Source organism: Apteryx mantelli, chromosome 1 (assembly GCF_036417845.1).
Source record: "Apteryx mantelli isolate bAptMan1 chromosome 1, bAptMan1.hap1, whole genome shotgun sequence".
Lineage (NCBI taxonomy): Eukaryota > Metazoa > Chordata > Aves > Apterygiformes > Apterygidae > Apteryx > Apteryx mantelli.
Window position 1 is genome coordinate 111,331,261 of NC_089978.1, and position 72,089 is coordinate 111,403,349.

Here is a 72,089-nt window from a genome sequence, read left to right on the forward strand (position 1 = left end):
GTCGACCTCTACCAATGGCTATGGAATTCCCACAGGCATCAATGGCCCTCGCTATGGAGAGGGATCGATGGCGAGACGCCTTCGATGCCCAACAGGAAGGAAATCGGCCCCAACCAAAAGCTAAGCGTGTCCCTCGAGATCGACAGCTATCGATAGGGATCGATAGGCATTGATATCAATCGACATGGATAGTTATCCATGCCCATCGATGTCGACCTCTACCAATGGCTATGGAATTCCCACAGGCATCAATGGCCCTCGCTATGGAGAGGGATCGATGGCGAGACGCCTTCGATGCCCAACAGGAAGGAAATCGGCCCCAGCCCAAAAGCTAAGCGTGCCCATCGACATCGACAGCCGTCCAAAGGGATCGACAGGCAGCGAGATCGATAGGCATGGACACCTCTCCACGCTCTCCCTTTCGATCCCTACCCAAGCCTCTGGAAGTCGAGAGGCATCGATGCCTCCCGAGAGACAGCGCCATCCTTACCGACAGTCGTATCGCTCGAGAGGCCGGTTGACATTGAGAGGTACGGCTGGCTAGCGGCAGGCATGGCCAGCGATGGTTATCGATAACTCTGCATCCCTAGCGAGATCCATCCCCATCGATAGCCATGGAAACCGATAGGCATCGATGCCTGTTGAGATCGAGAGCCATCGATGCAGACCGAGAGGGCCCGAGATCTACGCATGTAGTTCTCCAGCGATACGGGGGGAAGCAGTCCTCAGGAAGGGCCCTCGAGCCCCAAAACGGTCAATGTTGATAGGCCTCGCTGCCTACCAAGAGCAGCATGGCCCGCACACCAAAACCTATGCATGCCTCTCGAGATACGCAGCTATCGGTGCCTATCGATAGGTCTGGAATTCGACGGTCATCGCTGGCCCTCGCTATGGAGAGGGATCGATGGGGAGACGCCTTCGATGCCCAACAGGAAGGAAATGGGCCCCAGCCCAAAAGATAAGCGTGTCCCTCGAGATCGACAGCTATCAATAGGGATCGATAGGCATTGATATCCATCGGCATGGATAGTTATCCATGCCCATCGATGTCGACCTCTACCAATGGCTATGGAATTCCACAGGCATCGCTGGCCCTCGCTATGGAGAGGGATCGATGCCAAGACTCCTTCGATGCCCAACAGGAAGGAAATCGGCCCCAGCCCAAAAGATAAGCGTGTCCCTTGAGATCGACAGCTATCGATAGGGATCGATAGGCATTGATATCCATCGGCATGGATAGTTATCCATGCCCATCGATGTCGACCTCTACCAATGGCTATGGAATTCCCACAGGCATCAATGGCCCTCGCTATGGAGAGGGATCGATGGCGAGACGCCTTCGATGCCCAACAGGAAGGAAATCGGCCCCAACCAAAAGCTAAGCGTGTCCCTCGAGATCGACAGCTATCGATAGGGATCGATAGGCATTGATATCAATCGACATGGATAGTTATCCATGCCCATCGATGTCGACCTCTACCAATGGCTATGGAATTCCCACAGGCATCAATGGCCCTCGCTATGGAGAGGGATCGATGGCGAGACGCCTTCGATGCCCAACAGGAAGGAAATCGGCCCCAGCCCAAAAGCTAAGCGTGCCCATCGACATCGACAGCCGTCCAAAGGGATCGACAGGCAGCGAGATCGATAGGCATGGACACCTCTCCACGCTCTCCCTTTCGATCCCTACCCAAGCCTCTGGAAGTCGAGAGGCATCGATGCCTCCCGAGAGACAGCGCCATCCTTACCGACAGTCGTATCGCTCGAGAGGCCGGTTGACATTGAGAGGTACGGCTGGCTAGCGGCAGGCATGGCCAGCGATGGTTATCGATAACTCTGCATCCCTAGCAAGATCCATCCCCATCGATAGCCATGGAAACCGATAGGCATCGATGCCTGTTGAGATCGAGAGCCATCGATGCAGACCGAGAGGGCCCGAGATCTACGCATGTAGTTCTCCAGCGATACGGGGGGGAAGCAGTCCTCAGGAAGGGCCCTCGAGCCCCAAAACGGTCAATGTTGATAGGCCTCGCTGCCTACCAAGAGCAGCATGGCCCGCACACCAAAACCTATGCATGCCTCTCGAGATACGCAGCTATCGGTGCCTATCGATAGGTCTGGAATTCGACGGTCATCGCTGGCCCTCGCTATGGAGAGGGATCGATGGGGAGACGCCTTCGATGCCCAACAGGAAGGAAATCGGCCCCAGCCCAAAAGATAAGCGTGTCCCTCGAGATCGACAGCTATCAATAGGGATCGATAGGCATTGATATCCATCGACATGGATAATTATCCATGCCCATCGATGTCGACCTCTACCAATTGCTATGGAATTCCACAGGCATCGCTGGCCCTCGCTATGGAGAGGGATCGATGCCAAGACTCCTTCGATGCCCAACAGGAAGGAAATCGGCCCCAGCCCAAAAGATAAGCGTGTCCCTTGAGATCGACAGCTATCGATAGGGATCGATAGGCATTGATATCCATCGGCATGGATAGTTATCCATGCCCATCGATGTCGACCTCTACCAAAGGCTATGGAATTCCCACAGGCATCGCTGGCCCTCGCTATGGAGAGGGATCGATGCCAAGACTCCTTCGATGCCCAACAGGAAGGAAATGGGCCCCAGCCCAAAAGATAAGCGTGCCCATCGACATCGACAGCTAACGACAGGGATCGATAGGCATTGGTATCAATCGACATGGATAGTTATCCATGCCCATCGATGTCGACCTCTACCAATGGCTATGGAATTCCCACAGGCATCGCTGGCCCTCGCTATGGAGAGGGATCGATGGCCAGACGCCTTCGATGCCCAACAGGAAGGAAATCGGCCCCAGCCCAAAAGCTAAGCGTGCCCATCGACATCGACATTGTCCAAAGGGATCGACAGGCAGCGAGATCGATAGGCATGGACACCTCTCCACACTCTCCCTTTCGATCCCTACCCAAGCCTCTGGAAGTCGAGAGGCATCGATGCCTCCCGAGAGACAGCGCCATCCTTACCGACAGTTGTATCGCTCGAGAGGCCGGTTGACATTGAGAGGTACGGCTGGCTAGCGGCAGGCATGGCCAGCGATGGTTATCGATAACTCTGCATCCCTAGCGAGATCCATCCCCATCGATAGCCATGGAAACCGATAGGCATCGATGCCTGTTGAGATCGAGAGCCATCGATGCAGACCGAGAGGGCCCGAGATCTACGCATGTAGTTCTCCAGCGATACGGGGGGGAAGCAGTCCTCAGGAAGGGCCCTCGAGCCCCAAAACGGTCAATGTCGATAGGCCTCGCTGCCTACCAAGAGCAGCATGGCCCGCACACCAAAACCTATGCATGCCTCTCGAGATACGCAGCTATCGGTGCCTATCGATAGGTCTGGAATTCGACGGTCATCGCTGGCCCTCGCTATGGAGAGGGATCGATGGGGAGACGCCTTCGATGCCCAACAGGAAGGAAATCGGCCCCAACCAAAAGATAAGCGTGTCCCTCGAGATCGACAGCTTTCGATAGGAATCGATAGGCATTTATATCCATCAGCATGGATAGTTATCCATGCCCATCGATGTCGACCTCTACCAATGGCTATGGAATTCCACAGGCATCGCTGGCCCTCGCTATGGAGAGGGATCGATGCCAAGACTCCTTCGATGCCCAACAGGAAGGAAATGGGCCCCAGCCCAAAAGATAAGCGTGTCCCTTGAGATCGACAGCTATCGATAGGGATCGATAGGCATTGATATCCATCGGCATGGATAGTTATCCATGCCCATCGATGTCAACCTCTACCAATGGCTATGGAATTCCCACAGGCATCGCTGGCCCTCGCTATGGAGAGGGATCGATGCCAAGACTCCTTCGATGCCCAACAGGAAGGAAATGGGCCCCAACCAAAAGCTAAGCGTGTCCCTCGAGATCGACAGCTATCAATAGGGATCGATAGGCATTGATATCCATCGGCATGGATAGTTATCCATGCCCATCGATGTCGACCTCTACCAATGGCTATGGAATTCCACAGGCATCGCTGGCCCTCGCTATGGAGAGGGATCGATGCCAAGACTCCTTCGATGCCCAACAGGAAGGAAATCGGCCCCAGCCCAAAAGATAAGCGTGTCCCTTGAGATCGACAGCTATCGATAGGGATCGATAGGCATTGATATCCATCGGCATGGATAGTTATCCATGCCCATCGATGTCGACCTCTACCAATGGCTATGGAATTCCCACAGGCATCAATGGCCCTCGCTATGGAGAGGGATCGATGGCGAGACGCCTTCGATGCCCAACAGGAAGGAAATCGGCCCCAACCAAAAGCTAAGCGTGTCCCTCGAGATCGACAGCTATCGATAGGGATCGATAGGCATTGATATCAATCGACATGGATAGTTATCCATGCCCATCGATGTCGACCTCTACCAATGGCTATGGAATTCCCACAGGCATCAATGGCCCTCGCTATGGAGAGGGATCGATGGCGAGACGCCTTCGATGCCCAACAGGAAGGAAATCGGCCCCAGCCCAAAAGCTAAGCGTGCCCATCGACATCGACAGCCGTCCAAAGGGATCGACAGGCAGCGAGATCGATAGGCATGGACACCTCTCCACGCTCTCCCTTTCGATCCCTACCCAAGCCTCTGGAAGTCGAGAGGCATCGATGCCTCCCGAGAGACAGCGCCATCCTTACCGACAGTCGTATCGCTCGAGAGGCCGGTTGACATTGAGAGGTACGGCTGGCTAGCGGCAGGCATGGCCAGCGATGGTTATCGATAACTCTGCATCCCTAGCGAGATCCATCCCCATCGATAGCCATGGAAACCGATAGGCATCGATGCCTGTTGAGATCGAGAGCCATCGATGCAGACCGAGAGGGCCCGAGATCTACGCATGTAGTTCTCCAGCGATACGGGGGGAAGCAGTCCTCAGGAAGGGCCCTCGAGCCCCAAAACGGTCAATGTTGATAGGCCTCGCTGCCTACCAAGAGCAGCATGGCCCGCACACCAAAACCTATGCATGCCTCTCGAGATACGCAGCTATCGGTGCCTATCGATAGGTCTGGAATTCGACGGTCATCGCTGGCCCTCGCTATGGAGAGGGATCGATGGGGAGACGCCTTCGATGCCCAACAGGAAGGAAATGGGCCCCAGCCCAAAAGATAAGCGTGTCCCTCGAGATCGACAGCTATCAATAGGGATCGATAGGCATTGATATCCATCGGCATGGATAGTTATCCATGCCCATCGATGTCGACCTCTACCAATGGCTATGGAATTCCACAGGCATCGCTGGCCCTCGCTATGGAGAGGGATCGATGCCAAGACTCCTTCGATGCCCAACAGGAAGGAAATCGGCCCCAGCCCAAAAGATAAGCGTGTCCCTTGAGATCGACAGCTATCGATAGGGATCGATAGGCATTGATATCCATCGGCATGGATAGTTATCCATGCCCATCGATGTCGACCTCTACCAATGGCTATGGAATTCCCACAGGCATCAATGGCCCTCGCTATGGAGAGGGATCGATGGCGAGACGCCTTCGATGCCCAACAGGAAGGAAATCGGCCCCAACCAAAAGCTAAGCGTGTCCCTCGAGATCGACAGCTATCGATAGGGATCGATAGGCATTGATATCAATCGACATGGATAGTTATCCATGCCCATCGATGTCGACCTCTACCAATGGCTATGGAATTCCCACAGGCATCAATGGCCCTCGCTATGGAGAGGGATCGATGGCGAGACGCCTTCGATGCCCAACAGGAAGGAAATCGGCCCCAGCCCAAAAGCTAAGCGTGCCCATCGACATCGACAGCCGTCCAAAGGGATCGACAGGCAGCGAGATCGATAGGCATGGACACCTCTCCACGCTCTCCCTTTCGATCCCTACCCAAGCCTCTGGAAGTCGAGAGGCATCGATGCCTCCCGAGAGACAGCGCCATCCTTACCGACAGTCGTATCGCTCGAGAGGCCGGTTGACATTGAGAGGTACGGCTGGCTAGCGGCAGGCATGGCCAGCGATGGTTATCGATAACTCTGCATCCCTAGCAAGATCCATCCCCATCGATAGCCATGGAAACCGATAGGCATCGATGCCTGTTGAGATCGAGAGCCATCGATGCAGACCGAGAGGGCCCGAGATCTACGCATGTAGTTCTCCAGCGATACGGGGGGGAAGCAGTCCTCAGGAAGGGCCCTCGAGCCCCAAAACGGTCAATGTTGATAGGCCTCGCTGCCTACCAAGAGCAGCATGGCCCGCACACCAAAACCTATGCATGCCTCTCGAGATACGCAGCTATCGGTGCCTATCGATAGGTCTGGAATTCGACGGTCATCGCTGGCCCTCGCTATGGAGAGGGATCGATGGGGAGACGCCTTCGATGCCCAACAGGAAGGAAATCGGCCCCAGCCCAAAAGATAAGCGTGTCCCTCGAGATCGACAGCTATCAATAGGGATCGATAGGCATTGATATCCATCGACATGGATAATTATCCATGCCCATCGATGTCGACCTCTACCAATTGCTATGGAATTCCACAGGCATCGCTGGCCCTCGCTATGGAGAGGGATCGATGCCAAGACTCCTTCGATGCCCAACAGGAAGGAAATCGGCCCCAGCCCAAAAGATAAGCGTGTCCCTTGAGATCGACAGCTATCGATAGGGATCGATAGGCATTGATATCCATCGGCATGGATAGTTATCCATGCCCATCGATGTCGACCTCTACCAAAGGCTATGGAATTCCCACAGGCATCGCTGGCCCTCGCTATGGAGAGGGATCGATGCCAAGACTCCTTCGATGCCCAACAGGAAGGAAATGGGCCCCAGCCCAAAAGATAAGCGTGCCCATCGACATCGACAGCTAACGACAGGGATCGATAGGCATTGGTATCAATCGACATGGATAGTTATCCATGCCCATCGATGTCGACCTCTACCAATGGCTATGGAATTCCTACAGGCATCGCTGGCCCTCGCTATGGAGAGGGATCGATGGCCAGACGCCTTCGATGCCCAACAGGAAGGAAATCGGCCCCAGCCCAAAAGCTAAGCGTGCCCATCGACATCGACATTGTCCAAAGGGATCGACAGGCAGCGAGATCGATAGGCATGGACACCTCTCCACACTCTCCCTTTCGATCCCTACCCAAGCCTCTGGAAGTCGAGAGGCATCGATGCCTCCCAAGAGACAGCGCCATCCTTACCGACAGTTGTATCGCTCGAGAGGCCGGTTGACATTGAGAGGTACGGCTGGCTAGCGGCAGGCATGGCCAGCGATGGTTATCGATAACTCTGCATCCCTAGCAAGATCCATCCCCATCGATAGCCATGGAAACCGATAGGCATCGATGCCTGTTGAGATCGAGAGCCATCGATGCAGACCGAGAGGGCCCGAGATCTACGCATGTAGTTCTCCAGCGATACGGGGGGAAGCAGTCCTGAGGAAGGGCCCTCGAGCCCCAAAACGGTCAATGTCGATAGGCCTCGCTGCCTACCAAGAGCAGCATGGCCCGCACACCAAAACCTATGCATGCCTCTCGAGATACGCAGCTATCGGTGCCTATCGATAGGTCTGGAATTCGACGGTCATCGCTGGCCCTCGCTATGGAGAGGGATCGATGGGGAGACGCCTTCGATGCCCAACAGGAAGGAAATGGGCCCCAGCCCAAAAGATAAGCGTGTCCCTCGAGATCGACAGCTATCGATAGGGATCGATAGGCATTGGTATCAATCGACATGGATAGTTATCCATGCCCATCGATGTCGACCTCTACCAATGGCTATGGAATTCCCACAGGCATCAATGGCCCTCGCTATGGAGAGGGATCGATGGCGAGACGCCTTCGATGCCCAACAGGAAGGAAATCGGCCCCAGCCCAAAAGCTAAGCGTGCCCATCGACATCGACAGCCGTCCAAAGGGATCGACAGGCAGCGAGATCGATAGGCATGGACACCTCTCCACGCTCTCCCTTTCGATCCCTACCCAAGCCTCTGGAAGTCGAGAGGCATCGATGCCTCCCGAGAGACAGCGCCATCCTTACCGACAGTCGTATCGCTCGAGAGGCCGGTTGACATTGAGAGGTACGGCTGGCTAGCGGCAGGCATGGCCAGCGATGGTTATCGATAACTCTGCATCCCTAGCGAGATCCATCCCCATCGATAGCCATGGAAACCGATAGGCATCGATGCCTGTTGAGATCGAGAGCCATCGATGCAGACCGAGAGGGCCCGAGATCTACGCATGTAGTTCTCCAGCGATACGGGGGGAAGCAGTCCTGAGGAAGGGCCCTCGAGCCCCAAAACGGTCAATGTTGATAGGCCTCGCTGCCTACCAAGAGCAGCATGGCCCGCACACCAAAACCTATGCATGCCTCTCGAGATACGCAGCTATCGGTGCCTATCGATAGGTCTGGAATTCGACGGTCATCGCTGGCCCTCGCTATGGAGAGGGATCGATGGGGAGACGCCTTCGATGCCCAACAGGAAGGAAATGGGCCCCAGCCCAAAAGATAAGCGTGTCCCTCGAGATCGACAGCTATCAATAGGGATCGATAGGCATTTATATCCATCGGCATGGATAGTTATCCATGCCCATCGATGTCGACCTCTACCAATGGCTATGGAATTCCACAGGCATCGCTGGCCCTCGCTATGGAGAGGGATCGATGCCAAGACTCCTTCGATGCCCAACAGGAAGGAAATCGGCCCCAGCCCAAAAGATAAGCGTGTCCCTTGAGATCGACAGCTATCGATAGGGATCGATAGGCATTTATATCCATCGACATGGATAATTATCCATGCCCATCGATGTCGACCTCTACCAACGGCTATGGAATTCAACAGGCATCAATGGCCCTCGCTATGGAGAGGGATCGATGCCAAGACTCCTTCGATGCCCAACAGGAAGGAAATCGGCCCCAGCCCAAAAGATAAGCGTGCCCATCGACATCGACAGCCGTCCAAAGGGATCGACAGGCAGCGAGATCGATAGGCATGGACACCTCTCCACGCTCTCCCTTTCGATCCCTACCCAAGCCTCTGGAAGTCGAGAGGCATCGATGCCTCCCGAGAGACAGCGCCATCCTTACCGACAGTCGTATCGCTCGAGAGGCCGGTTGACATTGAGAGGTACGGCTGGCTAGCGGCAGGCATGGCCAGCGATGGTTATCGATAACTCTGCATCCCTAGCGAGATCCATCCCCATCGATAGCCATGGAAACCGATAGGCATCGATGCCTGTTGAGATCGAGAGCCATCGATGCAGACCGAGAGGGCCCGAGATCTACGCATGTAGTTCTCCAGCGATACGGGGGGAAGCAGTCCTGAGGAAGGGCCCTCGAGCCCCAAAACGGTCAATGTCGATAGGCCTCGCTGCCTACCAAGAGCAGCATGGCCCGCACACCAAAACCTATGCATGCCTCTCGAGATACGCAGCTATCGGTGCCTATCGATAGGTCTGGAATTCGACGGTCATCGCTGGCCCTCGCTATGGAGAGGGATCGATGGGGAGACGCCTTCGATGCCCAACAGGAAGGAAATGGGCCCCAGCCCAAAAGATAAGCGTGTCCCTCGAGATCGACAGCTATCGACAGGGATCGATAGGCATTGGTATCAATCGACATGGATAGTTATCCATGCCCATCGATGTCGACCTCTACCAATGGCTATGGAATTCCCACAGGCATCAATGGCCCTCGCTATGGAGAGGGATCGATGGCGAGACGCCTTCGATGCCCAACAGGAAGGAAATCGGCCCCAGCCCAAAAGCTAAGCGTGCCCATCGACATCGACAGCCGTCCAAAGGGATCGACAGGCAGCGAGATCGATAGGCATGGACACCTCTCCACGCTCTCCCTTTCGATCCCTACCCAAGCCTCTGGAAGTCGAGAGGCATTGATGCCTCCCGAGAGACAGCGCCATCCTTACCGACAGTCGTATCGCTCGAGAGGCCGGTTGACATTGAGAGGTACGGCTGGCTAGCGGCAGGCATGGCCAGCGATGGTTATCGATAACTCTGCATCCCTAGCGAGATCCATCCCCATCGATAGCCATGGAAACCGATAGGCATCGATGCCTGTTGAGATCAAGAGCCATCGATGCAGACCGAGAGGGCCCGAGATCTACGCATGTAGTTCTCCAGCGATACGGGGGGAAGCAGTCCTGAGGAAGGGCCCTCGAGCCCCAAAACGGTCAATGTCGATAGGCCTCGCTGCCTACCAAGAGCAGCATGGCCCGCACACCAAAACCTATGCATGCCTCTCGAGATACGCAGCTATCGGTGCCTATCGATAGGTCTGGAATTCGACGGTCATCGCTGGCCCTCGCTATGGAGAGGGATCGATGGGGAGACGCCTTCGATGCCCAACAGGAAGGAAATGGGCCCCAGCCCAAAAGATAAGCGTGTCCCTCGAGATCGACAGCTATCGACAGGGATCGATAGGCATTGGTATCAATCGACATGGATAGTTATCCATGCCCATCGATGTCGACCTCTACCAATGGCTATGGAATTCCCACAGGCATCAATGGCCCTCGCTATGGAGAGGGATCGATGGCGAGACGCCTTCGATGCCCAACAGGAAGGAAATCGGCCCCAGCCCAAAAGCTAAGCGTGCCCATCGACATCGACAGCCGTCCAAAGGGATCGACAGGCAGCGAGATCGATAGGCATGGACACCTCTCCACGCTCTCCCTTTCGATCCCTACCCAAGCCTCTGGAAGTCGAGAGGCATCGATGCCTCCCGAGAGACAGCGCCATCCTTACCGACAGTCGTATCGCTCGAGAGGCCGGTTGACATTGAGAGGTACGGCTGGCTAGCGGCAGGCATGGCCAGCGATGGTTATCGATAACTCTGCATCCCTAGCGAGATCCATCCCCATCGATAGCCATGGAAACCGATAGGCATCGATGCCTGTTGAGATCAAGAGCCATCGATGCAGACCGAGAGGGCCCGAGATCTACGCATGTAGTTCTCCAGCGATACGGGGGGAAGCAGTCCTCAGGAAGGGCCCTCGAGCCCCAAAACGGTCAATGTCGATAGGCCTCGCTGCCTACCAAGAGCAGCATGGCCCGCACACCAAAACCTATGCATGCCTCTCGAGATACGCAGCTATCGGTGCCTATCGATAGGTCTGGAATTCGACGGTCATCGCTGGCCCTCGCTATGGAGAGGGATCGATGGGGAGACGCCTTCGATGCCCAACAGGAAGGAAATGGGCCCCAGCCCAAAAGATAAGCGTGTCCCTTGAGATCGACAGCTATCGATAGGGATCGATAGGCATTGATATCCATCGGCATGGATAGTTATCCATGCCCATCGATGTCGACCTCTACCAATGGCTATGGAATTCCACAGGCATCGCTGGCCCTCGCTATGGAGAGGGATCGATGCCAAGACTCCTTCGATGCCCAACAGGAAGGAAATCGGCCCCAGCCCAAAAGATAAGCGTGTCCCTTGAGATCGACAGCTATCGATAGGGATCGATAGGCATTGATATCCATCGGCATGGATAGTTATCCATGCCCATCGATGTCGACCTCTACCAATGGCTATGGAATTCCCACAGGCATCGCTGGCCCTCGCTATGGAGAGGGATCGATGCCAAGACTCCTTCGATGCCCAACAGGAAGGAAATGGGCCCCAGCCCAAAAGATAAGCGTGCCCATCGACATCGACAGCTAACGACAGGGATCGATAGGCATTGGTATCAATCGACATGGATAGTTATCCATGCCCATCGATGTCGACCTCTACCAATGGCTATGGAATTCCCACAGGCATCGCTGGCCCTCGCTATGGAGAGGGATCGATGGCCAGACGCCTTCGATGCCCAACAGGAAGGAAATCGGCCCCAGCCCAAAAGCTAAGCGTGCCCATCGACATCGACATTGTCCAAAGGGATCGACAGGCAGCGAGATCGATAGGCATGGACACCTCTCCACACTCTCCCTTTCGATCCCTACCCAAGCCTCTGGAAGTCGAGAGGCATCGATGCCTCCCAAGAGACAGCGCCATCCTTACCGACAGTTGTATCGCTCGAGAGGCCGGTTGACATTGAGAGGTACGGCTGGCTAGCGGCAGGCATGGCCAGCGATGGTTATCGATAACTCTGCATCCCTAGCAAGATCCATCCCCATCGATAGCCATGGAAACCGATAGGCATCGATGCCTGTTGAGATCGAGAGCCATCGATGCAGACCGAGAGGGCCCGAGATCTACGCATGTAGTTCTCCAGCGATACGGGGGGAAGCAGTCCTGAGGAAGGGCCCTCGAGCCCCAAAACGGTCAATGTCGATAGGCCTCGCTGCCTACCAAGAGCAGCATGGCCCGCACACCAAAACCTATGCATGCCTCTCGAGATACGCAGCTATCGGTGCCTATCGATAGGTCTGGAATTCGACGGTCATCGCTGGCCCTCGCTATGGAGAGGGATCGATGCCAAGACTCCTTCGATGCCCAACAGGAAGGAAATCGGCCCCAACCAAAAGATAAGCGTGTCCCTCGAGATCGACAGCTTTCGATAGGGATCGATAGGCATTTATATCCATCAGCATGGATAGTTATCCATGCCCATCGATGTCGACCTCTACCAACGGCTATGGAATTCCCACAGGCATCAATGGCCCTCGCTATGGAGAGGGATCGATGGCGAGACGCCTTCGATGCCCAACAGGAAGGAAATCGGCCCCAGCCCAAAAGCTAAGCGTGCCCATCGACATCGACAGCCGTCCAAAGGGATCGACAGGCAGCGAGATCGATAGGCATGGACACCTCTCCACACTCTCCCTTTCGATCCCTACCCAAGCCTCTGGAAGTCGAGAGGCATCGATGCCTCCCGAGAGACAGCGCCATCCTTACCGACAGTCGTATCGCTCGAGAGGCCGGTTGACATTGAGAGGTACGGCTGGCTAGCGGCAGGCATGGCCAGCGATGGTTATCGATAACTCTGCATCCCTAGCGAGATCCATCCCCATCGATAGCCATGGAAACCGATAGGCATCGATGCCTGTTGAGATCGAGAGCCATCGATGCAGACCGAGAGGGCCCGAGATCTACGCATGTAGTTCTCCAGCGATACGGGGGGAAGCATTCCTCAGGAAGGGCCCTCGAGCCCCAAAACGGTCAATGTTGATAGGCCTCGCTGCCTACCAAGAGCAGCATGGCCCGCACACCAAAACCTATGCATGCCTCTCGAGATACGCAGCTATCGGTGCCTATCGATAGGTCTGGAATTCGACGGTCATCGCTGGCCCTCGCTATGGAGAGGGATCGATGGGGAGACGCCTTCGATGCCCAACAGGAAGGAAATGGGCCCCAGCCCAAAAGATAAGCGTGTCCCTCGAGATCGACAGCTATCGATAGGGATCGATAGGCATTGGTATCAATCGACATGGATAGTTATCCATGCCCATCGATGTCGACCTCTACCAATGGCTATGGAATTCCCACAGGCATCAATGGCCCTCGCTATGGAGAGGGATCGATGGCGAGACGCCTTCGATGCCCAACAGGAAGGAAATCGGCCCCAGCCCAAAAGCTAAGCGTGCCCATCGACATCGACAGCCGTCCAAAGGGATCGACAGGCAGCGAGATCGATAGGCATGGACACCTCTCCACGCTCTCCCTTTCGATCCCTACCCAAGCCTCTGGAAGTCGAGAGGCATCGATGCCTCCCGAGAGACAGCGCCATCCTTACCGACAGTCGTATCGCTCGAGAGGCCGGTTGACATTGAGAGGTACGGCTGGCTAGCGGCAGGCATGGCCAGCGATGGTTATCGATAACTCTGCATCCCTAGCGAGATCCATCCCCATCGATAGCCATGGAAACCGATAGGCATCGATGCCTGTTGAGATCGAGAGCCATCGATGCAGACCGAGAGGGCCCGAGATCTACGCATGTAGTTCTCCAGCGATACGGGGGGAAGCAGTCCTGAGGAAGGGCCCTCGAGCCCCAAAACGGTCAATGTTGATAGGCCTCGCTGCCTACCAAGAGCAGCATGGCCCGCACACCAAAACCTATGCATGCCTCTCGAGATACGCAGCTATCGGTGCCTATCGATAGGTCTGGAATTCGACGGTCATCGCTGGCCCTCGCTATGGAGAGGGATCGATGGGGAGACGCCTTCGATGCCCAACAGGAAGGAAATGGGCCCCAGCCCAAAAGATAAGCGTGTCCCTCGAGATCGACAGCTATCAATAGGGATCGATAGGCATTTATATCCATCGGCATGGATAGTTATCCATGCCCATCGATGTCGACCTCTACCAATGGCTATGGAATTCCACAGGCATCGCTGGCCCTCGCTATGGAGAGGGATCGATGCCAAGACTCCTTCGATGCCCAACAGGAAGGAAATCGGCCCCAGCCCAAAAGATAAGCGTGTCCCTTGAGATCGACAGCTATCGATAGGGATCGATAGGCATTTATATCCATCGACATGGATAATTATCCATGCCCATCGATGTCGACCTCTACCAACGGCTATGGAATTCAACAGGCATCAATGGCCCTCGCTATGGAGAGGGATCGATGCCAAGACTCCTTCGATGCCCAACAGGAAGGAAATCGGCCCCAGCCCAAAAGCTAAGCGTGCCCATCGACATCGACAGCCGTCCAAAGGGATCGACAGGCAGCGAGATCGATAGGCATGGACACCTCTCCACGCTCTCCCTTTCGATCCCTACCCAAGCCTCTGGAAGTCGAGAGGCATCGATGCCTCCCGAGAGACAGCGCCATCCTTACCGACAGTCGTATCGCTCGAGAGGCCGGTTGACATTGAGAGGTACGGCTGGCTAGCGGCAGGCATGGCCAGCGATGGTTATCGATAACTCTGCATCCCTAGCGAGATCCATCCCCATCGATAGCCATGGAAACCGATAGGCATCGATGCCTGTTGAGATCGAGAGCCATCGATGCAGACCGAGAGGGCCCGAGATCTACGCATGTAGTTCTCCAGCGATACGGGGGGAAGCAGTCCTGAGGAAGGGCCCTCGAGCCCCAAAACGGTCAATGTCGATAGGCCTCGCTGCCTACCAAGAGCAGCATGGCCCGCACACCAAAACCTATGCATGCCTCTCGAGATACGCAGCTATCGGTGCCTATCGATAGGTCTGGAATTCGACGGTCATCGCTGGCCCTCGCTATGGAGAGGGATCGATGGGGAGACGCCTTCGATGCCCAACAGGAAGGAAATGGGCCCCAGCCCAAAAGATAAGCGTGTCCCTCGAGATCGACAGCTATCGACAGGGATCGATAGGCATTGGTATCAATCGACATGGATAGTTATCCATGCCCATCGATGTCGACCTCTACCAATGGCTATGGAATTCCCACAGGCATCAATGGCCCTCGCTATGGAGAGGGATCGATGGCGAGACGCCTTCGATGCCCAACAGGAAGGAAATCGGCCCCAGCCCAAAAGCTAAGCGTGCCCATCGACATCGACAGCCGTCCAAAGGGATCGACAGGCAGCGAGATCGATAGGCATGGACACCTCTCCACGCTCTCCCTTTCGATCCCTACCCAAGCCTCTGGAAGTCGAGAGGCATCGATGCCTCCCGAGAGACAGCGCCATCCTTACCGACAGTCGTATCGCTCGAGAGGCCGGTTGACATTGAGAGGTACGGCTGGCTAGCGGCAGGCATGGCCAGCGATGGTTATCGATAACTCTGCATCCCTAGCGAGATCCATCCCCATCGATAGCCATGGAAACCGATAGGCATCGATGCCTGTTGAGATCAAGAGCCATCGATGCAGACCGAGAGGGCCCGAGATCTACGCATGTAGTTCTCCAGCGATACGGGGGGAAGCAGTCCTGAGGAAGGGCCCTCGAGCCCCAAAACGGTCAATGTCGATAGGCCTCGCTGCCTACCAAGAGCAGCATGGCCCGCACACCAAAACCTATGCATGCCTCTCGAGATACGCAGCTATCGGTGCCTATCGATAGGTCTGGAATTCGACGGTCATCGCTGGCCCTCGCTATGGAGAGGGATCGATGGGGAGACGCCTTCGATGCCCAACAGTAAGGAAATCGGCCCCAACCAAAAGATAAGCGTGTCCCTCGAGATCGACAGCTTTCGATAGGGATCGATAGGCATTTATATCCATCAGCATGGATAGTTATCCATGCCCATTGATGTCGACCTCTACCAATGGCTATGGAATTCCCACAGGCATCAATGGCCCTCGCTATGGAGAGGGATCGATGGCGAGACGCCTTCGATGCCCAACAGGAAGGAAATCGGCCCCAGCCCAAAAGCTAAGCGTGCCCATCGACATCGACAGCCGTCCAAAGGGATCGACAGGCAGCGAGATCGATAGGCATGGACACCTCTCCACGCTCTCCCTTTCGATCCCTACCCAAGCCTCTGGAAGTCGAGAGGCATCGATGCCTCCCGAGAGACAGCGCCATCCTTACCGACAGTCGTATCGCTCGAGAGGCCGGTTGACATTGAGAGGTACGGCTGGCTAGCGGCAGGCATGGCCAGCGATGGTTATCGATAACTCTGCATCCCTAGCGAGATCCATCCCCATCGATAGCCATGGAAACCGATAGGCATTGATGCCTGTTGAGATCGAGAGCCATCGATGCAGACCGAGAGGGCCCGAGATCTACGCATGTAGTTCTCCAGCGATACGGGGGGGAAGCAGTCCTGAGGAAGGGCCCTCGAGCCCCAAAACGGTCAATGTTGATAGGCCTCGCTGCCTACCAAGAGCAGCATGGCCCGCACACCAAAACCTATGCATGCCTCTCGAGATACGCAGCTATCGGTGCCTATCGATAGGTCTGGAATTCGACGGTCATCGCTGGCCCTCGCTATGGAGAGGGATCGATGGGGAGACGCCTTCGATGCCCAACAGGAAGGAAATGGGCCCCAGCCCAAAAGATAAGCGTGTCCCTCGAGATCGACAGCTATCGATAGGGATCGATAGGCATTGATATCCATCGGCATGGATAGTTATCCATGCCCATCGATGTCGACCTCTACCAATGGCTATGGAATTCCACAGGCATCGCTGGCCCTCGCTATGGAGAGGGATCGATGCCAAGACTCCTTCGATGCCCAACAGGAAGGAAATGGGCCCCAGCCCAAAAGATAAGCGTGCCCATCGACATCGACAGCTAACGACAGGGATCGATAGGCATTGGTATCAATCGACATGGATAGTTATCCATGCCCATCGATGTCGACCTCTACCAATGGCTATGGAATTCCCACAGGCATCGCTGGCCCTCGCTATGGAGAGGGATCGATGGCCAGACGCCTTCGATGCCCAACAGGAAGGAAATCGGCCCCAGCCCAAAAGATAAGCGTGCCCATCGACATCGACATTGTCCAAAGGGATCGACAGGCAGCGAGATCGATAGGCATGGACACCTCTCCACACTCTCCCTTTCGATCCCTACCCAAGCCTCTGGAAGTCGAGAGGCATCGATGCCTCCCGAGAGACAGCGCCATCCTTACCGACAGTCGTATCGCTCGAGAGGCCGGTTGACATTGAGAGGTACGGCTGGCTAGCGGCAGGCATGGCCAGCGATGGTTATCGATAACTCTGCATCCCTAGCGAGATCCATCCCCATCGATAGCCATGGAAACCGATAGGCATCGATGCCTGTTGAGATCGAGAGCCATCGATGCAGACCGAGAGGGCCCGAGATCTACGCATGTAGTTCTCCAGCGATACGGGGGGGAAGCAGTCCTGAGGAAGGGCCCTCGAGCCCCAAAACGGTCAATGTCGATAGGCCTCGCTGCCTACCAAGAGCAGCATGGCCCGCACACCAAAACCTATGCATGCCTCTCGAGATACGCAGCTATCGGTGCCTATCGATAGGTCTGGAATTCGACGGTCATCGCTGGCCCTCGCTATGGAGAGGGATCGATGGGGAGACGCCTTCGATGCCCAACAGGAAGGAAATCGGCCCCAACCAAAAGATAAGCGTGTCCCTCGAGATCGACAGCTTTCGATAGGAATCGATAGGCATTTATATCCATCAGCATGGATAGTTATCCATGCCCATCGATGTCGACCTCTACCAATGGCTATGGAATTCCACAGGCATCGCTGGCCCTCGCTATGGAGAGGGATCGATGCCAAGACTCCTTCGATGCCCAACAGGAAGGAAATGGGCCCCAGCCCAAAAGATAAGCGTGTCCCTTGAGATCGACAGCTATCGATAGGGATCGATAGGCATTGATATCCATCGGCATGGATAGTTATCCATGCCCATCGATGTCGACCTCTACCAATGGCTATGGAATTCCCACAGGCATCGCTGGCCCTCGCTATGGAGAGGGATCGATGCCAAGACTCCTTCGATGCCCAACAGGAAGGAAATGGGCCCCAACCAAAAGCTAAGCGTGTCCCTCGAGATCGACAGCTATCGATAGGGATCGATAGGCATTGATATCAATCGACATGGATAGTTATCCATGCCCATCGATGTCGACCTCTACCAATGGCTATGGAATTCCCACAGGCATCAATGGCCCTCGCTATGGAGAGGGATCGATGGCGAGACGCCTTTGATGCCCAACAGGAAGGAAATCGGCCCCAGCCCAAAAGCTAAGCGTGCCCATCGACATCGACAGCCGTCCAAAGGGATCGACAGGCAGCGAGATCGATAGGCATGGACACCTCTCCACGCTCTCCCTTTCGATCCCTACCCAAGCCTCTGGAAGTCGAGAGGCATCGATGCCTCCCGAGAGACAGCGCCATCCTTACCGACAGTCGTATCGCTCGAGAGGCCGGTTGACATTGAGAGGTACGGCTGGCTAGCGGCAGGCATGGCCAGCGATGGTTATCGATAACTCTGCATCCCTAGCGAGATCCATCCCCATCGATAGCCATGGAAACCGATAGGCATCGATGCCTGTTGAGATCGAGAGCCATCGATGCAGACCGAGAGGGCCCGAGATCTACGCATGTAGTTCTCCAGCGATACGGGGGGAAGCAGTCCTCAGGAAGGGCCCTCGAGCCCCAAAACGGTCAATGTTGATAGGCCTCGCTGCCTACCAAGAGCAGCATGGCCCGCACACCAAAACCTATGCATGCCTCTCGAGATACGCAGCTATCGGTGCCTATCGATAGGTCTGGAATTCGACGGTCATCGCTGGCCCTCGCTATGGAGAGGGATCGATGGGGAGACGCCTTCGATGCCCAACAGGAAGGAAATGGGCCCCAGCCCAAAAGATAAGCGTGTCCCTCGAGATCGACAGCTATCAATAGGGATCGATAGGCATTGATATCCATCGGCATGGATAGTTATCCATGCCCATCGATGTCGACCTCTACCAATGGCTATGGAATTCCACAGGCATCGCTGGCCCTCGCTATGGAGAGGGATCGATGCCAAGACTCCTTCGATGCCCAACAGGAAGGAAATCGGCCCCAGCCCAAAAGATAAGCGTGTCCCTTGAGATCGACAGCTATCGATAGGGATCGATAGGCATTGATATCCATCGGCATGGATAGTTATCCATGCCCATCGATGTCGACCTCTACCAATGGCTATGGAATTCCCACAGGCATCAATGGCCCTCGCTATGGAGAGGGATCGATGGCGAGACGCCTTCGATGCCCAACAGGAAGGAAATCGGCCCCAACCAAAAGCTAAGCGTGTCCCTCGAGATCGACAGCTATCGATAGGGATCGATAGGCATTGATATCAATCGACATGGATAGTTATCCATGCCCATCGATGTCGACCTCTACCAATGGCTATGGAATTCCCACAGGCATCAATGGCCCTCGCTATGGAGAGGGATCGATGGCGAGACGCCTTCGATGCCCAACAGGAAGGAAATCGGCCCCAGCCCAAAAGCTAAGCGTGCCCATCGACATCGACAGCCGTCCAAAGGGATCGACAGGCAGCGAGATCGATAGGCATGGACACCTCTCCACGCTCTCCCTTTCGATCCCTACCCAAGCCTCTGGAAGTCGAGAGGCATCGATGCCTCCCGAGAGACAGCGCCATCCTTACCGACAGTCGTATCGCTCGAGAGGCCGGTTGACATTGAGAGGTACGGCTGGCTAGCGGCAGGCATGGCCAGCGATGGTTATCGATAACTCTGCATCCCTAGCGAGATCCATCCCCATCGATAGCCATGGAAACCGATAGGCATCGATGCCTGTTGAGATCGAGAGCCATCGATGCAGACCGAGAGGGCCCGAGATCTACGCATGTAGTTCTCCAGCGATACGGGGGGAAGCAGTCCTGAGGAAGGGCCCTCGAGCCCCAAAACGGTCAATGTTGATAGGCCTCGCTGCCTACCAAGAGCAGCATGGCCCGCACACCAAAACCTATGCATGCCTCTCGAGATACGCAGCTATCGGTGCCTATCGATAGGTCTGGAATTCGACGGTCATCGCTGGCCCTCGCTATGGAGAGGGATCGATGGGGAGACGCCTTCGATGCCCAACAGGAAGGAAATGGGCCCCAGCCCAAAAGATAAGCGTGTCCCTCGAGATCGACAGCTATCAATAGGGATCGATAGGCATTGATATCCATCGGCATGGATAGTTATCCATGCCCATCGATGTCGACCTCTACCAATGGCTATGGAATTCCACAGGCATCGCTGGCCCTCGCTATGGAGAGGGATCGATGCCAAGACTCCTTCGATGCCCAACAGGAAGGAAATCGGCCCCAGCCCAAAAGATAAGCGTGTCCCTTGAGATCGACAGCTATCGATAGGGATCGATAGGCATTGATATCCATCGGCATGGATAGTTATCCATGCCCATCGATGTCGACCTCTACCAATGGCTATGGAATTCCCACAGGCATCAATGGCCCTCGCTATGGAGAGGGATCGATGGCGAGACGCCTTCGATGCCCAACAGGAAGGAAATCGGCCCCAACCAAAAGATAAGCGTGTCCCTCGAGATCGACAGCTATCGATAGGGATCGATAGGCATTGATATCAATCGACATGGATAGTTATCCATGCCCATCGATGTCGACCTCTACCAATGGCTATGGAATTCCCACAGGCATCAATGGCCCTCGCTATGGAGAGGGATCGATGGCGAGACGCCTTCGATGCCCAACAGGAAGGAAATCGGCCCCAGCCCAAAAGCTAAGCGTGCCCATCGACATCGACAGCCGTCCAAAGGGATCGACAGGCAGCGAGATCGATAGGCATGGACACCTCTCCACGCTCTCCCTTTCGATCCCTACCCAAGCCTCTGGAAGTCGAGAGGCATCGATGCCTCCCGAGAGACAGCGCCATCCTTACCGACAGTCGTATCGCTCGAGAGGCCGGTTGACATTGAGAGGTACGGCTGGCTAGCGGCAGGCATGGCCAGCGATGGTTATCGATAACTCTGCATCCCTAGCGAGATCCATCCCCATCGATAGCCATGGAAACCGATAGGCATCGATGCCTGTTGAGATCGAGAGCCATCGATGCAGACCGAGAGGGCCCGAGATCTACGCATGTAGTTCTCCAGCGATACGGGGGGGAAGCAGTCCTCAGGAAGGGCCCTCGAGCCCCAAAACGGTCAATGTCGATAGGCCTCGCTGCCTACCAAGAGCAGCATGGCCCGCACACCAAAACCTATGCATGCCTCTCGAGATACGCAGCTATCGGTGCCTATCGATAGGTCTGGAATTCGACGGTCATCGCTGGCCCTCGCTATGGAGAGGGATCGATGCCAAGACTCCTTCGATGCCCAACAGTAAGGAAATCGGCCCCAACCAAAAGATAAGCGTGTCCCTCGAGATCGACAGCTATCGATAGGGATCGATAGGCATTGATATCAATCGACATGGATAGTTATCCATGCCCATCGATGTCGACCTCTACCAATGGCTATGGAATTCCCACAGGCATCAATGGCCCTCGCTATGGAGAGGGATCGATGGCGAGACGCCTTCGATGCCCAACAGGAAGGAAATCGGCCCCAGCCCAAAAGCTAAGCGTGCCCATCGACATCGACAGCCGTCCAAAGGGATCGACAGGCAGCGAGATCGATAGGCATGGACACCTCTCCACGCTCTCCCTTTCGATCCCTACCCAAGCCTCTGGAAGTCGAGAGGCATCGATGCCTCCCGAGAGACAGCGCCATCCTTACCGACAGTCGTATCGCTCGAGAGGCCGGTTGACATTGAGAGGTACGGCTGGCTAGCGGCAGGCATGGCCAGCGATGGTTATCGATAACTCTGCATCCCTAGCAAGATCCATCCCCATCGATAGCCATGGAAACCGATAGGCATCGATGCCTGTTGAGATCGAGAGCCATCGATGCAGACCGAGAGGGCCCGAGATCTACGCATGTAGTTCTCCAGCGATACGGGGGGAAGCAGTCCTGAGGAAGGGCCCTCGAGCCCCAAAACGGTCAATGTTGATAGGCCTCGCTGCCTACCAAGAGCAGCATGGCCCGCACACCAAAACCTATGCATGCCTCTCGAGATACGCAGCTATCGGTGCCTATCGATAGGTCTGGAATTCGACGGTCATCGCTGGCCCTCGCTATGGAGAGGGATCGATGGGGAGACGCCTTCGATGCCCAACAGGAAGGAAATGGGCCCCAGCCCAAAAGATAAGCGTGTCCCTCGAGATCGACAGCTATCAATAGGGATCGATAGGCATTGATATCCATCGGCATGGATAGTTATCCATGCCCATCGATGTCGACCTCTACCAATGGCTATGGAATTCCACAGGCATCGCTGGCCCTCGCTATGGAGAGGGATCGATGCCAAGACTCCTTCGATGCCCAACAGGAAGGAAATCGGCCCCAGCCCAAAAGATAAGCGTGTCCCTTGAGATCGACAGCTATCGATAGGGATCGATAGGCATTGATATCCATCGGCATGGATAGTTATCCATGCCCATCGATGTCGACCTCTACCAATGGCTATGGAATTCCCACAGGCATCAATGGCCCTCGCTATGGAGAGGGATCGATGGCGAGACGCCTTCGATGCCCAACAGGAAGGAAATCGGCCCCAACCAAAAGCTAAGCGTGTCCCTCGAGATCGACAGCTATCGATAGGGATCGATAGGCATTGATATCAATCGACATGGATAGTTATCCATGCCCATCGATGTCGACCTCTACCAATGGCTATGGAATTCCCACAGGCATCAATGGCCCTCGCTATGGAGAGGGATCGATGGCGAGACGCCTTCGATGCCCAACAGGAAGGAAATCGGCCCCAGCCCAAAAGCTAAGCGTGCCCATCGACATCGACAGCCGTCCAAAGGGATCGACAGGCAGCGAGATCGATAGGCATGGACACCTCTCCACGCTCTCCCTTTCGATCCCTACCCAAGCCTCTGGAAGTCGAGAGGCATCGATGCCTCCCGAGAGACAGCGCCATCCTTACCGACAGTCGTATCGCTCGAGAGGCCGGTTGACATTGAGAGGTACGGCTGGCTAGCGGCAGGCATGGCCAGCGATGGTTATCGATAACTCTGCATCCCTAGCAAGATCCATCCCCATCGATAGCCATGGAAACCGATAGGCATCGATGCCTGTTGAGATCGAGAGCCATCGATGCAGACCGAGAGGGCCCGAGATCTACGCATGTAGTTCTCCAGCGATACGGGGGGAAGCAGTCCTCAGGAAGGGCCCTCGAGCCCCAAAACGGTCAATGTTGATAGGCCTCGCTGCCTACCAAGAGCAGCATGGCCCGCACACCAAAACCTATGCATGCCTCTCGAGATACGCAGCTATCGGTGCCTATCGATAGGTCTGGAATTCGACGGTCATCGCTGGCCCTCGCTATGGAGAGGGATCGATGGGGAGACGCCTTCGATGCCCAACAGGAAGGAAATGGGCCCCAGCCCAAAAGATAAGCGTGTCCCTCGAGATCGACAGCTATCAATAGGGATCGATAGGCATTGATATCCATCGACATGGATAATTATCCATGCCCATCGATGTCGACCTCTACCAATTGCTATGGAATTCCACAGGCATCGCTGGCCCTCGCTATGGAGAGGGATCGATGCCAAGACTCCTTCGATGCCCAACAGGAAGGAAATCGGCCCCAGCCCAAAAGATAAGCGTGTCCCTTGAGATCGACAGCTATCGATAGGGATCGATAGGCATTGATATCCATCGGCATGGATAGTTATCCATGCCCATCGATGTCGACCTCTACCAAAGGCTATGGAATTCCCACAGGCATCGCTGGCCCTCGCTATGGAGAGGGATCGATGCCAAGACTCCTTCGATGCCCAACAGGAAGGAAATGGGCCCCAGCCCAAAAGATAAGCGTGCCCATCGACATCGACAGCTAACGACAGGGATCGATAGGCATTGGTATCAATCGACATGGATAGTTATCCATGCCCATCGATGTCGACCTCTACCAATGGCTATGGAATTCCCACAGGCATCGCTGGCCCTCGCTATGGAGAGGGATCGATGGCCAGACGCCTTCGATGCCCAACAGGAAGGAAATCGGCCCCAGCCCAAAAGCTAAGCGTGCCCATCGACATCGACATTGTCCAAAGGGATCGACAGGCAGCGAGATCGATAGGCATGGACACCTCTCCACACTCTCCCTTTCGATCCCTACCCAAGCCTCTGGAAGTCGAGAGGCATCGATGCCTCCCAAGAGACAGCGCCATCCTTACCGACAGTTGTATCGCTCGAGAGGCCGGTTGACATTGAGAGGTACGGCTGGCTAGCGGCAGGCATGGCCAGCGATGGTTATCGATAACTCTGCATCCCTAGCAAGATCCATCCCCATCGATAGCCATGGAAACCAATAGGCATCGATGCCTGTTGAGATCGAGAGCCATCGATGCAGACCGAGAGGGCCCGAGATCTACGCATGTAGTTCTCCAGCGATACGGGGGGGAAGCAGTCCTGAGGAAGGGCCCTCGAGCCCCAAAACGGTCAATGTCGATAGGCCTCGCTGCCTACCAAGAGCAGCATGGCCCGCACACCAAAACCTATGCATGCCTCTCGAGATACGCAGCTATCGGTGCCTATCGATAGGTCTGGAATTCGACGGTCATCGCTGGCCCTCGCTATGGAGAGGGATCGATGCCAAGACTCCTTCGATGCCCAACAGGAAGGAAATCGGCCCCAACCAAAAGATAAGCGTGTCCCTCGAGATCGACAGCTTTCGATAGGGATCGATAGGCATTTATATCCATCAGCATGGATAGTTATCCATGCCCATCGATGTCGACCTCTACCAACGGCTATGGAATTCCCACAGGCATCAATGGCCCTCGCTATGGAGAGGGATCGATGGCGAGACGCCTTCGATGCCCAACAGGAAGGAAATCGGCCCCAGCCCAAAAGCTAAGCGTGCCCATCGACATCGACAGCCGTCCAAAGGGATCGACAGGCAGCGAGATCGATAGGCATGGACACCTCTCCACGCTCTCCCTTTCGATCCCTACCCAAGCCTCTGGAAGTCGAGAGGCATCGATGCCTCCCGAGAGACAGCGCCATCCTTACCGACAGTCGTATCGCTCGAGAGGCCGGTTGACATTGAGAGGTACGGCTGGCTAGCGGCAGGCATGGCCAGCGATGGTTATCGATAACTCTGCATCCCTAGCGAGATCCATCCCCATCGATAGCCATGGAAACCGATAGGCATCGATGCCTGTTGAGATCGAGAGCCATCGATGCAGACCGAGAGGGCCCGAGATCTACGCATGTAGTTCTCCAGCGATACGGGGGGGAAGCAGTCCTCAGGAAGGGCCCTCGAGCCCCAAAACGGTCAATGTTGATAGGCCTCGCTGCCTACCAAGAGCAGCATGGCCCGCACACCAAAACCTATGCATGCCTCTCGAGATACGCAGCTATCGGTGCCTATCGATAGGTCTGGAATTCGACGGTCATCGCTGGCCCTCGCTATGGAGAGGGATCGATGGGGAGACGCCTTCGATGCCCAACAGGAAGGAAATGGGCCCCAGCCCAAAAGATAAGCGTGTCCCTCGAGATCGACAGCTATCGATAGGGATCGATAGGCATTGATATCCATCGGCATGGATAGTTATCCATGCCCATCGATGTCGACCTCTACCAATGGCTATGGAATTCCACAGGCATCGCTGGCCCTCGCTATGGAGAGGGATCGATGCCAAGACTCCTTCGATGCCCAACAGGAAGGAAATGGGCCCCAGCCCAAAAGATAAGCGTGCCCATCGACATCGACAGCTAACGACAGGGATCGATAGGCATTGGTATCAATCGACATGGATAGTTATCCATGCCCATCGATGTCGACCTCTACCAATGGCTATGGAATTCCCACAGGCATCGCTGGCCCTCGCTATGGAGAGGGATCGATGGCCAGACGCCTTCGATGCCCAACAGGAAGGAAATCGGCCCCAGCCCAAAAGCTAAGCGTGCCCATCGACATCGACAGCCGTCCAAAGGGATCGACAGGCAGCGAGATCGATAGGCATGGACACCTCTCCACACTCTCCCTTTCGATCCCTACCCAAGCCTCTGGAAGTCGAGAGGCATCGATGCCTCCCAAGAGACAGCGCCATCCTTACCGACAGTTGTATCGCTCGAGAGGCCGGTTGACATTGAGAGGTACGGCTGGCTAGCGGCAGGCATGGCCAGCGATGGTTATCGATAACTCTGCATCCCTAGCGAGATCCATCCCCATCGATAGCCATGGAAACCGATAGGCATCGATGCCTGTTGAGATCGAGAGCCATCGATGCAGACCGAGAGGGCCCGAGATCTACGCATGTAGTTCTCCAGCGATACGGGGGGGAAGCAGTCCTCAGGAAGGGCCCTCGAGCCCCAAAACGGTCAATGTCGATAGGCCTCGCTGCCTACCAAGAGCAGCATGGCCCGCACACCAAAACCTATGCATGCCTCTCGAGATACGCAGCTATCGGTGCCTATCGATAGGTCTGGAATTCGACGGTCATCGCTGGCCCTCGCTATGGAGAGGGATCGATGGGGAGACGCCTTCGATGCCCAACAGGAAGGAAATCGGCCCCAACCAAAAGATAAGCGTGTCCCTCGAGATCGACAGCTTTCGATAGGAATCGATAGGCATTTATATCCATCAGCATGGATAGTTATCCATGCCCATCGATGTCGACCTCTACCAATGGCTATGGAATTCCACAGGCATCGCTGGCCCTCGCTATGGAGAGGGATCGATGCCAAGACTCCTTCGATGCCCAACAGGAAGGAAATGGGCCCCAGCCCAAAAGATAAGCGTGTCCCTTGAGATCGACAGCTATCGATAGGGATCGATAGGCATTGATATCCATCGGCATGGATAGTTATCCATGCCCATCGATGTCGACCTCTACCAATGGCTATGGAATTCCCACAGGCATCGCTGGCCCTCGCTATGGAGAGGGATCGATGCCAAGACTCCTTCGATGCCCAACAGGAAGGAAATGGGCCCCAACCAAAAGCTAAGCGTGTCCCTCGAGATCGACAGCTATCGATAGGGATCGATAGGCATTGATATCAATCGACATGGATAGTTATCCATGCCCATCGATGTCGACCTCTACCAATGGCTATGGAATTCCCACAGGCATCAATGGCCCTCGCTATGGAGAGGGATCGATGGCGAGACGCCTTTGATGCCCAACAGGAAGGAAATCGGCCCCAGCCCAAAAGCTAAGCGTGCCCATCGACATCGACAGCCGTCCAAAGGGATCGACAGGCAGCGAGATCGATAGGCATGGACACCTCTCCACGCTCTCCCTTTCGATCCCTACCCAAGCCTCTGGAAGTCGAGAGGCATCGATGCCTCCCGAGAGACAGCGCCATCCTTACCGACAGTCGTATCGCTCGAGAGGCCGGTTGACATTGAGAGGTACGGCTGGCTAGCGGCAGGCATGGCCAGCGATGGTTATCGATAACTCTGCATCCCTAGCGAGATCCATCCCCATCGATAGCCATGGAAACCGATAGGCATCGATGCCTGTTGAGATCGAGAGCCATCGATGCAGACCGAGAGGGCCCGAGATCTACGCATGTAGTTCTCCAGCGATACGGGGGGAAGCAGTCCTCAGGAAGGGCCCTCGAGCCCCAAAACGGTCAATGTTGATAGGCCTCGCTGCCTACCAAGAGCAGCATGGCCCGCACACCAAAACCTATGCATGCCTCTCGAGATACGCAGCTATCGGTGCCTATCGATAGGTCTGGAATTCGACGGTCATCGCTGGCCCTCGCTATGGAGAGGGATCGATGGGGAGACGCCTTCGATGCCCAACAGGAAGGAAATGGGCCCCAGCCCAAAAGATAAGCGTGTCCCTCGAGATCGACAGCTATCAATAGGGATCGATAGGCATTGATATCCATCGGCATGGATAGTTATCCATGCCCATCGATGTCGACCTCTACCAATGGCTATGGAATTCCACAGGCATCGCTGGCCCTCGCTATGGAGAGGGATCGATGCCAAGACTCCTTCGATGCCCAACAGGAAGGAAATGGGCCCCAGCCCAAAAGATAAGCGTGTCCCTTGAGATCGACAGCTATCGATAGGGATCGATAGGCATTGATATCCATCGGCATGGATAGTTATCCATGCCCATCGATGTCGACCTCTACCAATGGCTATGGAATTCCCACAGGCATCAATGGCCCTCGCTATGGAGAGGGATCGATGGCGAGACGCCTTCGATGCCCAACAGGAAGGAAATCGGCCCCAACCAAAAGCTAAGCGTGTCCCTCGAGATCGACAGCTATCGATAGGGATCGATAGGCATTGATATCAATCGACATGGATAGTTATCCATGCCCATCGATGTCGACCTCTACCAATGGCTATGGAATTCCCACAGGCATCAATGGCCCTCGCTATGGAGAGGGATCGATGGCGAGACGCCTTCGATGCCCAACAGGAAGGAAATCGGCCCCAGCCCAAAAGCTAAGCGTGCCCATCGACATCGACAGCCGTCCAAAGGGATCGACAGGCAGCGAGATCGATAGGCATGGACACCTCTCCACGCTCTCCCTTTCGATCCCTACCCAAGCCTCTGGAAGTCGAGAGGCATCGATGCCTCCCGAGAGACAGCGCCATCCTTACCGACAGTCGTATCGCTCGAGAGGCCGGTTGACATTGAGAGGTACGGCTGGCTAGCGGCAGGCATGGCCAGCGATGGTTATCGATAACTCTGCATCCCTAGCGAGATCCATCCCCATCGATAGCCATGGAAACCGATAGGCATCGATGCCTGTTGAGATCGAGAGCCATCGATGCAGACCGAGAGGGCCCGAGATCTACGCATGTAGTTCTCCAGCGATACGGGGGGAAGCAGTCCTCAGGAAGGGCCCTCGAGCCCCAAAACGGTCAATGTTGATAGGCCTCGCTGCCTACCAAGAGCAGCATGGCCCGCACACCAAAACCTATGCATGCCTCTCGAGATACGCAGCTATCGGTGCCTATCGATAGGTCTGGAATTCGACGGTCATCGCTGGCCCTCGCTATGGAGAGGGATCGATGGGGAGACGCCTTCGATGCCCAACAGGAAGGAAATGGGCCCCAGCCCAAAAGATAAGCGTGTCCCTCGAGATCGACAGCTATCAATAGGGATCGATAGGCATTGATATCCATCGGCATGGATAGTTATCCATGCCCATCGATGTCGACCTCTACCAATGGCTATGGAATTCCACAGGCATCGCTGGCCCTCGCTATGGAGAGGGATCGATGCCAAGACTCCTTCGATGCCCAACAGGAAGGAAATGGGCCCCAGCCCAAAAGATAAGCGTGTCCCTTGAGATCGACAGCTATCGATAGGGATCGATAGGCATTGATATCCATCGGCATGGATAGTTATCCATGCCCATCGATGTCGACCTCTACCAATGGCTATGGAATTCCCACAGGCATCAATGGCCCTCGCTATGGAGAGGGATCGATGGCGAGACGCCTTCGATGCCCAACAGGAAGGAAATCGGCCCCAACCAAAAGCTAAGCGTGTCCCTCGAGATCGACAGCTATCGATAGGGATCGATAGGCATTGATATCAATCGACATGGATAGTTATCCATGCCCATCGATGTCGACCTCTACCAATGGCTATGGAATTCCCACAGGCATCAATGGCCCTCGCTATGGAGAGGGATCGATGGCGAGACGCCTTCGATGCCCAACAGGAAGGAAATCGGCCCCAGCCCAAAAGCTAAGCGTGCCCATCGACATCGACAGCCGTCCAAAGGGATCGACAGGCAGCGAGATCGATAGGCATGGACACCTCTCCACGCTCTCCCTTTCGATCCCTACCCAAGCCTCTGGAAGTCGAGAGGCATCGATGCCTCCCGAGAGACAGCGCCATCCTTACCGACAGTCGTATCGCTCGAGAGGCCGGTTGACATTGAGAGGTACGGCTGGCTAGCGGCAGGCATGGCCAGCGATGGTTATCGATAACTCTGCATCCCTAGCGAGATCCATCCCCATCGATAGCCATGGAAACCGATAGGCATCGATGCCTGTTGAGATCGAGAGCCATCGATGCAGACCGAGAGGGCCCGAGATCTACGCATGTAGTTCTCCAGCGATACGGGGGGGAAGCAGTCCTCAGGAAGGGCCCTCGAGCCCCAAAACGGTCAATGTCGATAGGCCTCGCTGCCTACCAAGAGCAGCATGGCCCACACACCAAAACCTATGCATGCCTCTCGAGATACGCAGCTATCGGTGCCTATCGATAGGTCTGGAATTCGACGGTCATCGCTGGCCCTCGCTATGGAGAGGGATCGATGCCAAGACTCCTTCGATGCCCAACAGTAAGGAAATCGGCCCCAACCAAAAGATAAGCGTGTCCCTCGAGATCGACAGCTATCGATAGGGATCGATAGGCATTGATATCAATCGACATGGATAGTTATCCATGCCCATCGATGTCGACCTCTACCAATGGCTATGGAATTCCCACAGGCATCAATGGCCCTCGCTATGGAGAGGGATCGATGGCGAGACGCCTTCGATGCCCAACAGGAAGGAAATCGGCCCCAGCCCAAAAGCTAAGCGTGCCCATCGACATCGACAGCCGTCCAAAGGGATCGACAGGCAGCGAGATCGATAGGCATGGACACCTCTCCACGCTCTCCCTTTCGATCCCTACCCAAGCCTCTGGAAGTCGAGAGGCATCGATGCCTCCCGAGAGACAGCGCCATCCTTACCGACAGTCGTATCGCTCGAGAGGCCGGTTGACATTGAGAGGTACGGCTGGCTAGCGGCAGGCATGGCCAGCGATGGTTATCGATAACTCTGCATCCCTAGCAAGATCCATCCCCATCGATAGCCATGGAAACCGATAGGCATCGATGCCTGTTGAGATCGAGAGCCATCGATGCAGACCGAGAGGGCCCGAGATCTACGCATGTAGTTCTCCAGCGATACGGGGGGAAGCAGTCCTGAGGAAGGGCCCTCGAGCCCCAAAACGGTCAATGTTGATAGGCCTCGCTGCCTACCAAGAGCAGCATGGCCCGCACACCAAAACCTATGCATGCCTCTCGAGATACGCAGCTATCGGTGCCTATCGATAGGTCTGGAATTCGACGGTCATCGCTGGCCCTCGCTATGGAGAGGGATCGATGGGGAGACGCCTTCGATGCCCAACAGGAAGGAAATCGGCCCCAGCCCAAAAGATAAGCGTGTCCCTCGAGATCGACAGCTATCAATAGGGATCGATAGGCATTGATATCCATCGACATGGATAATTATCCATGCCCATCGATGTCGACCTCTACCAATTGCTATGGAATTCCACAGGCATCGCTGGCCCTCGCTATGGAGAGGGATCGATGCCAAGACTCCTTCGATGCCCAACAGGAAGGAAATCGGCCCCAGCCCAAAAGATAAGCGTGTCCCTTGAGATCGACAGCTATCGATAGGGATCGATAGGCATTGATATCCATCGGCATGGATAGTTATCCATGCCCATCGATGTCGACCTCTACCAAAGGCTATGGAATTCCCACAGGCATCGCTGGCCCTCGCTATGGAGAGGGATCGATGCCAAGACTCCTTCGATGCCCAACAGGAAGGAAATGGGCCCCAGCCCAAAAGATAAGCGTGCCCATCGACATCGACAGCTAACGACAGGGATCGATAGGCATTGGTATCAATCGACATGGATAGTTATCCATGCCCATCGATGTCGACCTCTACCAATGGCTATGGAATTCCCACAGGCATCGCTGGCCCTCGCTATGGAGAGGGATCGATGGCCAGACGCCTTCGATGCCCAACAGGAAGGAAATCGGCCCCAGCCCAAAAGCTAAGCGTGCCCATCGACATCGACATTGTCCAAAGGGATCGACAGGCAGCGAGATCGATAGGCATGGACACCTCTCCACACTCTCCCTTTCGATCCCTACCCAAGCCTCTGGAAGTCGAGAGGCATCGATGCCTCCCAAGAGACAGCGCCATCCTTACCGACAGTTGTATCGCTCGAGAGGCCGGTTGACATTGAGAGGTACGGCTGGCTAGCGGCAGGCATGGCCAGCGATGGTTATCGATAACTCTGCATCCCTAGCAAGATCCATCCCCATCGATAGCCATGGAAACCAATAGGCATCGATGCCTGTTGAGATCGAGAGCCATCGATGCAGACCGAGAGGGCCCGAGATCTACGCATGTAGTTCTCCAGCGATACGGGGGGGAAGCAGTCCTGAGGAAGGGCCCTCGAGCCCCAAAACGGTCAATGTCGATAGGCCTCGCTGCCTACCAAGAGCAGCATGGCCCGCACACCAAAACCTATGCATGCCTCTCGAGATACGCAGCTATCGGTGCCTATCGATAGGTCTGGAATTCGACGGTCATCGCTGGCCCTCGCTATGGAGAGGGATCGATGCCAAGACTCCTTCGATGCCCAACAGGAAGGAAATCGGCCCCAACCAAAAGATAAGCGTGTCCCTCGAGATCGACAGCTTTCGATAGGGATCGATAGGCATTTATATCCATCAGCATGGATAGTTATCCATGCCCATCGATGTCGACCTCTACCAACGGCTATGGAATTCCCACAGGCATCAATGGCCCTCGCTATGGAGAGGGATCGATGGCGAGACGCCTTCGATGCCCAACAGGAAGGAAATCGGCCCCAGCCCAAAAGCTAAGCGTGCCCATCGACATCGACAGCCGTCCAAAGGGATCGACAGGCAGCGAGATCGATAGGCATGGACACCTCTCCACACTCTCCCTTTCGATCCCTACCCAAGCCTCTGGAAGTCGAGAGGCATCGATGCCTCCCGAGAGACAGCGCCATCCTTACCGACAGTCGTATCGCTCGAGAGGCCGGTTGACATTGAGAGGTACGGCTGGCTAGCGGCAGGCATGGCCAGCGATGGTTATCGATAACTCTGCATCCCTAGCGAGATCCATCCCCATCGATAGCCATGGAAACCGATAGGCATCGATGCCTGTTGAGATCGAGAGCCATCGATGCAGACCGAGAGGGCCCGAGATCTACGCATGTAGTTCTCCAGCGATACGGGGGGAAGCAGTCCTCAGGAAGGGCCCTCGAGCCCCAAAACGGTCAATGTTGATAGGCCTCGCTGCCTACCAAGAGCAGCATGGCCCGCACACCAAAACCTATGCATGCCTCTCGAGATACGCAGCTATCGGTGCCTATCGATAGGTCTGGAATTCGACGGTCATCGCTGGCCCTCGCTATGGAGAGGGATCGATGGGGAGACGCCTTCGATGCCCAACAGGAAGGAAATGGGCCCCAGCCCAAAAGATAAGCGTGTCCCTCGAGATCGACAGCTATCAATAGGGATCGATAGGCATTGATATCCATCGGCATGGATAGTTATCCATGCCCATCGATGTCGACCTCTACCAATGGCTATGGAATTCCACAGGCATCGCTGGCCCTCGCTATGGAGAGGGATCGATGCCAAGACTCCTTCGATGCCCAACAGGAAGGAAATGGGCCCCAGCCCAAAAGATAAGCGTGTCCCTTGAGATCGACAGCTATCGATAGGGATCGATAGGCATTGATATCCATCGGCATGGATAGTTATCCATGCCCATCGATGTCGACCTCTACCAATGGCTATGGAATTCCCACAGGCATCAATGGCCCTCGCTATGGAGAGGGATCGATGGCGAGACGCCTTCGATGCCCAACAGGAAGGAAATCGGCCCCAACCAAAAGCTAAGCGTGTCCCTCGAGATCGACAGCTATCGATAGGGATCGATAGGCATTGATATCAATCGACATGGATAGTTATCCATGCCCATCGATGTCGACCTCTACCAATGGCTATGGAATTCCCACAGGCATCAATGGCCCTCGCTATGGAGAGGGATCGATGGCGAGACGCCTTCGATGCCCAACAGGAAGGAAATCGGCCCCAGCCCAAAAGCTAAGCGTGCCCATCGACATCGACAGCCGTCCAAAGGGATCGACAGGCAGCGAGATCGATAGGCATGGACACCTCTCCACGCTCTCCCTTTCGATCCCTACCCAAGCCTCTGGAAGTCGAGAGGCATCGATGCCTCCCGAGAGACAGCGCCATCCTTACCGACAGTCGTATCGCTCGAGAGGCCGGTTGACATTGAGAGGTACGGCTGGCTAGCGGCAGGCATGGCCAGCGATGGTTATCGATAACTCTGCATCCCTAGCGAGATCCATCCCCATCGATAGCCATGGAAACCGATAGGCATCGATGCCTGTTGAGATCGAGAGCCATCGATGCAGACCGAGAGGGCCCGAGATCTACGCATGTAGTTCTCCAGCGATACGGGGGGAAGCAGTCCTCAGGAAGGGCCCTCGAGCCCCAAAACGGTCAATGTTGATAGGCCTCGCTGCCTACCAAGAGCAGCATGGCCCGCACACCAAAACCTATGCATGCCTCTCGAGATACGCAGCTATCGGTGCCTATCGATAGGTCTGGAATTCGACGGTCATCGCTGGCCCTCGCTATGGAGAGGGATCGATGGGGAGACGCCTTCGATGCCCAACAGGAAGGAAATGGGCCCCAGCCCAAAAGATAAGCGTGTCCCTCGAGATCGACAGCTATCAATAGGGATCGATAGGCATTGATATCCATCGGCATGGATAGTTATCCATGCCCATCGATGTCGACCTCTACCAATGGCTATGGAATTCCACAGGCATCGCTGGCCCTCGCTATGGAGAGGGATCGATGCCAAGACTCCTTCGATGCCCAACAGGAAGGAAATGGGCCCCAGCCCAAAAGATAAGCGTGTCCCTTGAGATCGACAGCTATCGATAGGGATCGATAGGCATTGATATCCATCGGCATGGATAGTTATCCATGCCCATCGATGTCGACCTCTACCAATGGCTATGGAATTCCCACAGGCATCAATGGCCCTCGCTATGGAGAGGGATCGATGGCGAGACGCCTTCGATGCCCAACAGGAAGGAAATCGGCCCCAACCAAAAGCTAAGCGTGTCCCTCGAGATCGACAGCTATCGATAGGGATCGATAGGCATTGATATCAATCGACATGGATAGTTATCCATGCCCATCGATGTCGACCTCTACCAATGGCTATGGAATTCCCACAGGCATCAATGGCCCTCGCTATGGAGAGGGATCGATGGCGAGACGCCTTCGATGCCCAACAGGAAGGAAATCGGCCCCAGCCCAAAAGCTAAGCGTGCCCATCGACATCGACAGCCGTCCAAAGGGATCGACAGGCAGCGAGATCGATAGGCATGGACACCTCTCCACGCTCTCCCTTTCGATCCCTACCCAAGCCTCTGGAAGTCGAGAGGCATCGATGCCTCCCGAGAGACAGCGCCATCCTTACCGACAGTCGTATCGCTCGAGAGGCCGGTTGACATTGAGAGGTACGGCTGGCTAGCGGCAGGCATGGCCAGCGATGGTTATCGATAACTCTGCATCCCTAGCGAGATCCATCCCCATCGATAGCCATGGAAACCGATAGGCATCGATGCCTGTTGAGATCGAGAGCCATCGATGCAGACCGAGAGGGCCCGAGATCTACGCATGTAGTTCTCCAGCGATACGGGGGGGAAGCAGTCCTCAGGAAGGGCCCTCGAGCCCCAAAACGGTCAATGTCGATAGGCCTCGCTGCCTACCAAGAGCAGCATGGCCCACACACCAAAACCTATGCATGCCTCTCGAGATACGCAGCTATCGGTGCCTATCGATAGGTCTGGAATTCGACGGTCATCGCTGGCCCTCGCTATGGAGAGGGATCGATGCCAAGACTCCTTCGATGCCCAACAGTAAGGAAATCGGCCCCAACCAAAAGATAAGCGTGTCCCTCGAGATCGACAGCTATCGATAGGGATCGATAGGCATTGATATCAATCGACATGGATAGTTATCCATGCCCATCGATGTCGACCTCTACCAATGGCTATGGAATTCCCACAGGCATCAATGGCCCTCGCTATGGAGAGGGATCGATGGCGAGACGCCTTCGATGCCCAACAGGAAGGAAATCGGCCCCAGCCCAAAAGCTAAGCGTGCCCATCGACATCGACAGCCGTCCAAAGGGATCGACAGGCAGCGAGATCGATAGGCATGGACACCTCTCCACGCTCTCCCTTTCGATCCCTACCCAAGCCTCTGGAAGTCGAGAGGCATCGATGCCTCCCGAGAGACAGCGCCATCCTTACCGACAGTCGTATCGCTCGAGAGGCCGGTTGACATTGAGAGGTACGGCTGGCTAGCGGCAGGCATGGCCAGCGATGGTTATCGATAACTCTGCATCCCTAGCAAGATCCATCCCCATCGATAGCCATGGAAACCGATAGGCATCGATGCCTGTTGAGATCGAGAGCCATCGATGCAGACCGAGAGGGCCCGAGATCTACGCATGTAGTTCTCCAGCGATACGGGGGGAAGCAGTCCTGAGGAAGGGCCCTCGAGCCCCAAAACGGTCAATGTTGATAGGCCTCGCTGCCTACCAAGAGCAGCATGGCCCGCACACCAAAACCTATGCATGCCTCTCGAGATACGCAGCTATCGGTGCCTATCGATAGGTCTGGAATTCGACGGTCATCGCTGGCCCTCGCTATGGAGAGGGATCGATGGGGAGACGCCTTCGATGCCCAACAGGAAGGAAATCGGCCCCAGCCCAAAAGATAAGCGTGTCCCTCGAGATCGACAGCTATCAATAGGGATCGATAGGCATTGATATCCATCGACATGGATAATTATCCATGCCCATCGATGTCGACCTCTACCAATTGCTATGGAATTCCACAGGCATCGCTGGCCCTCGCTATGGAGAGGGATCGATGCCAAGACTCCTTCGATGCCCAACAGGAAGGAAATCGGCCCCAGCCCAAAAGATAAGCGTGTCCCTTGAGATCGACAGCTATCGATAGGGATCGATAGGCATTGATATCCATCGGCATGGATAGTTATCCATGCCCATCGATGTCGACCTCTACCAAAGGCTATGGAATTCCCACAGGCATCGCTGGCCCTCGCTATGGAGAGGGATCGATGCCAAGACTCCTTCGATGCCCAACAGGAAGGAAATGGGCCCCAGCCCAAAAGATAAGCGTGCCCATCGACATCGACAGCTAACGACAGGGATCGATAGGCATTGGTATCAATCGACATGGATAGTTATCCATGCCCATCGATGTCGACCTCTACCAATGGCTATGGAATTCCCACAGGCATCGCTGGCCCTCGCTATGGAGAGGGATCGATGGCCAGACGCCTTCGATGCCCAACAGGAAGGAAATCGGCCCCAGCCCAAAAGCTAAGCGTGCCCATCGACATCGACATTGTCCAAAGGGATCGACAGGCAGCGAGATCGATAGGCATGGACACCTCTCCACACTCTCCCTTTCGATCCCTACCCAAGCCTCTGGAAGTCGAGAGGCATCGATGCCTCCCAAGAGACAGCGCCATCCTTACCGACAGTTGTATCGCTCGAGAGGCCGGTTGACATTGAGAGGTACGGCTGGCTAGCGGCAGGCATGGCCAGCGATGGTTATCGATAACTCTGCATCCCTAGCAAGATCCATCCCCATCGATAGCCATGGAAACCAATAGGCATCGATGCCTGTTGAGATCGAGAGCCATCGATGCAGACCGAGAGGGCCCGAGATCTACGCATGTAGTTCTCCAGCGATACGGGGGGGAAGCAGTCCTGAGGAAGGGCCCTCGAGCCCCAAAACGGTCAATGTCGATAGGCCTCGCTGCCTACCAAGAGCAGCATGGCCCGCACACCAAAACCTATGCATGCCTCTCGAGATACGCAGCTATCGGTGCCTATCGATAGGTCTGGAATTCGACGGTCATCGCTGGCCCTCGCTATGGAGAGGGATCGATGCCAAGACTCCTTCGATGCCCAACAGGAAGGAAATCGGCCCCAACCAAAAGATAAGCGTGTCCCTCGAGATCGACAGCTTTCGATAGGGATCGATAGGCATTTATATCCATCAGCATGGATAGTTATCCATGCCCATCGATGTCGACCTCTACCAACGGCTATGGAATTCCCACAGGCATCAATGGCCCTCGCTATGGAGAGGGATCGATGGCGAGACGCCTTCGATGCCCAACAGGAAGGAAATCGGCCCCAGCCCAAAAGCTAAGCGTGCCCATCGACATCGACAGCCGTCCAAAGGGATCGACAGGCAGCGAGATCGATAGGCATGGACACCTCTCCACACTCTCCCTTTCGATCCCTACCCAAGCCTCTGGAAGTCGAGAGGCATCGATGCCTCCCGAGAGACAGCGCCATCCTTACCGACAGTCGTATCGCTCGAGAGGCCGGTTGACATTGAGAGGTACGGCTGGCTAGCGGCAGGCATGGCCAGCGATGGTTATCGATAACTCTGCATCCCTAGCGAGATCCATCCCCATCGATAGCCATGGAAACCGATAGGCATCGATGCCTGTTGAGATCGAGAGCCATCGATGCAGACCGAGAGGGCCCGAGATCTACGCATGTAGTTCTCCAGCGATACGGGGGGAAGCAGTCCTCAGGAAGGGCCCTCGAGCCCCAAAACGGTCAATGTTGATAGGCCTCGCTGCCTACCAAGAGCAGCATGGCCCGCACACCAAAACCTATGCATGCCTCTCGAGATACGCAGCTATCGGTGCCTATCGATAGGTCTGGAATTCGACGGTCATCGCTGGCCCTCGCTATGGAGAGGGATCGATGGGGAGACGCCTTCGATGCCCAACAGGAAGGAAATGGGCCCCAGCCCAAAAGATAAGCGTGTCCCTCGAGATCGACAGCTATCGATAGGGATCGATAGGCATTGGTATCAATCGACATGGATAGTTATCCATGCCCATCGATGTCGACCTCTACCAATGGCTATGGAATTCCCACAGGCATCAATGGCCCTCGCTATGGAGAGGGATCGATGGCGAGACGCCTTCGATGCCCAACAGGAAGGAAATCGGCCCCAGCCCAAAAGCTAAGCGTGCCCATCGACATCGACAGCCGTCCAAAGGGATCGACAGGCAGCGAGATCGATAGGCATGGACACCTCTCCACGCTCTCCCTTTCGATCCCTACCCAAGCCTCTGGAAGTCGAGAGGCATCGATGCCTCCCGAGAGACAGCGCCATCCTTACCGACAGTCGTATCGCTCGAGAGGCCGGTTGACATTGAGAGGTACGGCTGGCTAGCGGCAGGCATGGCCAGCGATGGTTATCGATAACTCTGCATCCCTAGCGAGATCCATCCCCATCGATAGCCATGGAAACCGATAGGCATCGATGCCTGTTGAGATCGAGAGCCATCGATGCAGACCGAGAGGGCCCGAGATCTACGCATGTAGTTCTCCAGCGATACGGGGGGAAGCAGTCCTCAGGAAGGGCCCTCGAGCCCCAAAACGGTCAATGTTGATAGGCCTCGCTGCCTACCAAGAGCAGCATGGCCCGCACACCAAAACCTATGCATGCCTCTCGAGATACGCAGCTATCGGTGCCTATCGATAGGTCTGGAATTCGACGGTCATCGCTGGCCCTCGCTATGGAGAGGGATCGATGGGGAGACGCCTTCGATGCCCAACAGGAAGGAAATGGGCCCCAGCCCAAAAGATAAGCGTGTCCCTCGAGATCGACAGCTATCAATAGGGATCGATAGGCATTTATATCCATCGGCATGGATAGTTATCCATGCCCATCGATGTCGACCTCTACCAATGGCTATGGAATTCCACAGGCATCGCTGGCCCTCGCTATGGAGAGGGATCGATGCCAAGACTCCTTCGATGCCCAACAGGAAGGAAATCGGCCCCAGCCCAAAAGATAAGCGTGTCCCTTGAGATCGACAGCTATCGATAGGGATCGATAGGCATTTATATCCATCGACATGGATAATTATCCATGCCCATCGATGTCGACCTCTACCAACGGCTATGGAATTCAACAGGCATCAATGGCCCTCGCTATGGAGAGGGATCGATGCCAAGACTCCTTCGATGCCCAACAGGAAGGAAATGGGCCCCAGCCCAAAAGATAAGCGTGCCCATCGACATCGACAGCTAACGACAGGGATCGATAGGCATTGGTATCAATCGACATGGATAGTTATCCATGCCCATCGATGTCGACCTCTGCCAATGGCTTTGAAATCTCACAGGCATCGCTGGCCCTCGCTATGGAGAGGGATCGATGCCAAGACTCCTTCAATGCCCAACAGGAAGGAAATCGGCCCCAGCCCAAAAGCTAAGCGTGCCCATCGACATCGACAGCCGTCCAAAGGGATCGACAGGCAGCGAGATCGATAGGCATGGACACCTCTCCACGCTCTCCCTTTCGATCCCTACCCAAGCCTCTGGAAGTCGAGAGGCATCGATGCCTCCCGAGAGACAGCGCCATCCTTACCGACAGTCGTATCGCTCGAGAGGCCGGTTGACATTGAGAGGTACGGCTGGCTAGCGGCAGGCATGGCCAGCGATGGTTATCGATAACTCTGCATCCCTAGCGAGATCCATCCCCATCGATAGCCATGGAAACCGATAGGCATCGATGCCTGTTGAGATCGAGAGCCATCGATGCAGACCGAGAGGGCCCGAGATCTACGCATGTAGTTCTCCAGCGATACGGGGGGAAGCAGTCCTCAGGAAGGGCCCTCGAGCCCCAAAACGGTCAATGTTGATAGGCCTCGCTGCCTACCAAGAGCAGCATGGCCCGCACACCAAAACCTATGCATGCCTCTCGAGATACGCAGCTATCGGTGCCTATCGATAGGTCTGGAATTCGACGGTCATCGCTGGCCCTCGCTATGGAGAGGGATCGATGGGGAGACGCCTTCGATGCCCAACAGGAAGGAAATGGGCCCCAGCCCAAAAGATAAGCGTGTCCCTCGAGATCGACAGCTATCGATAGGGATCGATAGGCATTGATATCCATCGGCATGGATAGTTATCCATGCCCATCGATGTCGACCTCTACCAACGGCTATGGAATTCAACAGGCATCGCTGGCCCTCGCTATGGAGAGGGATCGATGGCGAGACGCCTTCGAGGCCCAACAGGAAGGAAATCGGCCCCAGCCCAAAAGCTAAGCATGTCCCTCGAGATCGACAGCTAACGACAGGGATCGATAGGCATTGGTATCAATCGACATGGATAGTTATCCATGCCCATCGATGTCAACCTCTACCAATGGCTATGGAATCTCACAGGCATCGATGGCCCTCGCTATGGAGAGGGATCGATGCCAAGACTCCTTCGATGCCCAACAGGAAGGAAATGGGCCCCAGCCCAAAAGATAAACATGCCCCTCGAGATCGACAGCTTTCGATAGGGATCGATAGGCATTGGTATCAATCGACATGGATAGTTATCCATGCCCATCGATGTCAACCTCTACCAATGGCTATGAAATCTCACAGGCATTGATGGCCCTCGCTATGGAGAGGGATTGATGGCGAGACGCCTTCGATGCCCAACAGGAAGGAAATCGGCCCCAGCCCAAAAGATAAACATGCCCCTCGATTTCGACAGCTTTCGATAGGGATCGATAGGCATTGATATCCATCGGCATGGATAGTTATCCATGCCCATCGATGTCGACCTCTACCAATGGCTATGGAATTCCCACAGGCATCAATGGCCCTCGCTATGGAGAGGGATCGATGGCGAGACTCCTTCGATGCCCAACAGGAAGGAAATGGGCCCCAGCCCAAAAGATAAGCGTGCCCATCGACATCGACCTCTACCAATGGCTATGGAATTCCCACAGGCATCGCTGGCCCTCGCTATGGAGAGGGATCGATGGCGAGACGCCTTTGATGCCCAACAGGAAGGAAATCGGCCCCAGCCCAAAAGCTAAGCGTGCCCATCGACATCGACAGCCGTCCAAAGGGATCGACAGGCAGCGAGATCGATAGGCATGGACACCTCTCCACGCTCTCCCTTTCGATCCCTACCCAAGCCTCTGGAAGTCGAGAGGCATCGATGCCTCCCGAGAGACAGCGCCATCCTTACCGACAGTCGTATCGCTCGAGAGGCCGGTTGACATTGAGAGGTACGGCTGGCTAGCGGCAGGCATGGCCAGCGATGGTTATCGATAACTCTGCATCCCTAGCGAGATCCATCCCCATCGATAGCCATGGAAACCGATAGGCATCGATGCCTGTTGAGATCGAGAGCCATCGATGCAGACCGAGAGGGCCCGAGATCTACGCATGTAGTTCTCCAGCGATACGGGGGGAAGCAGTCCTGAAGAAGGGCCCTCGAGCCCCAAAACGGTCAATGTCGACAGGCCTCGCTGCCTACCAAGAGCAGCATGGCCCACACACCAAAACCTATGCATGCCTCTCGAGATACGCGGCTATCGGTGCCTATCAGTGCATGTCGTTCACGAGCGATAAATATGGACATCAATATTCATCATTGGCCCTCAATTCCAAAGACGGTTATTTTGAATACTTCTCCTTCGCTATGAAAAACCAGCATCAGAATCAGACCAAAAGCCAGCAAAGCCTGTCAAAATCCATGCACATTATAGTACTACACAATCCAATGCACTTTTTCAGCTGCTTCACCTTTACCTGAAGTCCCCTTACCTTCACTAATCATGCCCTTCCTCTTGGCCGACATTTCAAGCCCTTCATGTGCTCACACACCTTCCTCCAGCTGCCTTAAGGTCGGATGAGGCCACACAGAGGACCTCCTCATCAGCAACCAAGCACAGTCCCTCAAACCTGCCTCTGCCTCAGCCCTCCATCCAACCTCGCTGCCCTCCTGCCCTGCCCGTCACCTTTCCCTTCAGCGCCTCACAGTGTCAGCCTGCTACGCTGCACCAATCAGCTTCCTGCAGCACAAGTGACCTCACAACCGACAGCCCAGCCTTGCCACCTTCCCCTACAGCTCCCTCTCGCCTGCGCCTCCCCTCTTCTCTCCTCTCCTCTCCTCTCCACACACCTTCGTGCCAAGACCCCACAGGCCCTGCTCTTCCTCTGCTCACCTGGGGCCAAACGCCTTTGAGCTGGGCTTAGCAGACTGCTCAACACTCATCCATCACCCAAGTCTTTCCCTAATCCTACTAAACACAGAACCCAAACCCTCCACTGATGCCTGAAGCTTAAGTGCAAAGGTTCTCCCTCAAAGCCCATTACAGTCTAACTGTCTTGTAAGCCTAGCTTGAAATTGATGTCTGCCGACAGCCATTTTACCTGCTGTTCTGAACAGGCATCTGTCGCTTTCAGCCCTATTTTACTCTTCATAGGCATCAAAGGAGTATTGACATAGATACCTCTCAATAATGAGGGGTTTCAAAGCCCTTTGTATTCCATACCTATGTACGGGCATCAATATTGATAGGGATTGATAGACTATCATCATTTTTCACTCTCAGTATCAAGAGGCCTCAATGAGTATCGATATCCGTATGTATCACTCTTAGAACGATAGCTATAGATATTGAGCCTTATCAATAGGCATTGATACCTTTCAATCTCAACAGAAATCTGTCATACTGGCTCTCAGTCCTATTTTGCTCTCAGTGGGGATACCTCTCAATATCACAAGACATCCATGGCTTTTGTTTTCTACACCTATCAGCAGGGATGGATATACACAGGTATCATAAAATGTCAATACCTATTGATATTTATCTGTATGGATAGGCATCGATACCTCTCCTTCTTAATAGGCATCTATAGCTTTTGGTCTTGTGCTGATTTCGTTATGGGTAGGCATTGACCCCTATCGATATTGATACCTGTTTATACTGAGAGGCATTGATGCTTGTCACTTTCCACACCCATCTGTGCGCATCGATACCTCTTGGTCTTGAAAGACATGTATAATTTTCTCTCCTGGACTGATTTTACTCTGTAGACATTGACAACTCAACACTGACCATTCTCAGTACTGAGAGTCCTCGAAGACTATGTATTGATAGGGAATGACCTCTACAGATATTGACCCATATCAATATCTCTCATCTCGACAGAAGTCTATCGCTTTGGCTAGCAGACATTTTCCTCTGGGTAGGTATCTCAACTAACAACATTGATACATCTCCATATCAAGATGCATCATTGCCTTTTGTTTTCCACACCTATCAACAGGTATGGATATCAAAAAGTAGCGGAAACTCTCAATAACTATCGATATTGATCCCTAATTTTAGGCATCAATACCTCTTGGTCTTTGAGGGACATTTTGCTTTCAGTCTCAGACTGATTTTGCTATCAGTAGACATCTATGTATTTTAATATCGAGAGGCATTGATGCCTTTTGATTTCTCTACCTATCAATAGGGATTGATATTGATGGGCATCAGTACCTCTTGATCTCGAGAGGCATCTATAGCTTCTACTCTTGGGCCAGTTTTGCTCTTGGTAGGTATCAAACGATATTGACTGCTCAACATCAAAAGGTATTGATGGTTGTTGATTTCCATACCTATCATTACTGATGGATATCAATAAGTATTGATAACTATTGATCCCTGTCAGTAGGCATTGATAGCTCCCAATCTCAAGAGGCACATATAGCGTTCAATCTGGGGACAATGCTCTCAGTAGGCACCGAGGACTATTGACATGGACTGTTATCGGGATCAAGGGGCCTTGTTGAGTACTGATTTCCATAAGTATCAGTCAGGAATGACATCCACAGATATCGATCCCTATGGATACGCATCGATAGCTCTTGATCTTGACAGGCATTGACTCCTATCCATCTCCATAGCTATCGATAGTTATCAATATCTTTAGGTGTTGACAGTTATCGATGCCTATGGATATCGAACTCTACCAATATCCATCAATAGCTCTTGATCTTGAGTGGCATCTCTTTCTTCCACGCTCAGACCAATTTTGCTCTCCGTAGGCAACTTGACTATGGAAAATGATACCTTTTGATATCGAGAGACATCAATGTCTTTTGTTTTCCACACATATAGACAGGGATTGATATCGATAGGTACCGCAAACTGTTGATATCAAGAGGCATCTACAGCTTTCAGTCTCAGGCCCGTTTAGCAATCTGCAGGCATTGACCCCTAACAACCTAGATACCTCTTGATATCAAGAGGCATTGGTGTCTGTCAATTTCCAAAACTATCCATAGAGATCGATATCTATAAGTATCGATAGTTACCAATACTCATTAATAGTGACCCATATTGATAGGCATCGATACCTCTCGATCTTTACAGGCATATATACCTTTCACTCTCGGACCAATTTTGCTCTCAGTAGGCATTGACAACTAACAAGAAAAGCGTTGTCAATATTGTAAGGCTTCAATGAGTATGCATTTCAATTCATATCTCTACAGAATGATATCTATAGACATTGATCCTTAGCTACAGCATCAAGACCATCCAATCTCAACAAAAATCTGTCGCTTTCGCTCTCAGACCCATTTTGCTCTTGGTAGGCATGGGCAGCTATCAACCTCGATACCCCTTGATATCAAAAAGCATCAATGCCTGTCAATTTCCATACCTATCAACAGTGATTGATATCAATTACCAAACTCTATCGATAGCCTCTCAGTCTTGACTGGCATCTCCTGATTTTGTTCTCAGACCAATTTTCCTCTCGGTAGGCATCGACGACTATCAACATTGATCATTCACAATATCAAGAGGCCTCAAAAAGTATCCATACGTATCACTATGGAATGATATCTAGAGATATTGATCCTTATCAGTTGACATCAATACCTCTCAATCTCAACAGGCATTTATTGCTTTCACTCTCAGACCAGATTTCCAAGGAGATGTCAATCTTCAAACAGGGTCCTATGGTCATAGAAACCAAAACCCTGTTGCCAACACCAGCTGCAGAGCCAGTTATTGTACTCAAGAGCAGCAGGGGGTAACAGTGAGCGGTTAAGCTTTGGCAGTGTCTCCATGACATCCCAGATCCTAGCCCCCAGCAAGCAGCAAACCTCTTTAGACAGTAAGTCAGGTCAGCAGATGGGTGCCTCCATACCCTACAGCAGGGAGTCACTCACTACAATCACCCACCTCTTCCTCCGGATGCTCCTACATGGCTCAGGACCCATCAGCCTAGTTGCTTCACTCGAAAGAACACCCAGCTCCTCCCCAGCTTTGAGGGCAGCAAAACTGTTCACCAGCTGCAAGCCTTCAGGAGGAGCAGAAGCCTTCCTCCTGGTACAAGAAGTCATGGGCTTCCAGCCTTGGCCTTCCTTGGAGTTACCACTTATTGTCCTGCAAGGCACAGACTCCACCTGCATCCCCACTTGGAGACTGGGGCTCTTGAAGCTGTAGGATCTCTGAGAAGATCCTGTCTATCTCTTGCTCGTCCTCTCTGATGCTACACAGCCTGCTGACATCCTCCCCTAACTCCTTTACCTGGTGACACAGCTCTTCAACAACAACACACCTTCTGCAGGAAAGATGACTGTCAGCCCCAGCCTCATGGAGAGGCCTCAGGAACTCCCTGCAGCCTGAGACTTGCAGAGCTGCATCCTCTGTCAGAAGGTCTGTCTGGGTCGAAGCCTCTGACATGGCAGGGAAAGTAACTCCAACAGCTACTGGGGGATGTGCCCTGTGGCATGTCACAACCATAACTGAGAATGTGTATGTTGCTCTGGACCAAGATGAGGACCCCTTCTTTGCATCCTTCTGGGCAAACCGCTGCATCTGTTGCTTGACTCTGCAAGCTGCACTCTAAGCCGGACTCATATAGGCTGCTCCCTAGCACAGGCTGAAAGGGTGTTTGACCATCCCTAATCAAGGGTCAGCTGAAACAAAGGCACCAAAGTCTCAGAAGACTAAGCAGAGCCCAGAAACCACTGTGCAAACTGCTGTATCTATTGGCTGCCTCTGTTATCTGCTGCTCTCAAGATCAAGAGGTCTTGATATATTGATGTCTGTGTCGGTCAAAGATGACCAACAGCAAAATCAGTCTGAGACTGAAAGCTATAGATGCCGCTCGAGGTCAAGAGATATCGATGACTATTGTTAGGGATCAATATTGAGAAGCATCAACAGTTATCGACACAAATGAATTTCGATCCCTTTCGATAGGTCTGGAAATCAACAGGCATTGATGACTCTTGATATCAAGAAGTATCAATGACGATATTGGTCGGTGCCAGCCGATACCAAAACTGGCCCAAGACCAAATACTTAAGATGTCTGTCAAGATGAAGAGGTATTGATGGCTATCGATACGGGTTGATATTGATAGGTGTCAATAGTCATCCATACCTATGGATTTTTTTCTCTATCAGTTGGTATGGAAATTGACAGGCATCAATGCCTCTGGCAGATCAAGAAGTATTGATGTCTATATTGGTCGATGCCAACAGATAATAAAATCGGCCTGAGACCAAATGCTATAGATGCCTCTTGAGATCCAGAAGTATTGATGCCTACTGATATCGATCCCTATTGTTAGGTATGGAAATCAACAGGCATTGATTCCTCTCAAGATCAAGAGGTATTGAAGTTGATACCAGCTGATATCTACTTTTGATAGGGTTTGATATCGATAGGTATTAAAAGTTATGGCCAGTGCTGTTTAACATCATTGAGTTGGATGATGGGACTGTGTGCACCCCATCATCAAGTTTTCAGATGACACAAAACTGGGAGAGGTTGTTGATATGCCAGACCTTTGTGCTGCTCTTCAGAGGGACATTGACAGGTCGGAGAAATGGGCTGAGAACAACCTACTGAAGTTAAGCAAACAAAAGCACAAGGTCTTGAACCTGGAGAGGAATAATCCCTTGTACCAGTACAGGTTTGGGGCCAAGTGGCTAGAAAGCAGCTTTGTGAATAAGGTCCTGGGAGTCCTGATAGACAACAGGTTGACCATGGGCCAGCAACACGCTCTCATGGCAAAGGCGGCCAACAGCATCCTGGGCTTCATTAGGCAGAGTGTTGTCAGCAGGTTGAGGGAGGTGATCCTTCCCCTCTCCTCAGTCCTGGTGAGGCCACATCTGGAGTGCTGGGTTCAGATCTGGGCTGCCCAGTACAGAGAAAGGGACATGCTGGAGCAGGTCCAGCAAAGTGCCATGAAGATGATTAAGGGATTCAAGTCTCTCTCATATTAGCAAAGGCTGAGAGAGTTGGGACTGTTCAGTCTGGAGAAAAGAGGGCTTGGAGGGGAGAGTGGAGCGGAATTTTACCAATGTGTATAAATACCTTACTGGGGGAGGTGGGGTGGGCGGGATAAAGAAGATGGAGCCAGACTCTTCTCAGTGGTGCCTAGTGACAGGAGGAAATGCAATGGGCACAAACAGAAATAAAGGAAATTCCACTTAAATAGAAGAAAACACTTTTTTAATGTGAGGGTGGTCAAACGCTGGAACAGGTTGCCCAGAGAGGTTGTGAAGTCTCCATCCGATTGGACAAGGTCTTGGGCAACCTGCTGTAGCTGACCCTGCTCTGAGCAGGGAGTTGGACTAGACAATCTCCAGAGGTACCTTCCAGCCTCAACCATTCTGTGACTCTGTGGTTTTGCCTCGGTAAGTCATATGGAGGAATAGTAAAAATATAATCAAATAGACTATGATATTCACACATCAGCAATAAGAAGCAACAGAAGCATGGTAGAATGTTTGCTCCTTGCTAAAGAAAACTATTTGCTAATTATTTTACTTTTAATAGAAAACCATTATGGAATGTGATAGGAAAACTGTTGACTCTATCAAAATATTTGCTTGGTAAATAAAAATACAAAACATTGAGTCAGATTTTGCTCTGCTTCCATCTTCCTTTACCCTCAAAAGTTTTGGAGCATCATTGATTTGGATTTAACTTTCATGACTGAAATGTGTCTAAATAATTAGCTGAACCAGAATATCCAGAGATATCTTGCAAAATTTGGTTTCAGATCTGATTTTGTCTGAAGTCAATGCCTCAGCCCACTGTTCAGTCAGATTAAGCGTCTTTTCTATCCTTTGAACAATATTCTTCAGATATTCACCAAGGAGGAACTCTCAGTTTTAAAACTTCAACTGTTTATTTATAAATTTAATTCAAATGTTTGTAAATACTGGATTATTTATGGCAGTGGTACTTTGTAAATGAAGGAAGCAAGACTTTCATCACTAAATTTCATAAAGTTTTGACCTTTTCTTGATATTGTATATAGCTATAAGAGCCACTCAAAATTATTTGTCTGCAATTTAATTTGAAAGCTGTAGACAAATTCACCAAATATCCTAAGGTTACAGAAATCCAAGCTAACTTTGTGCTATAATGTTCTGTCTCTTTTTTAATCAACATTAGCTCTCTGAAAACAAAAATTCAGTATGGCAAGCTAAGCCCATTTTAAAGATTGACTTAACTTTTCAAACAAATATCTATCAAGTCTCACAGCAGAGTTGTATAACTTAAAGTTTGCAGGAGCAGGGGGTATTAGGGATTACAGTCCTGAGATTTCTTTGGCATATTTAGAAATCTTCATTTTGAGAAACAGATTCCGATTCTTCTGTGTGCGCTTTTGGACAATGCTTTCAGAGACTGGTATGTTTTCAGAAGTACTCAAAACCCACATGAAATGAAACAGCGGAATAAATCATCAACTGGCACAGCTGTATTAAACTCAAAGGAGCCATGCCACTTTCCACCTGCTGAGAGTATGGCCAAATATTAACAGCCAAAATATACAAAATATACAAAGGATAATCTTCAGATGCCAATAAAGCTGGACAAGCATGTGTTTCCATCACAAATGTGGCCACATAAAAGTGCATTCATATTAAAGTGTAAAGCCCTAGAGAAAAGGCACCTGTTGAGATAACTGAGAAAGAAAAGAGGAAAAAGAATCACAACACAGATAGAGTTAATAAGGCAACATCGTACTATAACGGTCAGATTTATTTTTCCTCTCAAATTATCATCCAGTTTCTGGCTGATTTAGTTTTCCTAGTGGAGAACTTCAGAACTGTTTCTTTTGGAACTGATTTTGAAGTTCACTGATTTGAAAAAGTAACTTCACAATTTGTAAATATTCTCTCAGAGGTATTTCTAGGTCAATATGTGCTGAACCTTGCAACGTTTATCAGATATTTTACCAAACAGATGATGGTATTACGAACACTATGCACGTGCTTTCTTAATAAACACTATATATGAATATATATGTATAAATAGATAATTTGAGAGGAAAAATAAATCTGATCATTATAGTATGACATTGTCTTATTATATATAGTTTACATTTATATCGTATTCCATATGCAGTTAAAAATGAAGTGTTCAACCCAACCTATTTCTGAGACTGTCACATTGGAGTCTACAGAGAGTTTGATGGAATGCAGGCAGTTGGGAATATGAAGAGACATATATGTTTATGGCACAGACCCAAGCCCATGCCACGTGTAGGGAGGGTCAAAATCATGACTTTCTTTGTCTTGGGCACAGTTTTCTACTACAAAGCACCTTAAATGATACATTTAAATAAGATGAGACATATTAAAGAGGAATGCATAATGCTTCAAAAAAACAATGAGTTAGCTACTTCTCTGCATAATGGTTTCACTACTTTCAGCAAGGAACATCAATTCCAGTAGCATAACAGCAGTATCCTATGACTCAGCAAGGTAGTAAGCTATAAAGATGAAAACGCTGAGAAGGTTCAAAGCCCCCTGACAAAGTGTTTCTTAGCAACAGACAGGATCGTGAACCAAAGGAAGTGCATGTGAAACGGTTATTTTTACTGTTAGAAACCAAACTGAGGTGTTATGCCTCTAATACCTGTATTTTTACTATGTAACTAGCTTGAATGAGATCCTGGCACTTCATTACATTTAAAGACTTTACTGTCTTGTAATCATCCACAACATATAGAAGTGTAAGCAAGAATAAACCTCAAGAATTAGTAGTGTGTACAAACAAACCATTTTGCTATATTGAATCTCTTTCTCAGAAGAAGCTGTAGGAAAGTGAGTTCATATAATTGACGATTATAAAAGCCCAACTAAAATCTAATTCGTGAGGGAGAAACCTCTTTGCAATTCAGCCAAAAAAGAAAAAAAGAAACAAAAATCACACAAGCTGGACTTGTGCCTGTACTATGCAGCAGATGAAGGGTGAATTTAACTTCATTAGGGACTAGCTAAAAAAAAAAAAAAAAGAACAGTTCTGCAACAGCTGGTTCATCTGTTGGGGATTTAAGCTTCCCATAGTCCCACAGCAACAGACACATGGTCCTTTCCCCTCCATAAGCTATCTATATACTGCTCATTAATTTTCTCCCTGTGACTCAAAGGCCACAGACACACCGTGATCAGCAAACGGTTGCACTGGCTGAAGATGTTTCTGTCTTTTGCTGCAAATGACTGTTTCCACAACAGAGTCCACAGAAAGAAGTGAGCCCTTCTCAGCCACCTGAGCATACTGTCAGCAGGGTTAGGGTAACCTGCCAATGGGGAGTTGAATTGACCCAATACTCAAACATTTAGGGCATGCTTATATTTTCTATTCTTCTGATTAATCTAAGAGGATAATACAAAAAATCTGGGGAGCAGTAACAGCCCACTAATAGTGGTAACACCTGTAGCTGCTCTCCATAGGTCCAGTAGAGTGTCTGGCCACGTCATCACCAAAACAAATCTGTCACAGGGTCCTCAGAGAGCCACACTGCCTGCAAGTCAGAAGCATGCTGCACAAGACTTTTAGACCTGGCTGCATTTCATCTGTACAGGGAAAATTGAGGAGATGAAAATCATCTCTGATGGATTCCTGTAAATTCCAGATATTCAAAGGCCGAGAGTTGTGTCATCAAAACATCAAGAAACTGCCTTTATTGCATACTTCATCATTGTTTTTTTAAATTGCTGATTCTCTTATTGGCCTTCTGCCTATCAAGTCTCCCTTCTATGTATACAAGTCATATTTACACATTTTTCTCTAACCCTTTTGAGTGCAAGCAGCCTATCAGTTTAAAAATGAAAACCCAACATTTATATATAATCACATCTCCAAAAACTGCACTTTAAGAAAAATTTCATGAAAGGTGGGGACACTGACAGGAGCAAACCTTGTTCATTGTTTGTTATCAAATGGGAAAAAGAGGGCATGTGAGCAAGGTCTTTTGCACCAAAGTATCTTCAGGGATAGATCAGGTTCTTTTGGTTGAGCCATGAAGGATGTTCACAGAAGACTGATAGCTACAGATACCAAGTTGCATAGCTTTTAATCATGTGCAGAACAGGGTAGGGGGATATAAAAGAGGGAGGGAGACCATTCTGAATAAAAAAAATCCAGAAAGAGCACATTGAATGGGGTTTTTTCGCTGAAATCACCACAGTGAAAGAGGCCAAAAATAGTGGACTGAAAAACAGATTAGAAGTATTTCTGGTTTTTTTTGTTTTTTTAAGAGGAGCAATTTTTAATGCAGATTGATCTGGTAAATACAAAAGGCGTTTCTATGTAAGCTTTTGTGTTTCTGGGTTTTTGTAATTTTTTCCAACAGTGTATTTTGCTGTTGTTTCCAAAGGATCTTGTGTTTTTGAAAACAGAGGATAAGCCTTCAAATTTGATTTTTCCTTTACAAATGGAGTTCATGCACAGCAGTCACTGGGGCACATTTTCTTTGCCTTGCACCTCAAGGCTTGTTGCACATGAATTTTAGAATTATACTGAACCCTGGCAGCACCAGCTGGCAGGCCAAACACACGTTGTGTGTCATGTATGTTATTAGTTGTAACATAGAAACCTGAGGAATGAACAAATGCAGAATTTTAAAGTCATCCCTTTGTCCCAAGAGCACCCCATAACCCAGCATAAGAAAAGATGGAGGCTCTCTGCTCAGAGAAGCAGCTGGAACTGCCTGGCAGTCAATGATACATCATCAATTCTAGCTTGCTTAGAAACTCCTGAAAGTCTGTGTGAAAGGGTTCAATGCTGCCTTGCTGGATTTCTGCTAACTCATATCTTTATTCTCTTAGTCTACCAAAAGCTATTTTCTTTTTGTTTGATTTTTATTTCTCTTCCCCAATTTTGGGTGACAAGCACATGGAGGAATTTATCATTCTACTTGAATATATATTTGTACAAAACAAATTAGGAGCAACATCAATGAATTCACTGGTTGTAAAAACTCAAAAGACAGTTACAGCATTTGAGGTCTGTCACAAAGTTTCTAAAAGTCAGTTGCATTGACGCTACTGCCATCATAATGACCTTCTTATTCTGGAGTTAACTTGCCATTTTTCATCAGAGGATGGAGAGAGGAAAGAAGTTGGGGAAGTACCTGTAACATTATAATCAGTATAAAATCCCATGTTTCACATCAGTCCATGAGCCCAGCTATGAGGAGAAGAATGAGGAAGCACACAAACTAACACCACAAGCAAAGTATCACTAGGCTGTCACTAACACCAGCCTTTCTAGTCTATTCATGAGAAAGCCAGCTACAAATTTCTATATGTGCAATAAAACACAAGATCATTTTTAACAACCTCTAGCATTTTTATATAGCTACAAGGTACAACTGTGTTGCCCTAACTAACATTTCTCTTTATCTTGTATTTATGTTAAAAGGAATTAAAAAAAAAAATCCAGAGATTTGCTTAGTTCTATATCAAATCTGCTTTCCACACAGTCTCTGGAGAAACAACATTTTCTGCCCCTCAAGTTGTATGGTGTATTTTAAGCTACTTATTGTCATAATGAATTACACTATGCTCTTAAAGGGATGTTGTAACATAGGGTACAGACATGGTGCTACACAATGACACAAAGGAATGTACATGCAGACCTTGGAGTGTGATGTTATCGTCAGAGACAATTTTGAGAGCAAACAAAACCTGCTTCCATGGGAAACATGGGCTATAGTGAAGAAAACACCAGCCCTGCATGAAAAATGAAATTAAAGAGACAAGTACAGAAAAGCTTTCCCAAAACAATGAACCAGATATGAACTTGCTATGCCTGACAAATGGAATGAAGTTAAGATAATTCTGACAAATTCATACTAACCTTCATTTGCATACATTCCAGGAGCAGATATAATAATCATTAATGAAAACAGTAGTTAAAATAACACTAACACGGTAGCCTGACTAGAGTCTAACTAAAGAGTGAATTAATATATGACAATGATGACTAAATGGGTTATTTAAATGTTCATGTCTTAGAAAGAATTTACAGATTCAATTTAATCACAGATCAGTTTAGTAATTCGTTTTGTGAATTTTGAATGCATTCATTTCTGCAAGGTACATAATTCAAAAAATTATGGTCAACTGATTCATCGCAGTATTTATTATGTTTGTTGTTATAGGACCTCATGAACAACCAACCAACTGCAAGACTCCCTGTGTGCTAGGCAATGGATAAACATATAACAGTAGGTGTGCCCCTCCAAAGGGCCACCAGTCCATATCAACATGATAGACAAGAGGTGGGAGAAGGTGCCTGCTCGCTCCCCCCTGCACCATGTCCAGAATGGTTAGCAATACAATAGCAGCAAATGCAATTTTAGTTCCAAGGGCTTGTGACCAGTCAGAATTTGGCATCTGGACAATCTGTTTTACCATCTATTTTTTCAAGCAAATGCACAGTACTAAAAAAACAAAGTAAACAACGACAGCAAAAAAGCCACCACCCCACCCATTCGGACTATTCTTTGAGAATACCCACAGCAGAAATGAGTCTGAAATCTCTTCACTGTCAGAATTTTTAATAGACTTCAAAAATCATTTTTTCTTGGGACTACTTTTTCCACTAAACATTTTTTTTAATTCACAGTACTTGTCAAGTTTTTTTACACTGTCGCTCCTTTAACATTTTTTACTTCAGCACTATATCGCTGTCATTACAGCAAAATTGCCAGATCACTGCAATAAAACATTTCCAGCCGGAAGAGGAAACAAGCCTCTGAAGTGCAGATATGAACTCAACATTTTTTTTTTTTTAATCAGTAACTCTGTCGTTCCCTGAGAATCTTTTTGCGACTTCTGGAATTAATCTACTCTTTCTGTGCCTGAGTGCCTGCTGTCAGATGGTGCAAGTGCCTCCACAGATAACTCCAGCATTTCAGGTTTCCAGAGTTCCTAATTACCAAGTTTTCACTAAGGCCTGTGATCTCATGAAGCAAATTTTCATAACTGCACAAGACAGAAGAGAGACAATGTCAGCTATGAAGTTCCAATATTTTAAAAAATATTTCTCAAACTCTTCTTGTATTTATTTACAAAACTATTGCTTAATGTAAATAAAGAGTTACATAATTGGGTTGCTTTGGCCTGATTATGTGGAGTATCCAAACTCAGCAACCAAGGAATTCAAAACGCAGTTGAGTTCACAAGTTTCTTTAGTGTAAAATAGGGTTTGTTTGGTTTTTTTTAATCAAAATTCACCTTGTTCATTTTAATACTGAGGAGCTGCACTGCTACTTTGATCTGTCAGCACAACAGAGGCTTGTTTAATCTAAAATATTTAGATTTTTGATTCCACCAAATTGACACTTGTTTTTAGTATTCACCATGTCACAGCTGTGACTTTCTCCTTAGATACCTCTAACACTGAGTAGAGGTTTTTAACTAGTCACAGCAGCTTGTATAGCCAACTGTTATGTATGAATTAGTAACTTAATTCAACTAGAGAATGGAACCCCACTTATATCAAACTTTCACTGATGTCAGAGATGCCAGGATTTCACCCAGCATGTTCATCAGATGGTGTAAAATAGAGAAACAGGTAATTAACTGCTGGGCAGTTTAGTCAACTATTGCCAAGGTAGTCTGCCATTGTCTATCGCATAAGCTTTTTTCCAGTTGTTTATAACTATCAAACTATAAGCAATCAGGATGATAATTTCTATGCTGGCATTCTGTCCTAAGACTTTTTATTTATTTATTTTGTGAAAATACAACTACCATGAAGATTACAAAGAAATGTTTTCAAAATATCCTTTTTTCAAAATAAAGTCTGTGACATGGTTTAATTGCTCATTCACTGGCATGGAAAGAGCTCAATGTCAAAAATTACATTCAAAACACAGACCTCAAAATACATTAAATCATATGATAATCATCTTTACTGATGTTTAAAGTGCAATAATTTTTATCCAGACAATAATGACATTATGCAAAATAACATGAACTTGGGAGTCCTTGAAAGAATTACATGAATGTGGAGAGCTAGAAGAACTCTTAGAAATGCACAGAGACCATCATCTCACACCACAAATAGGAGTCAGAATGACTATGTCATAAATTAAAACAACCCTCATGCAAAAACTAACAGCCAGGAAACAGGAAACAGATTTAAAGCAGAGAACAGAAACCAGGAAGCATGACCACTAATGAGATTCTGCACAGCACTTACAGTAACAAAGGAGGTGACAAATGATAGGACAAATACAGTATTAATAAGGAAGTACAAATTATATTTGCTATTTATGTTCTCTTTCACCTTGCATAGCACCAGCAGCCTAGCACCTAGAAAGCAAAAGGCACACATCTTCAGTAATCTCTCTCTTTAGCAGGATGGAAAGCTGAGACTGGCATGCCAATCAAAGTAAAATCCATCTCACAACCAGAAAGTGGGGAAAGGCATGAAAAGAGGGAAAAAATGCAGGCTCATATAACCTACTGAAACAAAATCACATTGATACTCACAAACTAATGGCTAGCTCTCACAAGAATAACAACTTCAACCAAGATTACAACAGCCAATTTAGTGTAACAATACTGCATACTAATAGAGCATACTCATTTTCTCTTTCCCTAGTGCTGCTCATATTAAAGGCTGGGTTCCCATATTTCTTTCCAAGTTTTCTTCCCAGATAATGCAAAAACAGGAAAATTGATGCGTCTGGGATACCTCAGAGCAATTGCACACATGAAATGCAGATAACCTGTTTCTTAGACAAGTCAGGCCTATAGCACATGTTCAATTAAGTTGAAAGTTTCTAGAGCCCAGGAGACTTTGAGTACATGCGTAGACCAGCATTTCAGCATGTACACTTTAAGTCTGAGACATCTGGAACTTAGCATGTACGTGCTTCTTTGGTGGTCTGCACAAATGCATATACACATCCAGAATTGCTACATCTTTGCAAGCTGCTCTGAGCAGTCAGGCTATTGGAGATCCACAAATTCTAGGCAATGATTCAAAGCCAAAGATGACAAACAGAGGGAAACTTAAGTATATAGTAGGGCAAGTTATGGGCTTTTGATCACCAGCTTAGGGAAATCTGGGCACAATTTTACAGAACTCATGTCTCATGAGGCGAGACAAGCAATTCATTAGAAGGTAAATGAGAAAGTAGCAACCCACTAAATAAAGAAGGGGAAAGGGGGGAAGAGAGTGAGAAAAGAACCAATATGACCTGAACAAAGGCCCTCAACTGCATGATTTGCATGCAAACTGTAAATAAAGTTGTAGCACATTGACACAAGGGGCACAACTAAAACTGCTAAGATATTTTCTGAACTGAGAGTTTTACATTTTGACCTAAGAAAAAATGTTGCTGCAACACAAGTTTTATTTTTCTTATAATACATGGTGCACTGGAATCTCATAACTCTGCACATGCCCTCCTGAAATGCAACTGTTTCTGCTCCCACTTTCTTCTCTTCTTCCATCCTAAAGTCTCAGTACTCTCTTGCTGTGCTCTTATAATGAACAATGAACATACACTTAAATCTCTTGCTACTCAATGAGTACAATACAGACAGCTTATTCCACATTCTGTCTACTTTCAAAAAATATCTAAAATTTTTATACAAAATTAATATACTATTCTCTTTCAGTGTGATCTCCCATAAATATACACAAACACATAATGGCAAGAATAAATATAATGTCTTATTGAAGAACTAATAAAAACTTACAGAGTGACAGAAGTCATAAATGGGACTGAAATAATTTCTTAGTCTTTAGAAGGAGGAAAGACATTTATGCAGTCAGATACTAATTATGAATCATATATTCAGAAGCTTGTCTGGTTTAGGTCAATTAAGCCAAATTCACCCATACTGTAATACTACCTTGACTTCAGTTATGTCAGAGAATTAATTAACCTAACTGGACTATATCATCAGTTGGTATAAATTATAACAGATGCCCTTCTGGAGTACCCATTCTTTTCTTTAACTTACAGGACTCAGAAGTCCAGGAGCCATGCTGTGACTGAGAAAAAGACTTAAGTATATGCGTGACTTGATTCCTATGTATAAACTCTAATGGTAACAGTGGAAGTAAAATCTTTTTTTGTATTATCTCAGATCAGATATTTTCCTGAACTAAGTCTTTATTTACAACTTACAAAACATTTTTAGGACCCAAAGCCATTTCACAATGGCATAAGTCTGTATTTTCTAAATCTGTACTAATCTTTTGCTTTAAATTAGCAACACTCAGCAGACCCTCTGGCCTAAGATAGTAGGCTTTTGCTATCTCAGACCTCTACCTATACATTTTAAAGAACTTCACTGTGCCATTTAATAGCCAACCCCCCTGGTTTTGTTAGACGTTGATCTTTTAGAATATCCACTCTCTGAACTGAATTCTTTTACAGGAATATTTAATGCTAACTCAGAAAATGGATAGCAACAGATGTTTAGCAGGCATAGAAGTCTTTCTAAATAGTGAAAAACATGGACTATGTCTGTATTGTTATGTTAGCTCAGGTCTCATGCTTACAATATAGCCAACATCCCTAGCTAAGCTACTCTGCCTTCACAGTGGCCTGCAATCTGGCTTTTGTCAGAGCAAACCATCTGGCTCTGCTCCTCAGAGAAACTTAGCAGTAGAGCAAGGTTCACACTCAGACTCTCCCTACTCCAGTGGGGACTCAGCCATCCGAAGCATAAAGATGCACCCAACTACTTGTGAGAGTCCAATACTCTCTGACCAGGTTCTTTTAGATATTCCACACATTTATGGTGCAATGTTTAATATCAAAATTTACTTATTTGAAGACACTGATGTTACATAGGATTTTTTTTTGATTTAGTGGAGTGATACACCAATATGCTAAAATCACAACACAAGTGTAAGTTACACTTAGCAAAATATAGCAATTGTAAAGTACAGTTTAATCACAATACAAGTGTGATTCCCATTACCAATCTCTATCATATGCTCACCGTCATGACGCTGGGCATCCCCAATCACTGGGAAGGAAGGACTGGGTTGAAACCAGCTCAAGCCCATTGCTCTCTTCAAAATTATTTTGTAAGCTGTTCAGTTTTTATACTCTGTATTGGGCTGAGCCACACATACACTCCCCTCCATGGCTAACTCAGGGACACATTCACATTCTTGATGAACTCAGCCAGAAATATTTACACCACCAGTTGATCCACTCAGCTATGATGTAGTCAGTTGATCCATTCAACTGACATATCTAAAACAAAGCTCCAGTCCCCTTTGTGTTGAGATAAAGTCAGTTTTCTGTGCAACAGCTGTGGTCAGTCACACCCTACATCATCCCCTGAGTTTCATGGGCCCCTCGCCCTTGCCCATCTCCTCTGAGTCTTCTTCCATTGTAGGTGTTTATTGGTCAATCACACTACCCCACCATGTAGATATGCCGCTACCCTTTCTTCCTTCATCTCTGGCACCATCCTGAACATGACCCTGGTTTAGTGTTATTAGCGGTATTAGCTAAATAATCACAGAGAGAAATAGTCATTTCTCTCTGTACGCAGTTCATGCTCAGAGCAACCAGTAAGTTCTATATAATGTATACTACCATTGTGAAAATCTAACACATGTCAGTTTTTCAGTCTCTGTTCACAGCAAGCAAGAAGTGGGACCAAGAAAGCGATTCCAAGGTCTAATTTCAAACCTCTCTCTTAGTATAGCAAGTGGACTTTATGCCCTGAGTTGAATCTTGAATTCAATCACAATGAAGGAACTCTGTAGTGATTCTGAATATTCAAAGTGCTATTTTGAATTAATAATAAAAGCAAAAACAGACTAAAATGTTTTACTACCATCAGCATTATAAAAGGAAAAACTGCTTAAGCTCTGTTCTAAATGAAGCTTATATAATCTAACACTTCTAAAGAACATCTCAAGAAAGACTTCACTATTTTCCCACACACACTTTTCTTGTCATCTATGAATAATAAGATTATGTGTGCACATACTTCAAAAATGTTTGCATCTGAATTCAAGCTCTATGCTTCACATCTACCAAGTGAAATCAGAGAAAATAGTGCAAAGAGGTCTTTGTGAAGTCTGCACTCCTATGCTAAGGGAGGAGCCATTCTGCCTAACAGTTCTCGCGAGACATTTGCTGTTCTCTGAAATCTGCAGCTGCAACAGTTCCACAGCCGCCCCAGCAGTCACTTCTAGGCTGTCTCTATCTTTCTAGTCTTTTTTCCCCAGTGCCAATCTGTTCTGTAACTTCAACCCAATATTTTTTGTCCTATCCCCAGTGGCTTTGGAGAACAACTTATTATGTCACTGTTTGCAGCAACCTTTTACACATTTGAGAACTGCCTTTGTAGCGAATGAAGGCACAGACTCAAGAAGTGGTGCATCTTGAGACATTTATTGTTTGTTTCTGAGCATATTTATACTAAAAAGTTAGCTGCTTCAGCGGTTTTACAGACACACTTTGCTAAGCCAATCATCATGCTGATTACGTCACAGGTAGCCAATCATTACACCGATCACGCACACAGCGATCATGCCTTGTACTTTGCTACTTGCTTCCTAGTTGGAGAAAAGCTGTCTTGTTCTTAACCTTGGTTCCCACTGGCTTCTGCTGGTTTATCTGTACTTTCTCGGGATGTATCATTCCCAGCTGCACCAGCGTCCTTGGTTATGTTTATCTGAGGCTCCTGTTGAGACTCCTTGTCTGAGCTGGTAACAGTTCCCCCATTCCCCTTTTCCCATGGCTTGCTACTTGCAACTTCCCTCCAACTCAACCCTGTCATGACCCTCCACATGCCTTCACATCTTTCCTAAACCTTTTGTCTTCCAGGCTAAACAAGTTCCAAAACTGACACTGAATTCCAGGTGTGGCTTCAAGCAGCAATCAGTAAATTCAAGGATTATTTTAATTACCAATATTGTTCCTGTTTTCACATGTCAGTGTGATGTTTGCTTCTCAGAGCAAAAGTCTATAAACTGGTAGTAGATGACAGAAAACGAAGTTCTTGCTAATGTATTATGATTGCCTCCATATTTTGCCCATGCTGGGTCTTGCAGTTATGTCTTGATACCTTGTTTGTGCTTTTTTCCTTCCACCCCCTTTTTTTTGGCATGTATGAAAAAAACAGCATAAGCAGAGATATGTTCCTTGCATGGATTGCCTCCTACTCATGAGGAATTAGAGGAATTTGCCTGAGTTTGTAAAATTTGCATTCTGCATTCCTATTATACAAAGAAAACCTTTTCTTGCTGTCATGTTGCTGAAGAGTGAGCAGAAATATGGCTATTCTGCCTAGGGTAACGTAGGGTACACTCCTACTGCAGTAGGGTGCCTCAAAGGGAGACTGGCTGCTTTCTCGTCTGTGTCCTTTGAGCAAAGGGACTGATCTGTGTGTGTGTTAGTGCATGGAAATGCAACACGTACAAGTTTCCAGATGTGTGCTGAAGCCTTTTGCATCTCCAAAAAACCCAGGAGTTGGAAGATCTATGTAAAGCAAAAGGTTTTCTGATGTCTACCCCTAGCTAGGGGACTTCTGCCTTCTCACTTCCCTCTCCTCTTTTCAAAATATAAGCTTATATGGCAGTTAGTGTATAGTCCAGCACTCCGTGATTTCATAATTAGATTGGTCAGCACTAGCCCAGGTATGTCACACCAAAGGTGCTGCACTGTAACACATAGACATACTCCAGATGGCATAACATCTTCCTCAGTGCAAGGCACCCAGAATTTGTTTAAGAGCTTAAATTTTATGCCTAAACAAATATTATGGAGGTCAGTTGGTCTTCTGCTGGCAACTATTTGACAGATTCCAAGGATCTCTGACTAAATGCGAGCACTGATGAACTTTTCTATCTTCAGCACGGTACATGGCCCCAGCTGAAGACTGGCACAGTAGAGCTGAGAGCATCTCAGTAGTTGAAACTTCTCCTTGGGATTTCCCAGCTGGCCAGCTACATCCCAGACCTAGTCCCTCAGTGATGCCCATGTGGAACAACAGAGGTGTGAAAGGAACCCATCCCACAATAGCCAGTAAAAACAGAGAGTTCTGTACACTCCTCCTTTGATTCTTTGCATAGGAGAGGGAAAAAAAAAATCAATTAATTTGTTCCTAAACTTGAAGAGAATTCATGCAAATCAGTTCCTCCTGTGGTGCTTACTCTTCTACATTCTCAAGCCTATACTAGATCTTGAGCATCAAATTTCATCTGGTGAGATCTGTCAAAGAGATAGGAGGCCACTAAACAATTTGAGGTTATAAATCTGTCAAGTACAGAAAATAAAAGTAAAAAAATATTTGTAAAAGCAACTTTTAAACCACAAAGGAAATTAAATATATGAAGAAAAAACAAAAGATTAAAACAGTGGTAACAGGAAACTGAGAAACCAATGGAAGAGGAGAAATCCATCTAATACTATATCCAAGGATTTCTATCATATTTGAAGGGTTCAAGTGGAACACTTCCCAAACTTACAATTAAATTAGTTCCAGTTATTTTAATTTGTCAGTTGTTCATTAAAATTTTCTGCTTACATGAGTTCAAAATTTTCAGATGTAATAGAGTGGTCTTCTAAACAATTTTAGAACTGTTTTTATTACATTGGAAAGGGGACAGCAGGAGTGATCTATACCTGTATTGCTAAAGCTTTCCCCTCATTTTTTATTTCTGTGCAGATATAGCATACTTGGGGATGGAAAGATATGGGGAAAAAGTGGAACAAATGAATGGGAATGATAGATAAAAAAAAGAGGACAGTACAGAAGAATATGGACAGGAGATGGGTAAAGAAGCTACTAATCCTCTATAGAGAAGTCTAGAATTAGAGTATCTCCCCACACCCCTAGAGAGAAGATAGGTAGTGTTCTCTTCAAGTCAAAAAGAAAAAGATGCTGTTTTTTTCCATAAATGTTTTTGGTGAATTTTGAACCAAAGTTGTTCACCAGCTAAGGTGGTTCATCAGAAACAGGCAGCAGATGACGAATATCTTTTAAGAGAATCTTAGGAAATTTTACCCAGTATTACATTTTTGGAAATCTGACTTAAAGTATGGCATACTTGTGGCTGGTAATTTTGCAACTAGATTTGACTTTAGCTATCCTTCATTTAGAGTGGCTAGGCTTACTTGATTCTGCATGGAATCAGCAAAGAGAAACAGACTTCTCTAGGTGGTAAGAATAAGCCTAAGGACCTAAATTATATTCCTGTTCAGGCTCATTAATTTACACCAGAGATGAAGATGTGGAAAAATCAAAACACCTCAGCTTCTGTGGGAGAAAAGGAAAAAAAAAAAGAGAGACAGAAAGCCAGTATGAACAAGCAGTAGTTAATGGTGATCAGAAAGGAGGAGTAGATGCGATCACCTGGCAATGAACTTCTTTGGTACTTTCTCCTGGACGGGATAGAGCTGCTGCCATCAGCACAAACACTCCAAAAGGCAGTGGCAGATGGCACTGTTCTCCACTGAGGAGGATACAATTTACATTTCCATACACAAGGTGCTTCCAGCTTGACTATGTTCCTAAACCTAACAGTCACCACATCTAGCTGCCTTTGGAGGCTTCAGGTCTTAGGGTTTTCAGTTCTGTACCTCCAAAATGGATGTCTGAATTAAAAACTTCTTATCTAGATATTTTCCCAGGAGGAAGCTGTATATATGAAACTCCATTTCCTGAGGATAATCCTACTGTCTGAACATACCAAACAGAACAAAACCCGTAAGTGAAACAGACTTGTAACTGGGAATATGGGTATTACCCAAGTGACAGTACTGCAACTTCCCAGCAGGTTGTGGTGTGTAAGCCAGTTTATAACTAACCAAAGAACCTTTTCTCTTCTGTAACTGTAAACTCAGTCCAACCTCAGATCTGAGAAATCCTGAGTCTTATACCAGGAAAGGATACTACAGGTAGGAAGGATTGACAGTAAGTATGGGAAAGGGCCTAGTCAGGAGAAGGTTGACTGAGAGATCTATACTGTTTAAGAACTACATTTATTTATTTAGAATTCTTAAAGCAGCAACTATGTAATTGGCTTTATCAAATTTGTTCTTGCATATGGCTTTCTGTTTGTTCCTAGCAAAAAGATACCACAGGCAACGTATTTGAAGGAAATTCCGTCCTTATTTGATGCCAACATTACCATAATATCCCAGCACCCAGACTGTGCCTTTAGGTACAGTGATGAGTGAAGAGTGCTCCATATAATTGCACATCCCAGTGTTAGAGGTTTTGCATTCTGAATGAAAGGACACAGTGCTCATCCAGGCAAATATTCATATTAGGAGAGCTAGTTTACAGAGATATTTGTAGCTGCAGCTAATATTTTAGATACAGCCCAACTACTTTGTGCCTTCCCTATGCAACCTGTGATCCTTTTTATATTCTGCCTCTTCTTTGTACATTTGCCAGTCCTTTTTTCAATGTCTACGCTAGAACCAATGTAATTCTGTGCTTGGAGAACTCCAGAAAAGGGTCTATTTCTGAACTCAGCTTTATTTTTAGGTGCTTATTTCCTGGACATGTCTTTTAAATCTGTTAGAATGCTAGACAGGGACCTTTCTCAAAATGTATTGTGTTGTGATCAAATCCATAGTCTGAGTCACCCTGCTGTCCAGCAACAGATGACACTTCTGTGTGTTAACTTTTATGAACTGTTTCTATGAGTATCCTCCTGGGTTAGCTACAGTATTAGGACAGAAAATGGTCTTGTTTTCCACATGGAAAATCATAGCAGTCATTTTTCATTCTGTCTTTTGTACTGCTTTTTGCAGTACCTATACAGAAAGCTGACAGAAAATGTAGGGGCCACAGCACTGTATTTTTCCTTCAACTTGAGTCTGATTATTTTGCATCAACAAGCATCATTTCAGAGCTTTTTTTGCACAGATTCCCTTGCTATTTGGAGGCCTTTCTTTAAGATGAAGTTGTTTTTTCTGCAACAATTCTTCATGTATGGTGCTGACTTCACGAAATCGCTGGTTTTTAATTGTGAAAGTCTTTGGTATTGCTATACTAAGTTGTAGACACTGGAGTTCTCTACCCTGCAATGTGACTGCCTATATTCCTGTTCTGCTTCTTTGTTTCAAGCAACAATAATTTCAATTGTATTTTCATGTAACCTCCCACTGCCTAGTCTTTCCAATGTTTCAGACACTGAACCATATGGTCCAGTGCATAAGTACCTTAAGATGTAGGCTTTTAAACAGTCCCTAAAGAGTTTGAAAAGATTTGAACAGATTTCTTTGAAGTCAGGCCGAACTTCAATTTTTCAGCTAAAGACTTACAATTTTTGTAAATGATTATTAAAAAAAAAAGTCAGATTACATATACTTGAATATTCTATTTTAGACACTCCTTTGAGTGCATTGGCATAGGATTGAGTGAAAGAACTTCTCCCAAGAAAGTACCTCTCAGTAGAAGTCCAGAGTATACTTAGTCTTGATCAGACTTCAGAGAAGCAGTCACTACCATATTAGCAAATGGCCTCTTTCTAAATTTGATGTTTTCCATTTCTTGATATTTGACAGTATTTTTTCCTTACTCTCATTATCCAAGTCACCCAAAGTTGAGTGAAACTCACCCATCAGTTCTTACAGAGAAAAAAAAAAAAAAGTTGTGATGTCATAAAATATAAATTTGCCTAGATTGTGGTGCCTAACAGCAAGTTCTCAGAGGTTAATAGGTCAAGAAAATAAGCTAAAATGCTGCCAGACAAGCTTAATCTACAGTGGGTGAGAATAGGCACTAACACATCACTTAGACACTGAAAGGCATGCAGGTGGGATCTGTTCCCTCCACAGTTTAGAAGAAAACGGAACCATTACCTTCAACTATCTACTACCAAGAGATTGACAAAAGAATTGTCTGCAGCCAGATACTTTTTTATAGCTTTAACAAAGACAAATTCACAAGATTTAAAAGGTAAAGTGAATTTCCAGTGAAATAAATAAAAGTCATTAAAAAGAAGCTCACAAATGGAGGACCATGTGGTCTAAGTCAATTAGCCATTGTAGGCTGATCTGTAAACCAATCAATTGGTCTAGCTGGTGAGTCAGATCAAGTCTGACCTGATGTACCTGAACTCAAAGTTGATTCTAAGATTTTCTGTCTTGATCCTATGATGATCTAAAGCTCACCAACAAGTTAACAAACCCAATTTATTGTTATATTATCCTTTATAAGTGCTTTCTCATTATACAATAATATACCTGATAAAATCAGTCTTTAAACAATCATTTTGCTTTGTGATAGCATACTTAAATACAATAAGGCATTTAGGGAGTTGTTTCAATATTACTTTGAGCTGTGACATTCTGAATCAACTGGATGAACTAAAATTCATAATGAGCACCTGTTTTCATAAGGACAATACTTTCTATTTATCTGATAGCCTCAGAAATTTCAGCCCAGTTTCCTCATATTTAGTCATATAATAATAATGCACTGCAGTTTATACTGCCCACCTAGGAAAAAGCAATCCATATGAATCCTTTTGTGGCCTGAAAAACTTAATAGTGCCCTGTGACATTCTGCCCAATATGTTTATTTCCAGAGCCATCTGCTGCCTATAGTTCAATAATAAGCATGATTTGGCTATAAGAACGGATTTTTGCATAGAGAAGCACGCATCCAGTTTGTATTGGCTGTCCTGAGGTCCATTTCAGAAGCATACATTTTTAGGTACTTGGAGGAAATAATTCATTCACCACACCCTTTTCTAAGGGGAGCTGGATGACCATGTTTTCTTCGGCATCACATCAATATTAAGTGTCCAAGGGTAAACACCTGCAACCTACACTTATATGTGGTTCACAGGCAAATACTTAATGAACTCAATTCCATAAAAAGAAAAAGTTATGTTACTTGTATTTTATTGCTGGAAGACAAACATGCCTATTTCAGACCAGTACTTAAAACATCCTAGAAGGCAGCAAGCAACTCTTAATAAGAATGACACTTGACTTATGTTTGAAGAATATTTGGACTTCGACTTGGAAGCAGTCAAACATTAGGAATGGACAAAAAAGGAAAAGGTTCATTTTGAACAGAATGTAGAAACCATGTCTGGTAGTGCAGAACAAAGGGTAAATACTTGTTTTGAGCATCATGGCAAGGGGCACTAGCAGTATTTTATGCACAAGGCATGCATAAAACTGACATGAAAATTACATCCAGTAGCTTTTGTCTTAATAGGATCCCCACATGATGACCAGTCATATGCTTGAATGGTGACCAAAATAGGTATGTGAAATACTCAAGTAAAACAGATGTTGTAAAACGCCACAGTCTCTATACTTCCCCCTCAGCTTCTGATGATGTAATTTTTCTATTAGGTGGTGTCAGAAACAAGGACTGAGCTCAAAGTCCAGCATTCACTGGAAAATTTCAGAGCAGCTTGTCTCTGTCCCATACACTAAACCAAGGAAAAATGTATATGCTACCCTGTATCCTATGTCATTGAAGTTGATTTCACCAAAAAAGCCATACTATATCTTTTTTCCGCCATCCTCAAAAGAACCTGTATACAAAACAAAAAGCACTGATCTGTCTGTTCAACTTGAGCTAATCACAAGGTATCATCTAGCCAAGCCATTATTAATTTCAGAACTAGAATTGTTAGATTAGTGGTTCCTTTGCTGCCAAGTAGCCACCTTTTACTGTTTTGAGCTTCAATGCTGATTAGAGCTCAATGCATACCTCAACTCTTCCTGGTTTCAATAGACAGAGACCACTAGACAAAGACCAAAACCACTGTGTCTTCTCTCTGTGTTTTCTTCAACACTTTTCATCAGAACAGCAAAAATTTTCATCCTGAAGACAAGAATAAAATAAAATTCACCTAGAACTGATAGGCTTGCCACCTTGCTGACAACTGCTGTTTCTGCCTGCCTAACTGAAGCAGCCTTGCTTGCTTTGACCTACAGTAGCAGAAATATGCCCAGTTTTCCCAGGCTCCAGCACAGGTAGATTTATAAGCAGGTTCATGGTTACTCTTACTGGAGTCATTTCACTATCCCCCAGGCAACTGCCTATTTTTGCTTGTGAATAAGGCCACTCACCCTTCTTCTTCATAGCATTTTCTTGATACTGTCTCCTTATCCACAACTCAGTGATTTCAGTTCTGGTGATTACTGGTCACAATAAAAGACTTGGGATCTATTCAACTATACCTTTGAACTCTGCAGACTTTATTAGATGAGACAAAGCACCACACCTTAGCCCCACCAGAAGGTCTCTCATAAATGGTAGGTCCATGTCCAGCATCTCATTGAAGGCCTAAATGAGCAAAGAGCACATTATCTCAGAGAGTGCTTTTTCTCATAGATTTCTCAAAGCACCTGAATCAGCCAGCTGCCAGATATTCTGGGAGCAGTGAACCCTGCTCGTAGATAGCACAATCACCAGGTGTCATATTGGGTTAAACGTTACAGGTGTCATGCAAGATACACCTCTCTCAGCATCACCTGTTTCAAAACTGAGTTGTAATGGGGCCACATCTATTTTCTCTTGAAGCAAGGATAGCTATAGATAAATAAGAGGCATCAGTATATGGGACAAAAATGGAGACTGGCTCCAGTGTGTATATGTACTATCTGTAGATGCCTATTCAGTAATAATTTATGAGAACCCTTCATGAATGGAATTGTGAGGTAAACCTTTAGACCTATTTAACCTTTCTAATTTCAGGAAATGAAATTCTTAAGAGGGCATTACTGGATTTTTTTTCTGTGCTAATGTGTTGCCTCCTGGTTACTAAAGTCTCCACACATTTAGGACAGTCCACACACTGGACTGGCTATTATTTAAATGATGAAATGAGCTTGTGAGGTGTAATAGGCCTAATGGGCAATAGGAGTGAATATGGAGGGTAGGGAGAATTGATTAGCCAGTGGGATACCAGTAAATACAAAGTGCTTAATCACAAGTGAACTCAGCACCTTGATCTCCCGATCAATAGCACTTGCAGGTTCAGATCACACAAGGAAGTTTGGGGCTTAAAGAGAACACAGAAGGTATTCTCCCTTCTTTGGTGTGCCGCATTTATACGTTCCATTTCATTCTAGCAATCCAAAAGCTTTTAGAATTTTGTAAATGAAGAAATCACTTCACTATTTCAGAGAGAAAAAAAAAGCTGTTCAGCATATGAGACTAGCATGGATCTGGGAGTAGAAAAGTACTATATCGCATTATAGCACTATGGCTTGAGGAAAATAGATTTAGACAGGCAGTACTTTCTAATCTAAATAAGTACTTAATCAAGATAGAGGTTAGTTACCTACACCCTGGAAAAAATCCTACAAAGTTTTTGAATGGGCATAGGACCAACGTCTACCATGAGAGATGCCACCTTTCACAGAATCACAGAATCGCTGAGGTTGGAAGGGACCTCTGGAGATCATCTAGTCCAACCCCCCTGCTCAAGCAGGCTCACCTAGAGCACATTGCACAGGATTGCATCCAGGCATGTTTTGAATATCTCCAGAGAAGGAGACTCCACCACCTCTCTGGGCAACCTGTTCCAGTGCTCTGTCACCCTCACAGTGAAGAAGTTTTTCCTCATGTTCAGATGGAAGTGTCTGTGTTTCAGTTTGTGCCCATTGCCTCGCATCCTGTCACTCAGCACCACTGAAAAGAGTCTGGCCCCATCTTCTCGACACCCTCCCTTCAGATACTTGTACACGTTGATAAGATCTCCTCTCAGCCTTCTCTTCTCCAGGCTAAACAGGCCCAGCTCTCTCAGCCTTTCCTCATAGGAGAGATGCTCCAGTCCCCTAATCATCTTTGTAGCCCTTCGCTGGACTTGCTCCAGTAGTGCCACATCCCTCTTGTACTGGGGAGCCCAGAACTGGATGCAGTACTCTAGATATGGCCTCACCAGGGCTGAGTAGAGGGGGAGAATCACCTCCCTCGACCTGCTGGCAACACTCTTCCTGATGCACCCCAGGATACCATTGGCCTTCTTGGCCACAAGGGCGCATTGCTGCCTCATGCTTAACTTGGTGTCCACCAGCACTCCCAGGTCCTTCTCTGCAGAGCTGCTTTCCAGCAGGTCAGCCCCCAACCTGTACTGGTGCATGGGGTTATTCCTCCCCAGGTGCAGGACCCTGCACTTGTCTTTGTTGAACTTCATGAGGTTCCTCTCTGCCCACCTCTCCAGCCTGTCCAAGTCTCTCTGAATGGCAGCACAGCCCTCTGGCGTATCAGCCACTCCTCCCAGTTTTGTATCGTCAGCAAACTTGCTGAGGGTGCACTCTGTCCCTTCATCCAGGTCATTGATGAAGAAGTTGAACAAGACTGGACCCAGGACTGACCCCTGGGGGACACCGCTAGCTACAGGCCTCCAACTAGACTCTGTGCCACTGATCACAACTCTCTGAGCTCTGCCATTCAGCCAGTTCTCAATCCACCTCCCTGTCCACTCATCTAACCCACACTTCCTGAGCTTGCCTATGAGGATGCTATGGGAGACAGTGTCGAAAGCCTTGCTGAAGTCTAGGTAGACAACATCCACTGCTCTCCCCTCATCTACCCAGCCAGTCATTCCATCATAGAAGGCTATCAGATTGGTTAAGCATGATTTCCCCTTGGTGAAGCCATGCTGACTACTCCTGATCACCTTCTTTTCCTCCACATGCTTGGAAATGGCCTCCAGGATGAGCTGCTCCATCACCTTTCGAGGGATGCAGGTGAGGCTGACTGGCCTGTAGTTCCCTGGGTCCTCCTTCTTGCCCTTTTTGAAGACTGGGGTGACACTGGCTTTCTTCCAGTCCTCAGGCACCTCTCCTGTTCTCCATGACCTTTCAAAGATGATGGAGAGTGGCTTAGCAATAACGTCCGCCAGCTCCCTCAGCACTCATGGGTGCATCCCATCAGGGCCCATGGATTTGTGGGTGTCAAGTTTGCTTAAACGATCTCTAACCCACTCCTCCTCGACCAAGGGAAAGTCTTCCTTCCTCCAGACTTTCTCTCTTGCCTCCAGGGTCTGGGGTTCCTGAGGGCTGGCCTGAGCAGTAAAGACTGAAGCAAAGAAGGCATTCAGTAACTCTGCCTTCTCTGCATCCTTCGTCACCAGGGCACCCACCCCATTCAGCAAAGGGCCCACATTTTCCCTAGTCTTCCTCTTGCTACTGATGTATTTGAAGAAGCCCTTCTTGCTGTCCTTGACATCTCTCTCCAGATTTAATTCCAAACGGGCCTTAGCCTTCCTCGTCGTATCCCTGCATACTCTGACAACGTTCCTATATTCCTCCCAAGTGGCCTGTCCCCCTTTCCACTTTCTGTATACTTCCTTCTTCTGGTTGAGTTTTGCCAGGAGCTCCTTGCTCATCCATGCAGGTCTCCTGCCTCCTTTGCTTGACTTCCTACTCATAGGGATGCACCACTTTTGAGCCTGGAGGAAGTGATGTTTGAATATTAACCAGCTCTCTTGAACGCCCCTTCCCTCTAGGGCCCTCACCCATGGGATTACTCCAAGTAGGTCCCTGAAGAGGCCAAAGTTTGCTCTCCTGAAGTCCAGGGTTGCAATCCTACTTGGTGCCCTGCTGCCTCCTCGCAGGATCCTGAACTCCACCATCTCATGGTCACTGCAGCCAAGGCAGCCCCCGACCTTCACATCTTCCACCAGTCCTTCTTTGTTTGTTAGTACGAGGTCCAGCAACACACCTCTCCTTG